Source organism: Equus asinus, chromosome 20 (assembly GCF_041296235.1).
Source record: "Equus asinus isolate D_3611 breed Donkey chromosome 20, EquAss-T2T_v2, whole genome shotgun sequence".
Classification (NCBI taxonomy): Eukaryota; Metazoa; Chordata; class Mammalia; order Perissodactyla; family Equidae; genus Equus; species Equus asinus.
In genome coordinates this window covers 25,764,922-25,830,860 of record NC_091809.1, presented here as the reverse complement: position 1 = coordinate 25,830,860, position 65,939 = coordinate 25,764,922, and the positions used below count along the sequence as shown (strand labels likewise).

General features: G+C 41.8%; 1 protein-coding gene and 1 long non-coding RNA gene across 6 annotated transcripts; one reads left to right on the top strand and one right to left on the bottom strand.

Annotated features, from left to right (window-relative positions):
• Positions 1–19,155: 19,155 nt before the first annotated feature.
• On the bottom strand, positions 19,156–60,553 carry LOC106826951 (zinc finger protein 709-like). 5 transcript variants are annotated; one of them, XM_070492150.1, is made up of 6 exons: positions 60,373–60,508; positions 49,123–49,230; positions 45,586–45,637; positions 23,577–23,703; positions 23,311–23,371; positions 19,156–22,919 (listed from the first exon to the last, which is right to left on the bottom strand). In XM_070492150.1, exons 3-6 carry the CDS (start codon positions 45,607–45,609, stop codon positions 20,711–20,713), a joined length of 2,421 nt encoding a protein of 806 aa, XP_070348251.1. In that variant the 5' UTR covers positions 45,610–45,637; positions 49,123–49,230; positions 60,373–60,508; the 3' UTR covers positions 19,156–20,710. The 5 variants fall into 5 exon arrangements, with proteins under 5 accessions (XP_070348251.1, XP_070348253.1, XP_044608372.1 ...); XM_070492152.1 differs by lacking the exon at positions 45,586–45,637; XM_044752437.2 differs by lacking the exon at positions 49,123–49,230 and having other exon boundaries at positions 60,373–60,503.
• Positions 60,554–60,596: 43 nt separating this feature from the next.
• Positions 60,597–65,359, top strand: LOC139041305 (uncharacterized). Its single transcript, XR_011496201.1, has 2 exons — positions 60,597–60,758; positions 64,792–65,359. It is a non-coding gene; the product is annotated as an uncharacterized lncRNA (long non-coding RNA).
• The last annotated feature ends 580 nt before the right edge of the window (positions 65,360–65,939 follow it).

Sequence of the window (65,939 nt, the reverse complement as noted above, 5' to 3'; positions counted from 1 at the left end):
GCCATTTTTACTGCCACCAGCTCAGCCAGCTGAGCCAACTCTGACTTGCCATCTTTGGTAAGAGTGGCACCACTGGCAGGATGGTACCCTACTGCACTCCGTACAGTAGCGGCATTGCTGTCTGCCTAGTAAACAGACTCACTTTGTCACTCCATCAGCTCTTCCCAGGGGCTACCCCAGGTCACCAGAGTCTTAGGCAGTGGGGGAACTGTAACCAGTTCCTCAAGGTCTGTGGGCAGGGGGCTGAGGAGTGGGGAAATCACATCGTTTTATAACTTAGAAAGACCTGCCACATCAGGTTTAGCCCATTCCTGAATATACCATTTCTATTTCAGCAAAGAGGCATTTATACCCACACTGAGCTGCTATTGGGAGGCATCCCTTATCCATGATGTGACAGGAATATGGGTATGCAGGGGACCAGGCTCCTTTCCTATGAAGGACTCTGTTTCTGACAAAGTCCTGTAAGTGGCCAGAATTTTTTTTTCTACCTAAGCCCCAGTACAAAGTTGTATGTCCTAGTTATACACTAGTTCCTCTATGTGCGACACCACCTCAGTATGGCTTGATGGTATGCCATCAAACTAGGACCGTGCTATGTCCGTGCCCAGGATCTGAACCATTGAACCCTGGGCCGCTGAAGTAGAACATGCATGCTTAATCACTATGCCATGGGGCTGGCCCCATGTGGCCAGAATTCGATGTTCTAAGAGGGTATAGCAGGCAGCTGTGGGGGCAGCTGTCTGGTCCAGAAGCCCATAGGCAACCAGGAGGAGCTGTGTTTAGTCCAAGGTTCGAGGATGCATAGTCCATGGTGGCCAGTGCCTCAGCCCAACGGAGTAGGGGAAGAGCTTAATGAGTTGACCTTTGCCCAGCTGTAAGTCTTGATGTTGAGATTCTCCTCAGTGAAATGTGGAGGATTTGTGTTGACTGCATGTATGGGTCTGAGAGTGATGGCTAAGTGTGGTATGTGTTGCCTCCAAAGTATGAAGAAACTTGAGATGTGTTGGGCTTGTTGTAGCTTGATGGGAGGCTGCATAGTTAATAATTGATGTTTAATTGGAAGTGGGATTTCCTAGCCTTCAGAGGACGAGAAATTGAAGAGTTGTGGCTGGCCTTTGAAATTTATGTGGGGCAATAGCCTAACGTCTATGTTGTAGTTGGTCCACCACCCATGTTAGGGCCTCAGACACTACATCGTCCGAGGGGCCCCCAGTTAGAATGCCATCAATATAGTGTCAGATGGTGCAGGGGAACACTGTAAAGGCATCCAGGTTTTGCCAGCAAAGATTATGGGCAATAGCCTGGCCATTAAGATAGTCCCTAGGCAGCTGGGTAAAGGTCTATTGGGTCCCTTCAAATGTGCAAATGTTCTGGCTGGGGCTCCTTGGTGATCAATACTGAATAGAACATATTGGCTAGATTGATCACAGCAAAGTGTCCTCTGGAGCCCTTTGGATGTCTTCAATTAATTGAACAATGTTGGGAATGGGAGCCTTCATGGGGGCACCTGAGTGTTTAAATTCTGGTAGTCAACTGTAGGATGCCACTCCATAGTGTTTGGCTTCAATACCCACCAAACAGGAGAACTGAAAGGAGAAATGGTGTCTAATAAATCTTGAATTATGGGCCATAATTCCTCAGTCCCCTATCACAAATGCCATTGGAGGGTATTTACGGTCGGAAGCAGGAGTGGCAGTTTTGCTGGCTCCCAATGTTCAGCTCCCACCAGAAAGGCCAGGAATGTGGGTTTGTTCCAGACAGTGTAGTGGTGCCTCAAGGCGTCCATACATATAACAAGAAAGGGTAGGACCTGAGGGGTCACCACCACTAAAAGATTTTTAACACAGATTATTCCAAGAGTGACAGCCAATGGAAGTTGAACACCTTCTCCTGTCCCACCTGTTACACCTTTTCATTTAAAAGGTGCCCCTTGCTTATGTTTGGAGGGGTTCCTAGGAAGCACTGTAAGTGGGGCTTCAGGGTCAATGACAGCAGTAAAATGTTTATTATGTGTGTTCCAATTGATAATTAAATAAGTATGTGGGCAATTGTCCCCCAGAGGAAGGACCAGCTCTGGAGAACTTCTGGGTTCTTAGGCCAGGGGCCTTGGTAGCTGCCACTCTCAGACATCAGGGTATGGGATCTCGGATCCTGCTGACAGGGCTGGGGCATTCTGAGAGGTGACAGTATCCATCCTTGGACCAGAGGCAGCAGTCTCTTGAGCCCACAGTGCCTGAGCAAATGCTTCTAACTTGTGGTCAGGCTGTACTGAAATTCGGTCGTTAGGGACCCCTGATGTCCAGAGCTCCCAGTGCAGGGAGACTGGTCATCTCATGAGGGAAGGAGGTGGGTCAAGGTGCCACCCCTCTGTGGGAGCAGTAAGGGACCTGGAAGCCCCTATATTCCCTAGGGCCCTTCAGTGGGTTCCTGATTGAGGGAGCAGTGGGGCCCATTCACCTTTACCAGGAAACAAGATTTGGAAAATTCTCTTTTTCCTGTCCAGCTACAGCATCGATGCAGTCTAATGCCTCCTGTACTGTAGCTGACATTTCTATGAATTGTGACACATGGCCTTATAATTAGGGGACTGCCTTTTAAGAAGAACTCCTTAGATGCTGGCCCTAAGGGTGCCTCCTCTGGGTTGGAAATGGTCAGGGGCTCTGTGGGGGCCTGGCTCTCAACAGAACAATACACCCATTGAACCATCCAATTTGATGTAACAGGAGGTGTGTTTCATGCAGGGTTTTCCATGCACAGTGACCCTTCGCTGTGATAACCGTGATGGAAGGCTGGGCTTGGTGCCAAGCCATAAATGTCCAAGTCAGGAGAGGCAGAGCGTCTCCCCCTCATCCCTGTGGGCTCCAGAGCCTTGAGGGGTCTCTTCTGCAGAGTCAAGTTCAGTTTTTACTTTGTCCGCATCTTCTGCCCTGGCGGCTCAATGCATTTGGGAGCACCCTTGCTGCCATGACAAGTCTGTGGGCTCCCCTAGGGTGTCTCTAGTGAAATGGGCCTTCAATACCTTGAGATTTTTTAACTAATTGTGAATTTTGGGATCGCTGGCCAATCCAGCCATCTGGCACATCTCAGCCTCTGTGAGCAACAGCATGGATCTGGTTTCAAAGACCCGTAAAAGCCAACAAGTGTCCTTGTCTTCCTCCCTTTGGACAAATTTTTCTAGAAAACCTCACATTTCCATCCTGGTATAGTTACTATTGTTACGTGTGTCCGTCTCTCATTCATACTGGTTGGCACTGGACCTCTTGGTACGAAGGATAGTGACGGGGAAGACCCGAGGATGTTGCCTCTTCCCCAACTCACATGCTGCTGCCTCCCATTCTAGGGTGTCCCCATCATCCTCCAGGGGCTGGAGTCCACCTCTACCAGTGCAATAATAGCTGATGTATTCGGGAAAGCTCCTGAGCCCCAAGAATGTAGCAATGGTGATTTGGCATGTTGACAACACCGCCACTCTCAGGAAAGCCCAAGCCATTGGAGCAGGGGTCTTACAAGCATCTGGTAGTTTTCCAGCCTCCTCTGGGGACTTGGGAGGAGCTGGTACCATGTGCTCAGGGGCCTGCTTTTAGGGAGAATTCATTCTGCTGCACCATGTCAGGGGTGGGACTCCCATATCCCCTGGGGTCAGGGATGATTTGTGACAGCAGCAAGGAATGCAGCAACATAAGCACTTGCCTCACAGCATTTGCCCGGCCAGCCTGCCATGATGCCCCTGGTAGGGTTGGCTGTGTCTCGGGGTAGGGCTGGCTGGCCAAGCTCAACACCCCGATACCTACCACTGACACCGTGGGCCCAGCAGCCGCCTCCCCTCCCAGCACCGATCTAGGGGAACTCTCCTCGGCTCCCAGGACCTGATGGCCCAGGCCCCTGGTCCCTGCCTAGGGGAACGGGGCAGACCCCTACCTTCCCAGTCAGCTCACCTGGGCTCAATGCCAGGACTTCCTAATAGGATTGCAGCCCATCACCTCCAGCCCTGACACCCAGCGGGGTCTCTCAGAGAGGAGTGGGAAACACACCCACCTCAGACTGAGGCCTGCAGGCTGGTCTCTGCAGGGCAGTCTGACCTGTAACAGCACTGACAGTGTAGGGCGGGAATCAGGCAACACCTGGTAGCAGCAAAATGTAGCAGCAGAAATCCCCACCGCAGACCCCCAGCAAGCAATGGTTCCCTCCCACAGAGACTGAGCAGTCCAGGAGAGGAGGTTAGTGAGCCCGTCACAGCTCCAAGGCATTGAGTGGGGTACAAACAGCCCACAGCCCCATCCCCATGGCCCATTGTGTGCAGAAGCTGGAGCTGGTGTATTGAATTGATAGGCAGATTATGACCCACTGAAGGAGGGGGCACAGGCCACCCACACAGGGTCAGCAGGGAGCTCCCTCAGCATCCAAGCTCCCACTGTGGGGAAGTGAAACCCACAAGGTCATTTTGATTGAAGGGGCAGTTTCAATGCACCCACCCAAAGGAACAGAGTCACAGGATTTGTTATTCACAGGCCACTGAAGCAGGGGCTGAGGGTGCAATGAGCAGGGGGAAGGGCCGTCCTCTGTCCCAGGTGATGAGCGAGCAGGAGACAGAGAGCAGGGAGCAAGCACCCGGTACTTAGAAGGGGGTTGGGGCAGAGGGCACTAACTATTCCTGGGCTGGACTCTAAGTGCTCAGTTTAAGAGGCGCCCTGGGAAAGTAAAGCGGGAACTTAGCGCAGAATCCTAAACTCAGGTCCTTCTCTAACCGTCCAGATTCCGGGTGTGAGCAGAGGCCTCAGACTGTAACACTCCGAGGCAGCAACTCAAAACAAAAGTTGTTTTTCTCACCGCCCGCCATACAGAGCGAAACCTCTTCCCCAGCTTCTCAGGTGGGCCCCGCTCTGGGTGAGCCCACTGCTGTCCTGGGGGACAACGGTATTGCCAGGGCTCTCTTCCTCCTTTAGGGGCCACATGCGGTGGTTCCATTCAATTAACTGCTGCCTGATTGCTCTCCTGTTTTCATCAGTGTCCTGGGGGCATCATTGGCTCTACCAGTTAGTCCAATAACAGTCTGCTCCTTTGTAGAAACACTTCCTGAAGTCACTGTTGGATATTTGTCCTCCCAGCAGTCTACCTCCCGGTTCTTTCCAGAAAACTAGTCAGCCCACGGTCTAAGCTGTATCTTTATTAAATACACAAATCTACTAATTGCCTTTCACCTCATTCTCCACTTTTTTGAGAGCGTCCCTTGACTTGCACTTTTCATGATCTTTTCCCAACCACATTAATTCTTTGGAAAGGTCTTAAGAGCTGTGTGCTTTATGGCTTGCTTCACCCCCACGTTCAGGAAAAATCTCTGTGCCAGGACCCTGGAGTTGTCTGGAGGACAACGGGAAGCCTCTTTCTGAGTGACAATCCCACTTCAGGAGTTGAGTGCTCAGGGGAGGGGATAGACAGCAGCCAGAGGTCGTCTTCACTGTGTCTCCTGGCAGCTCATGGATGACTTATGTTCCAGCCACCTCAGCAGCTGGGACAGGGTGACCGGTGCACCAGTACTGACAGCTCACTACTCCAAAGACACCACCTCAGTTCCAAGTGGAGGGATGGGAATAATACGTCCCAACTTTTCAAGCAAACTCTCCCAGCACTTGTTCACCCTCAGCAACAGGCAGCTGGGGGCAGGGTTTGAAAATATGAAGTCCTGTTATTTCCAGGAAGGAAGCCCTCTGAGTGGGAGCTGGGGTGACGGTGCCCCGTGCTCCAGATTGTGGGAGTCTGGAGTGGAGTCTTCACTAATGTGAGCTGGCAGGAGTGAGGGAGGGTGTGCTCTTGGTTCCAATATCACAGACACATTTCTTACAAATCTTCATAGATTTTCTTGAATAGATCTTCACTTCCTGTTTGCCTTTAGGACCACTTCTAATGAATTTAAATGTTTGTCATTAAAATAATTTTCCCAAGTTTTATTGGGATGTGGGTCAGCAGAGCCCCCCACAGTGTTAGGACACCCTAATATAGTTAATATGAAGCCCATTCCAAGAAATATTCACTTGTCATTTCATATGTGAACAAAAGTGAGAAAATTTATTTTTAATGATTTCCTAAGAAGTATCGAACGCTACTTAAAAATTAATGTTTGTAAGTCTACAGACACAGAAATGGTTTCTCACTTAAAATGAATCACTCATTTGATTTATAAAGATTTTAAAATAAAATATGGTGTTAGTTAAGGCTCTCCAGGGAAACAGAAGCAACATGTGTATGTAAGCACCTGTGTCTATAAATATGTATATAATAAATACATATAATATGTATAAAATTTATACATATGTATAAATTTTTATTTTTTATAAGTGATTTTTTTAATTGATGTAAAATTGGTTCATAACATTATATAGGTTTCAAGTGTACCACATTATAATTCGACATCTGTACATGCTACAGCTTGCTCACCACCAAAAGTCTACTTTCAATCCATCACCATACAGTTGACCCCCTTTACCCATTTTACCCCTCTCCCACCCTCCTTCCCTCTGGTAACCACTAATCTGTTGTCTGCATCTATCAGTTTGTTTTTGTTTTGTTTCTGTTTTTGTTTTATCTTCCACATGTGAGTGAAAGCATATGGTATTTTTCTTTCTCCCTCTGACTTATTTCACTTAGCAAAATACTCTTGAGGTCCATTCCTGTTGTTGCAAAAGGCAAGATTTTATCCTTTTTTATGGCTGAGTAGTATTACATTTTAGTATTCCATTTTATACCATATCTTCTTTATCCACTCGTCTGTGAATGGACACTTAGGTTGTTTCCATGTCTTGCCTATTGTTAATAATGCTGCAATGAACATAGGGGTGCAGATATCTTTTTGAATTAGCGTTTTTGTATCCTTTGGATAAACAGTTGGATCAAATGGTGATCCATATGGTGGTTCTATTTTAATTTTTTGAGGAATCACCATGCTATTTTCCATAGTGGCTGTACCAATTTACATACCCACCAACAATGTAAGAGGGTTGCCTTTTCTCTGCATCCTCTGCAACACTTGTTTTTTCTTGTCTTTTTGATAATAGCCATTCTAACAGGAGTGAGGTGATACCTCATTGTGGCTTTGATTTGAATTTCCTATGATTAGTGATATTGAACATCTTTTCCTGTGTCTGTTGGCCATCTGAATGTTTTCATTGGAAAAATGTCTATTCAGATCCTCTGCCCATGCTGTAATCATGGCAGCATGATTTGTTTGTTTTGGAGTTGTATATGTTCTTTATATATTTTGGATATTAACCCCTTATTGGAAGTATAATGTACAAATATGTTTTCCCCTTTGGCAGGTTGCCTTCCCCTTTTGTTGATGGTTTCCTTTGCTGTGCAGAAGCTTTTTAGTTTGATGTAGTCCCATTTATTTATTTTTGCTTTTGTTTCTCTTGCCATTCGAATCAAGTCCACAAAATCATGGCTAAGACCAATGTCAAGTAGCTCGCTGCCTGTTTTCATCTATGTATTTTATGGCTTCAGGTCTCATGTTCAAGTCTTTATTCCATTTTGAGTTAACTTTTGTGTATGTTGGTGAAAAGATAGCGGTCTAATTATTAAACTTTTACATGTGGATGTCTAATTTTCTCCACATCATTTATTGAAGAGACTTACCTTTCTCCATTGTATGGTATTGGCTCCTTTGTTATAAATTAGTTGTATTTATTTCTGGGCTCTCGATACTATTCCATTGATCTGTGTGTGTCTTTTTCTGCCAACACCATACTCTTTTGGTTTCTATAGTTTTGTAGTATAGTTTGAAATAAGGGAGTGTGATACCTTGGCTTTGTTCTTTTTTCTCAGGATTGCTTTGGCTACTCTGGCGTTTTTGTGGTTCCATATAAATTCTAGGAATTTTGCTCTATTTCTGTGAAAATATTGACTCAATAGTTGTCCAGAAGCATTTTGTTTAATCTCCATATAATTGTGATTTTTCCAGCTTTCTTCTTGTAGCTGATTCCTAGTTTCATACCATTGTGGTCAGAACAGCTGCCTGGTATGGTTTCAATCTTCTTAAATTTATTGAGACTTGTTTTGTGTCCCAACATATGGCCTATCCTTGAGAACAGTTCATGTACACTTGAGAAGAATGGTATTCTGCAGCTTTGGATGGAATATTTTGTATAAATCTATTAAATCTATCTGGTCTAATGTGTCATTTAAAGCCCATGTTTCCTTGTTGAATTTCTGTCTGGATGATCCATCCATTGATGTATGTTGGGTGTTAAAATCCCCTACTATTACTGTGTTGCTGTCAAGTTCTCCCTTTAGGTCTGTTAATAGTCACTGTATATACTTTGGGGCTCTTATGTTGGGTGCATATATATTAATAAATGTTATGTCTTCTTGATGGATTGTCCTTTTAACATTATGTAATGTCCATCTCTCTTGTTACCTTTTTTAGGCTTGAAGTTGATTTTGTCAGATAGAAGTATGGCTACACCCCCTTTCTTTTGGCTGCCATTTCCCTGCAGCATCATCTTCCACTCCTTCACTTTGAGCCTATGTTTATCTTTTGAGCTGAGATGAGTCTCCTGAAGGCAATATATGGTTGGATCTTGTTTTTTATTTCATCTAGCCACTCTGTGCCTTTTGATTCATGATTTCAATCCATTTACATTTATGGGGATTATTCATCTATGAGGACTTACCAGTGCCGTTTTATCTTTTGTTTTCCAACTGCTCTATATCTCCATTGTTCCTTTTCACTTGTATTTCTGTCTGCCATTTTAGTTTATGGTTTTCTATGATGTTTAAGTCAGTTTCTTCTGTTTTATGTTTTGTGTCTCTAGTCTAGATTTTTGTTTTGTAGTTACCATGAGATTTGTATGAAACATCTTATAGATAAAATAGTCCTTTTTCTGCTGATAGCTTCTTATCCTCATTGCCTATACAGGTTCCATCCTTTTCCTGATAGCTTCTTATCTTCTTTTTCCCATATAGATTCCAAGCTTTCCCTCCTCCCCTTTTATGTTTCTGTTGTCACAAATTATCCTTTGTTATCTTGTGAGTTTATTACTAAATTGAAGTATAGTTATTTTAAATTCTTTTCTACCCTCTAACCTGTATGCTATAATTAAGTGTTTAACACCCTATTCTGAAGTAGATGTGCAATTTACTGGTTCTGTCTATTTATCACCTTTCTCAGATTTGTGTATTTTTGCTCTTTTTTGTTTCAGGGAGAAAGGCTCCCGGAGACATTTCTTGTAAGGCAGGTCTAGTGGTGGTGAACTCCTTTAGGTTTTGTTTGCCTGGGAAAGCCTTTATTTCTCCTTCATATCTGAAGGGTAACTTTGCTGGATAGAGTATTCTTGGCTGGCAGTTTTTAGCTTTCAATATTTTGAATATGTCATTCCTCTCTCTCCTGGACTGTAGAGTTTCTCCTGAGACAACTTCTGATAGCCTATGAGAGTACCTTTGTAGGTTACTGTCTTTTTTCCTTGGCTGCATTTTAAATTCTTTCTTTATTGCTGACTTTTGACAGTTTTAAGCTAATGTGTCTTGGTGAAGGTCTTTCTGCATTGAGAGAATTAGGCATTCTCTCAGCTTTGTGGACTTGTGTATCCAGTTCCTTCCCCATGCTTGGGAAGTTGTCTGCTATTCTTTCTTTAAATAAGCTCTGCTCCCTTCTCCCCATCTTCTCCTTCTGGGATACCCGTTATCTTTATGTTGCCTTTTCTAATGGAGTCAGATAGTTCTCATAGAGTTTCTTCATTTTTTAAAAATCTTCATTCTCTCTCCTCTTCCACATGAATCATTTCTAGATTTATATCTTTGAGCTTCTGATTCTCTCTTCCATATGGTCTACTCTATTTCCAAAGCTTTCTATTGCATTCTTCATCTCATTTATCTAGTTCTTCAGCTCCAGAATATGTTTGCTTCTTTTTTTTAGAGTTTCAATCTCTTTGGTAAAGTGCTGCTTCTGCTCATTAATTATATTCCTGAGCTCATTGAACTGTCTTCCTGAGTTTTCTTTTACCTATTGAGTTCCTTCATGACAGCTACTTGGAATTCTCTATCACATCACCATCTTCTGAGAATTTAAGTTTGGTGTCTGGAGAATTGTCATTTGCTTTTTGTGATACCATGTTACCATGATTTTTCACAGTGCTGGATGAGTTGTCCTCTGCTGGCACATTTGAAGTAGTGAATACATTTCTTATTTAGGTAAAGTTTTGTTTATTTTGATTCTAAAAGTTCAACAATTTAGAGGCCTTTCTTTTGTTTTTCAGTAGGTGGTGATATAGTCCTAGTTTTTGGTTCTTGCTACCTGAGCTGCATCTGCCTTTGAGAGCCAGCACTTTCATCCCTCCACTGCCTCTGACACAGGTGATGCCAGTGCCCTCATGGTTGCTACTTGTGCCTCCAAGTTTGCTGGTGGCTTGTTGCTGCCAGCGTCACTGTGGTCATTGGTATCACCACCAGGGGCACTGGGAGGGCATGTACCTCCATTGTTTCTGGGAATGCCTGGGTCACAGGCACTACTGCTGCTGCTGGGGAGGGGAGTGTGGGGTGGGAGCTGGGGTCACATGCACCTCTACTGCCTCTGGGGCTGTCAGGTTTGCAGACACTGCAGCCACAGTTGGGGTCTGGGGTCACAGGCCTGCTACTGCTCTTGCACATTTACCTGTGGCCATGGGTGTCACAGCAATGGGGGAGCCAAAGTAGCATGTGCTGCCTCCACTGCTGCCACCAGGTTTTCTGGGGCTGTGGTCTCATCAGCCATGCCCAGAGGGCTGGGTTTGTGGGCCCTGCCTCCACTGTTACCCCATTTCTGCCCCTTCTATGTGCTCTAATCATTATAATTCCAATGAACAGATACATGGATCTCTCCAGCATCCTGGTGTGTCAAGCAGAGGAAACTTTGTTGAGTTATGAATGTCTGACTGGCTATAGATTGAAAGGGAGAGAGGAAGGGAGCAGCTCAACCTGCCTTAAGGCTGACATCGCTCTTTTTCTTTAAGGAAGTGGTTCATCTGATTATGGAGTTTGGGTGAATTGGAAATCTGCAATCTAGATGGGCAGGTTGGATACTCTAAGAAAGAGTTGTAATCCAAGTCAAAAGTCTGTCTAGAGGCAGAATCCTTCCTGATCAAGGAAGGTCAGTTTTTGTTCTATTAAGAACTACAGTTGATTGGCTGAGGTGCATCCACACTGTGGCGGGTAATCTCACTCACTTAAACTCCACTCATTGAAATGATAATCTCAGGAGAAAAACTTTGCACTGAAATATCTAGTGGGATGTTGGACTAAACATTTTGGCACTATGGCCAAGTCAAGTTGAAACAGAGGTATTGGCTTGTAGTTTTCTTTTCTTGGGATGTCTTTCTCTGGCTTTTGTATCGGGTAGATGCTGGCCTCAAAAAAATGAGTTTGGAAGCATTCCTTCTAGTTTTTGGAAGAGTTTAAGGATTGCAATTAATTCTTTGAATTTGTTATTGGTGTGTTCAGGCTATTTTTAATTTTTCATTGGTAGGTTGTATGTTTCTAGGAATTTATCCATTTCTTCTAGGTTATCCAATTTTTTTCACATATAATAGTCCTTTTTGATTCTTTTCAGTTTTGAGGCATCTGTTTTAATATGTCCTCTTTCATTTCTGATTGTATATACTTTATTCTTCTCTGTTCTTTTCAGTGAAGGGTTTGCCTATTGTGTTTATATAAAAAATTCTTATTTTTGTAATTTTTCTGTTTTCCTATATTCTATTTAGTTTATCTTTAATCTTTCTTTCCTAACTTTGCTACTTTAAAGTTGAGTTTGTTGTTCTTTTTCTAGTTCCTTAAGTTGTAATTTTAGGTTGTTATTTTGCTATCTTTCTTTCTTAATATAGGTGTTTATTGGTAGAAACTTCCCTTCTATTACTCCTTATGCTGCATTGCACGAGTTTTTGTAAGTTGTTTTCATTTTTGTATTGAGATATTTCTTAAATTCTCTATTGATTGTCTCTTTGACCCAGTGGTTGTCCAAGAGTGTTTAATTTCCACATATTTGTGAATTTTCACAATAAGATTACAGGTAGATAGTCCTTTAGTATAAGGCTGCATGATTTCCTGAACAGGCCTTAGACTATTAATGTTCACTTTAGCTGTAGGTGTCAGGGGCTTCAATATCCTCCAGTGTCTTCGTAATTTCCTTCCCTAGTGTGTTTTGGGATCCCTAGAAACTCAATATTATGTAGACTCTGTGTCTTACAACCCCATTTTATTCCACTGTTTTTATATTAGATCCCTGTTGATATGGTGGGAAGGTATTAGGCTGGCAAAATATTCTCTTATGTTATGATTAAACTAGTAATGTTTTGGTGGACAGAATCCCTGGACTATGAACTCCAGAAGAGATTCTTAGCATTTATTCCTCCACTTTTGTCATAGAGGAAACTTGAAGAGTCTGGGAGTTGTTGGACTGCTCTTCCCCAATGAGATAAGGCTTTGCCAAGTTAGTTTTCTTTGAGGGATGGCCTAAGTTACAGAGAGGATGCTTTGCGTGTATATCAAAATGTTTTCCCTTCACTTCCTGCATGGAGAATGAGAAGTTTTCTTCCAGTCTCCATGGTGAGAACCTGCTTGAGGTTCTGTAGGAAAAGTTCACGAATTTTAGGAAGGTTCCTAAGACTACAGGCACGAATGTTTTTGATTCTCAGACTAGTCCACATGTTGCCAAATTCATCTCTAACAGTTTATGTGTTCCTAGAGGTGGCTGGCTCCAGTCATTTCTCCTCCCAGTAAGTGGTAATTCTCTATATTCACTGGTCTCTCATTTTGGGAGCATTGTTTTGCTATGTAATCTCAAATCTCTCATGGATCTAAGAAGAGGTGTTGCCTTTCAGGTTGTTCAGTTTTTTCTGGTTGTAAAGATGAGAATGATCACGCAGAGCTCTACATATTGGAACAGGACCCATCCATTTATTTGGGTGCTCTGCATTTTTCCCTTGTGAAACTATACCCTATTCACCCATTGATTGTTCTGCTAGAGCTCTTATGGGTGGTTTCCAAGTTTTTCTTTTGTGCCTAATGCATCTTAAAACATTATAATACCACAGTCTCTGTATTTGGATTCCACTTTTGTGTGTGTGTGTGTGGTGAGGAAGACTGGCCCTGAGTTAACATCTCTTGCCAATGTTCCTCTTTTTGCTTGAGGATGGTTGTCACTGAGCTAACATCTGTGGCAATCTTCCTCCATTTTGTATGTGGGATGCCACTGCAGCATGACTTGATGAGCAGTGTGTAGGTCCACACCCAGGATCCAAACCCATGAACCCCAGGCCACTTAAGTGGAGCACACAAATGTAAGCACTCTGCCACTGTGCTGGCCCTGGTACTTGGATTTCTTATCCTCATCTTCTAAAAACTCCTGACACTGAAATCCTGTGTCTATTCTGAAAGACTTTTTCCATCAGTTACCTTCTCTCTTATCATTGCCGTTTTGAGGGCAGGATCAACATCCTACCTTAATAGGACCACACATCAAGACTGATGCATCACTTTAAGAGAAATATGTTTCTTACTCAAAGGTACTTTTTATGGAGAGTAGGACAAGGGAAAGCTGGTTCAGGTGGTTTGTCCAAAGGACATGGGGTTGGCCGTTTAAGGTGTGCACAGATAGAAGCTGCCCGTTTTAAAGGTTTCACTCTCCTATCCACTGACACAAAGAAAAGGGCACATGTCAACCTTCCTAACTTGTTTACCATTGTGGACCTGACAAGGTGAGCAGGTGTCTACAGCCGATTGAGATTCAAATATTGAAGATAATGTCAGAGACTTTATTGGTGTTCACTTCTGAGGTTAGTTGACTGAATAATGAGAAATCTCACCTAAATGAATTTGATTTGAATATTAATTAAAAAGCCATGTGAAAAGCAAAAGCAACATATTATATTAAGATGATCAAGCCTGAAAAAATAATTTGAATCTAATCATCCAAAAGTGTTGGAGAGATCCAGGAAAGTGTGTGAGTATGGTTATGGAGCTCTGTTCACATATTTTAGTAGCGCTCCTGTTTAAGTTGTTGTGTTCTTGGTGGCACCCTGCCAGTGCAGCCTGCCCACATGCAGCGAGCAGCCCTTTTAAGGGAACAGAGCTTTCCCTGGCTGGTTGATAAATAGTCCAAACCCAAGCAGTCAGCAGCTACCATGGCTGACAGGGGGTTTTCCTTCAGGAAAACATCTCAAACATAAGCTGTCTGCTACACGTATTCTGAGTGTTTGGGACATTTCTTGGTTGCTATTAATCATGTGTTTACTGAATACATCATGTGTGTCCAGGTCAGTACCAGGGACTCCCACAACAATAAGCACATGATTGCAAGTGGTAGGAAAACAGCACATTTGTATTTGATGGGCTAGATGGGTATTTGAAGGAGGGCGCCCAAAATGAAGTATGGACATGCAGGGCACACAGGCGACAGGCAATGTGAGGAGGAAGGCTCAGCATGGGATACAACAGCGGTGCCTAGGGTGCACAATTACAAGAAGCCAAGACCTGCAGAAGTGACCATTTTGGCACAGATATCTATTACTGAAAGGCATCTACCTATAAGGTGCCAGTAAGCCTGCTGATCACAACAAAGTATATAAGCCATAAAGACTGGGGATTGACTCTAACTAATGCCTCAAACAGCAGGAGGGCCTGTTTAGAAGAAAGCAAATTTTGTCTAAGTAAGCCATAAGACTATCCGATGGGGGTGGTAGCCTTCAGTTGTAAAACAGGTACAATTGAGTTGATAATATCAATAATTTCTAGGGCATCTTGGTGTCTTTGTATTTTGGCTTCAGCAGCATCACGTATGACAGCATGAGTAGTTTGTGTATATGTTTATATCATGGTCTGAGCACAGCACGGAGCCCAGCAGAGGCGGTTAGTGGCCCTACAAAGTCTATCTGCCATCAGCAGTGGAGACCCCTTTCTCAGCCAGAAGGTATGTCCATCAATTATAATACCAGAGACTTGTTTTTTCACATCAGGTGCATTCATCCGTCAGTCACTGAGTTAACCATGGCAGAGGACGGAAATCAACTGAATTTTGGCTAGGCCCTTAGGTTAGAGGCCTATAAATGTTTTTGTGGGAACATAGAACCAAGGTTAATACCATCAGTTCTGAGGTGTTGATATGTGTCTCAGAAATGAGTCAATTATCACCCTGAGCAATGAAATGAGCTTCTGCAGACTGAGGTTTAATATGTTCAGAGTAAGGAGTGACCCGATGTGTACTTGGGTAATTGTGAGGCAAGATATTCCCAGGGTTCTTTATGCCGTAGGTGGCAACCTTGGGTAAGGAGTCATTGCTATTGGTGGGACAACACAGCTAGATCATTGGCAATGGCCAAAGGATCTGTAAAGATGTACAGATGTGTTTGATTCTTGGCCAAGAAATTTTCTGTTGACAGCATGCCCGCTACTTGACTCATCGATCTGATGCTTGGGTCTGTTCTTTGATCAGGGATGGCCCCTTAGTTCTAGGGACAGAAGCCAGGCTCTCTGCACTGGGCTCCATTAGGTGTGGTGGTGCACACTGCCCGTAAAGTATATGTACATCCTGGTCACCCATGTGCCCCCAAGTGACTCGCCAAGTGTCCAATGTGTCTGAAAAGCAAATTTCCTCCTCCACAATGGAAACATCAATCAGAGCAGAGGGAAACACCCTTCCTACTGTTCGTGGGATAAAGCAGAGGTCCCATCTTTGGCCCTATGCTGTAAGTACCCCTATCTCTTCAATGAGGAGGGCTTTGATTAGCAAGCCTGAGGGGTCCTGCATCCAAGGGTGCTGGCTGTGGAGAATCATTAACTCAGGCCTTGGGAGGGGCTCCATTTAGAAAAAGACTGTCAGTTGCCAACAGTGGCTTCTCTAATTGTGTGCAGCACCCGCCGAAGACAATAGTTTCTGGTACAGAATGCCTTGGGCAATTTATGTTGACCACGGGAGGATTAAACTCTTGGATGCATGATGGGAGGCTGCTAAAGCCTCTATGATAAAGGAGTGGGGGGAGGGGGACACTAATGGTATTGAGTGCTATGTCAAAAATCCTACAGTGTTGTTTCTCAATCCAATGTAAGTCAATTTGTAACTGTTGTGTGAGTAAGGAAGCAAGCAGATCTGAGAAATCTGAGATGGCTGCATCACTGTGGCTGACAGAATGTGCCCATGACATGGGTTCTACCACTGCTTCTGTCACCCTCTCAGCTCACTGCCCCCTCCCGTTGCCTCAGAGGAATTTTGCAGAGTGGGACATGTGTGGATTTCTAAAGATGTTTCCAAGTCAGCAGGCACAGAGCAAGGTTTGAGATGGGAAATGAACAGCTGGAAACGGTCTATGGATGGCAATGAAAAGAATGATGCTGATGCACATGAACGAGGAGTCCACAGGCATAGAACCACTGTAATTCCTAAGGTTTGTCCAAGGAGGCTCATTCAAACTCAAAGGTTCTGGGAGCCTCTCACTAAGGTCATGCGTATGAGATGAGGGCAGGGGCAGCTCTAGGGAATGTTTGTTTTTTTTTTACTAAGACAAGGCTGCAAGAAAGGCCGCAGAGGACTGAGTCCTTCTTCCCCACTCCTCCAATTCTTCCTAAGGATCGCTCCTTGGTGGAAAGAAGACTTGAGCACACAAAATCATGGTTCAGGAAAGTTAACATTCTCCTGGCATCTGAAAGCAATTGTGTTATTTTCTAATTACTATACAGACATGCACACGTGTAACAAAAATACATATAAAATATTTTTAGTGTATTTAGGAGTTTTCACACATGTATAGTAATACTGCATTCAAAAGATGGAAAATACATCATCACCCTAAAAGAACTTGCGGTGCCCATTTGAACAGGACCCTCTCCGATACATAAGTTGACACTAAACAAATGGAAAAGATTGAACTTCCCTTGCTCTTCTAAACCTCAAAATTGTTAATGTTTCCCACATTTCCACAATATGTGCTGGATGTCTAGGCATACGGCAGTGAAACGTGTGAACAGCAATCTGGACTATGGGGCTTTGTGAACCACTGAAATAAGACTTCCAGCCACTCCTGAGATGAAAAGATGTTGAAAATCTCCCATTTCTCCTTTTATACTCATTAGGATACTACTCCAAATGACACCCTCTCTCTGCAGCTCACCTCATTACTCCTCGGATGATTGCCTCTAAACACCCAGAGCTGTTTTTGAGGTTTCCACTGCGAGATCACAGTGGACTGGCATAGTTATGACTCTAATGATAGAATACACTCAGGATGAGCTAGGACACTGCAGATGAAGGCAACTCTTTCTGTAAATGGGAGGAACTCCACGGTTTAGTGGGGTATAGCATATTCAGTCTGTAGAGCAGCAAAATGAAAATGCCAAATACTATAACATTTTAAATATTTAAATGTAAGTGAAAATCCTCTCCTAGAATATTAAACACAAAAAAGACATCACAAATGTCTGTGGCCTAAATCAATACGAAGTTTTAACTCCCAGATAACAAGAATGACATCCTCACTCACCCCTACCCTCACAGAAAAGATATCTACCCACCTTGGCCTCCTTGTTAGCTTATACTGTTTTTACCTTTCTTTCAAGGCCCTTATTTCCACCTTACAAAGCACAGCTTTATCATTTGCTAGCCATCTCTTTTCCCACAAACATATAAACCCCATGACTGTGAGAATTTGTTTATTTCATGCAGCTATATATAAATCCTACCTGCCTTATTTCTCCTAAATTAGGTACATTGTCTCCATAGTGCATGGCATGTGAGGGATGTTGAAACATTAGCATCAAGAGCACAGTCTCTGAGAAAGAAAGGCTTGATTGGCACAGTGGTCCTGTTTCTCTCCCTTGCTAGGTGTGTATTGTCTCACAATTTATCTAAACTCAAAGGCCTGAGTTGAGGGCCTTTATTAAAAAGATATTAAAGAAGACATTAAAAATATTATGTAGTACACTAAGAAGTGAATTTATATATTTTAATTGAGATACTTTATGGTAAACAGTGTCTAAGACACCATGGGAAATACATCACTGGTTTGACTATAAGTAGGACAGGGAAAAGCTGCTCCAGAGGACCCAGGAGCTGGCTGCATCCACTGCCAGGCCAAAACTTATCCTGGTGAAGAGAAAAATGTCACATACCTCCTGCATCAAATTTACACAGTTGTCAAGGCAAAAGAAAGGGTATTTTGTAACCATACCAGAAAAACTGGTGAAAGATAAAATTCCAAATTATAAAAATGAGTAATATTCCCTTCTTACTAAAATGACTAACTGGAGCTTCTTACAAATTAACTTTAGTTCCACTACATTGTTTTTGTCTTCTAGAAAACAATGATTATGTTTACCAAAGATAGAATTGTTTACCCCCTCACAGCTTTAAATACAGAAAATGACTTGCTTTCTTGAATAGCAATCAAATCCACAAACACAAGCCAAAATCTTGTAAGATGTCCTTTTGAGCACTGTTTCTCTTAAACCTCTCAGTCCTTCATGGTCTGTGGTCATTCTTATTAGAATTCATTACACCCCTCTCTTTGACTACAGATGCAATCCTGCAAGTTACTGGCAAGCGGGCACTGGAAAAACCAGGATTTTTAAATTTGGGGTTAATGGGGCTGGCCCCGTGGCCGAGTGGTCAAGTTCGCGTGCTCTGCTGCAGGCGGCCCAGTGTTTCGTTGGTTTGAATCCTGGGCGCGGACATGGCACTGGTCATCAAACCATGCTGAGGCAGCATCCCACATGCCACAGCTAGAAGGACCCACAACGAAGAATATAATACAACTATGTATCAGGGGGCTTTGGGGGAGAAAAGGAAAAAAATAAAATCTTTAAAAAAAAATTCTGGTGGAGAAGTGGAACATATCTTTAAGTTTGGGGTTAAGAATGAATGAGAACTTACTTTCGTGACAAAGATTATAACCATAAAATAAAAGATAAAGTTTGCCTGAGGAAAAAATAGCTGAATTTGTATGCACATGATAAAATTGACTTATAATGTATAATGATTAAGTGAGAAACTTGCAGAGTATTCTGAAAATCCATAATAAATATGGATTTAATATATTCTCTGAGGAAATGAAAGCCACAATATTAGTTATTAACATACCATGGTTTAGAAAACAGTTGGTAAAATATAACAATGAAACAACTACAGAAGCGTTCATTTCACCAAGAAATGGACAGTTTTAATGACGTACAATCAAACATTATTGAAAATGCATTGAGGGAATACTTTTGGCTGCAAGTAATAGGAAACACACAGTCTTCCTGACCTGAGAAAAGAAATTATTCTCACATGGAAGAACTGGGTCAATGCAGCCTCTGCACAATGCAGGAGAGAAACAAACTTCTATTTCTTTTTATGTCCCATTGTAGATGTCATGGTGAATCAGGGAAACATATTCACTAGCATAAAGTATTTACTATATAAATTAGATCTCATACAGATATCATCTAGAGAAGAAAGGAATCAGAGAATATCTCAACCAGAAAAGTCTGAATTAGGTTCCAGGAGGCCTTACAGAAAAATCCTAACCCTAATGGATTTTTGATGTGAAACTTCTGAAAACATCAGTGGAAAATACACCTCTATGAAAATGAAAATCTAACAGTTGGTGTGGTTTTCAAGATACTCTTGACTAAAGGGCCAAAGAACCCAGAAAATTGGACAGAAAGTCGTGTCCTCAGAGCTCCTATGTAGCTGTCTCTCCCCCTGTGTGGTGGCTCCAAAATCTGCGTAATGCCTTGTTTGCTTTTGCCGTCCAAATCTCATGCAAGTGAAGCTACTGGTGAATTCCAGCATGGAACCATAAAGGGGATAGATTCTTAAAGATCTGGTTCTTAATATTACCCTCATCAACACAACATAATACAAGGGTGATATTTCCAGCTCTAGATTTTGTTGCCCTCTCACAGGCCTCTGCAAGATTCAAAGCCTATTCACCAAATACCAGTCAGAAGGAAGGACAAAAAGGAAAGGCCCAAATACGAAAATAAGAATTCCCATGAAACTATACTCTTTGATAAACTTGCCACACATAAAACTTTGTTCCAAATGTTTAATAGCATGGAAAATAAAAACAGGCTCCTATACTCAGCACCCTCCAAAAAGAGTTTTCTCTGAGAAAAGAACAATATACACAATGGATGAGGCATATCCAGGAACTGCGATAGAAGGCCAGTAAGAAAATCCCAACACACACAAAATGTCATTTTTCAATGGCCCCTTAATACAGAACACTTAAAACATTATAAAAAAACAATTAAAGAGAAAATACTATTAACAGATTTAAGGAAAAAGATTACTACCTAGTAATCTTATATACTATTGATGAAGGATGACTTTCAGAATTATCTCACTTCAATATTCATTTCTGAAAGTAATTAATAGAAACCCACAATCCAATGCTGCACTTTAGGAAAGAGGCTGCGTAAACACAGTATGTTTACAACTTTTACCACAACTCTCTTATGTTGAATGTTTTCTAGAACATCATACACAAGTAAACTTCCATCAAGCTTTTTCATGACTTACATTTATATTTCTTTTTGGTAAGAGATTCACATAGAAGGATGTAGGCCATCTGAAGTCTTTCCCACGCTGTTTACATTCCAGAGGTTTTTATCAAGTGACTCCTTTTATGCCTTCAGAAAGAACTCAGATGACAAAAGGCTTTCCTGCATTCTTTATATTTACATGTTTTGCTCTAGTGTGCCTTCTCACATATCCTCATAAGTCTGTATGAGAAAGAAAGGCTTTCCCACCTTCCTGACATTCACAGGGTTTCTCTTCAATATGAGTTCTTTCATGTCTTCGAAGAGAACTGGGAAAACTAAATGCTTTATGACATTTTTCACATTCATACAGTTTCTCTCCAGTATGATTTCTTTTATGTATTTGGAAATTTTGATGAGAACTGAAGGCTTTCCTACATTCCTTACATTCATAGGGTTTCTCTCCCGTATGAACTCTTTCATGTCCTCGAAGAGAACTGGAAGAAATGAAGGCTTTATTGCATTTTTCACATTCATAGGGTTTCTCTCCTGTATGAACTCTTTCATGTCCTCGAAGAGAACTGGAAGAAGTGAAGGCTTTACTGCATTCCTTACATTCATAGGGTTTCTCTCCTGTATGAACTCTTTCATGTACTCGAAGAGAACTGGTGCGACTGAATGATTTACAGCATTCTTTACATTCATAGGGTTTCTCTCCAATATGAATTCTTTCATGTACTCGAAGAGAACTGCTACAACTGAATGCTTTACCACATTCTTTACATTCATAGGGTTTCTCTCCAGTGTGACTCCTTTTATGTACTCGAAAGGCACTGGGGGAAATAAATGCTTTCTCACATTCCTTACATTTATAAGGTCTATCTCCAGTGTGAGAGATCATGTGTGATCGAAGGCTTGAGGGATCTCTAAAGGCTTTCCCACATTCCTTACATTCATAGGGTTTCTCTCCAGTGTGAGTTATTTCATGTACTCGAAGAGAACTGGGATAAGCGAATGTCTTACTGCATTTCTTACATTCATAGGGTTTCTCTCTAGTGTGATTTCTTTCATGTCTTCGAAAAGAACTGTAAGAAGTGAGTGCTTTATTGCATTTTTTACATTCATAGAATTTCTCACTAGTGTGATTTCTTTCATGTATTTGGAAAGCTTGAAGTGAAATAAAAGCCTTACTACATTCCTTACATACAAAGGGTGTCCGTCCTGTGTGAGTTTTTTGGTGTTTTTTTAAGTTAGCGTACAAACTGAAGGCTTTCCCACATTCTTTACATTCATAGGGTTTCTCTCCAGTGTGACTCCTTTCATGTATTTGAAATGAACTGGGATGAATGAAAACTTTTCCACATTCCTTACATTTATAAGGTCCGACTCCAGTGTGAGTGATCATGTGTACTCGAAGGTTTGTGAGAGCAATAAAGGCTTTTCCACATTCCTTACATTTATAGGGTCTCTTTCCAGCGTGAAGTCTTCCATGCATTCGAAAACTACTGGGATCACTGAAGGCTTTACCACAATTTTTACATTCATAGGGTTTCTCTCCAGTGTGTCTCCTTTCATGAATTCGAAGAGACCTGGAAGAAATGAATGCTTTACCACAATATTTACATTCATAGGGTTTCTCTCCAGTGTGACTCCTTTCATGTATCTGAAAAGCACTGGGAGAAATGAATACTTTCTTACATTCCTTACATTTATAAGGTCCATCTCCAGTGTGAGAGATCATGTGTAAGCGAAGGCTTGAGGGAGCTGTAAAGGCTTTCCCACATTCCTTACATTCATAGGGTTTCTCTCCCGTATGAATTCTTTCATGTATTCGAAGAGACTTGGAAGAAGTGAATGCTTTACCACAATTTTTACATTCATAGGGTTTCTCTCCAGTGTGACTCCTTTCATGTATTCGAAAAGCACTGGGAGAAATGAATACTTTCCTACATTCCTTGCATTTATAAGGTCCATCTCCAGTGTGAGAGATCATGTGTGACCGAAGGCTTGAGGGAGCTGTAAAGGCTTTCCCACATTCCTTGCATTCATAGGGTTTCTCTCCAGTATGAATTCTTTCATGTATTCGAAGAGACTTGGAAGAAATGAATGCTTTACCACAATTTTTACATTCATAGGGTTTCTCTCCAGTATGAGTTCTTTCATGTATTTGAAGAGAACTGGGAAAAGGGAAGGCTTTCCCACATTCCGTACATTTATATGGCTTCTCTGCACATTTTTGATAGGCATGTGGTCTGTGTTCATTGTGACATCTAACATGCCTATTAAGGGATGAATGATGCATGAAGACTTTTCCACATGCACTGCATTTATACGGTTTTGCTGCAGTAGGTTTCTTTTTCAGTTTGAGATTGGGAAGAAGGCTGAAGTTTTCTCCACATTGACCACCCTCTTCACTTTCACAGAGTCTCTCTACCATATGACTTCTGTAAAAAATGAGCACATTATTAATGATTTCCTTATAACAATTTTGTGTTTGTCATATTTATTGTGATTTATAGGAAAAGCTTAGGTTTTCTGCCTTGTCTGAATGCTCAGAACTTGAATAAACTGAATTCTCTGCAAGAGTACCTCACCCCTGCTATTATCCAAACAGTGATATTCACATATAGGGTTTATTAATACTGTTTCCAAGACAGCTACTTTGCAAAAGCTAAACCTCTACATCACATTTCAGAAAGCATATTCAGTGAAAATTTTCTAAGAATAACTAAATTTGGAGCAACAGTTATTTGTTTTGTTTGCATCTTTTTAATATTTCATAACATACCAGGATTCTCACCTGAGACACTGCTTTCTATTGTGAATGTGACTCACCTTAGTTTTCTCTCCTGCTTTTGATACTTTTCTTCAATATCATGATCTTCCCATGTTTTCCCTGAAACGCAGACCCCAAAAGTTGATTACAAAGTATTAGAAATTATAGAAAAAATTCTAGATTCTAAGACCATGATAAGCTATGACCATTTCTATTTTATTTACCAATATCTCACCTTTCCACATTCTACATCTTGGAACAACATTGACAGGCCAGAAACACTTGTCCTCTCATTGATGTAGTGAAGGAATGTCCTCATTCTTACCTACTGAGGCCAGGTTCCTGAAGGTTTCCCACATCACATCTCTGTAGAGTTTCCTCTGTGAAGGATCCAGTAAAGCCCACTCCTCCAGAGTGAAGTTCACAGCCACGTCCTCAATGGCCACTGAGTCCTAAAACATTACAAATATTTGTAGAGGAGGATGCATGAGATTAACAGCACTAGGCATCTACACTCTATGAGTAGGAAGGTTACGTATGATTCTGTCATCTCCAAACATTTATTCTATGATGTGATCATTGAAAACTCACTGGTTTTCTGTACACATTTCCTCATCAATTGAACATCATCAAGAACACATGGAAATTATTTATTCATTTTTACTGTGACCATATTAATTCATATTTCTCTGTAATGGCAGGGTCAAGAGCATGTTGGGAAATTACATAAATGCTATCTAATGAAACAAATATTATCATTATGAGACAAAAAGAACAAAAAAGACAGAACACAATATCCATGAAGCCTAGGACAACCCTCTTTAACAGAGGCTTAAATTACCCATAACAGGAATACATGAATGAAAATAAAAAAGGCAGAAAGTAATAGAAGAAACAACTGAAATAATAATCACCAAAATATCCTAAAATTAATGAGAGCTGGCAAACTGTACATCTAGGAAGCTTAGAGAACACTAAACATGATAAGCTACAAAAGTGCACACCCAAGATTATCCTATTGAAACTAGAGAAAAATTGAAGACAGGGAATATAAAGTGCCAGAGAAGACATACACCTTGGGTATAAAGAAACAAAAATTCAAATTAAACTGGACTTCTTTTCAAAAAACCATGCAACAAGAACAGAGTAGAGTGTTGAAAATAGAAAACCACTCTCTCAGAATTCCAGTCAAGGAAAATTATCCTTCAAAAACAAAGGAAATATAGTGGCTTTCTGGGATAAAATTGAAGAAATTTGTCTCGAGTACACCTGCTTTGAATGAAATGTTCAAAAATTTATTGGAAAGAATGTAAACGATAAAGGTAAAGGATTACAAAAGGAAAAATATGAAGGTAAAATATCTTTTATATACTTACAATTAATATAACAAATTACATTTTGTTTCATATAATATTAGCAACAATGTATTTGGTAATGAGCAGCTTATGGACAAGTGAAATAAATCACAGCAATGTGACAAGGGACCGGATGGGGAAACAGGGAATACTGTGTTATGAAGTACTTGCATGTAGTGTAGTGGTGTAGTGTTATTTGGCAGAAAAGGTTGGTTAGTTATAAATGAGTATTGAAAACTCAAGGGCAAGCACTAAAAGAGTTTTTTAAAAAATGTGCAATTGATATTCTAACAGAAAAGAAAAAGAATCATATAAAATGCTGAATTTCAGCCAAAGAAGGTGGAAGACAGAAACAACAAGAGCAAGATATAAGAAACAGTAAAAGAGATGATATTAATCCAGCTGTATTAATAACCACCTTAATCATCAATGATCTTAATATAATTGAGAGATACAGTAATATCAGATTTATAAAAAACAAACAGTTATATACTGTCTATAAGAAATCCACTTTCAATATGAAGACACACATAGATGAGGGGTAAAAGGATGGAGAAAAATATCCCATGCCAACACAGGTCAAAAGAAAGTTGACATATGTATATGAATAGATAATGCAGATTTCAAACCAAGGAAAATTCACAGATTGAGAGGGGCATTACATAATGATAAAGGGGTCTGTTCTCCAAGAAGGCACAGCAATACTTCATGTGTATGTGCATAAGAGAGAGGCAAAATACATAAGGCAAGAGCTGACAGAATACAAGCAGAAATAGATGAATTGAGTTCAATAGTTGGAGAATTCAACACCCTCTTATTATGAATTATAAACTCCAGTAGGCAATGAGAAAGGACAGAAGTGAATGGAACAGCACTGTGAAAGAAGTGGATTTCTTCATGGAACACTTCATGCTACAACAGCAAAATATACATTCTTCTCAAGGTCACGTGGAACATTCACTAAGACAAACCACATTCTGGGACATAAAGCACACCTTGACAAATCTGAAAGAACAGAAATCACATAAAATATGCTCTCAGACCACACAGGCATTCATCTAGAGGTCAATAACAAGAAGATAGTTGGAAAACTCCCAAATATGTGGAGATTCAACAATACATTTCTAAATAATACAGAGGATCAAAGAAAAAGTCTCAAGAGAAGTGAAAAATTATTTTCAATTAAATGAAATGAAAACAGAACATACCAAACGTTCTTAGATGCAGCAAAAGCAGTGCCTAGAGGGAAATTTATGCCATTGAACAATTACACTGGGAAAACCAAAGATCTATAATAAAAAATGTAAGCATCTACCTTAGGAAACAATAAAAGGAAGAGCAAATAAAACCCAAAATAAGCACAATAAAAACTAATAATAAAAATTAGAAAAGAAATCAATGTAATTGTCAGAAACCAACAGAGAAAATTAAAACAAAAAAAGCTGGTTCTTTGACAAGATTAATAAAATTTTTAAATATTTAGTCAAGATAACCAAGAAAACAGGGAAGACATATTACTAATATAAAAAAGGAAAGGAGGGGGAAATAAAATAAAAAAGGATTTGATAAAATCTAACATCCATTTATGATACCAAACTAGTAATAGGACTCTCACTACTTGAAAAGGAACACCTTTATGAATTCTGCAGCTAAATGGATAACATTTGTTCTATATGGCACAATTGTGTCCGTGAAACCTCAGAAAGAATTCATAACAAGAGAAGTAACTCCTGGAATTAATAAGAGAGTATAACAAGGTTGAAAGATATATGAGTCAACGGCTTTCCTTATAGACCCACACAAATATAGTCAACTGATCTTTGACAAAGAAAGAAAAGCAATTCAGATGAAAAAGTAAGTCTTTTAGACAAACAGTGGTGGAAATAATGGATACCCACATGCAAACACACACATAAAATGAATGTAGACAGAGAACTTACACCTTTTACAAAAATTAAGTCAAAACACATCACAGATCTAAATGTAAAATTCCAAAGGAATAAACTCCTAGAATATCACATAGGAGAAAAACTAGCTAATCTTGGGATTGGATGAATTTTTAGACACAAGCCAAAAAGCAAGGTCCAGAAAAGAAAAAAAACAAAATTGTACTTCCTTAAAATGAAAATCTCCTACTCTGAGAAAGACAGTAAGAGAATAAAAACACAATTTACAGAGTAAGAGAAAATCTTTGTAAAACACTTATCTGATAAATGAGTGGTATCAGAAATATCCAAAGAACTCTTAAAACTCAACAGTCAGAAGACAAACAACCCAACTAAAAAACGGGCAAAAGATGTGAAAAGACAGATCATTGAATAAGATATATAGATAGGAAATAAGCAATATACAAACATGCTTCACATGAAAAGTCATTAGGAAATTGCAAATAAAACAATGAGGTAACATCAAACACTTATTAAATGTGGAAAACTCAAAACAGTCAGAACACTAAATATCGTTGAAGATGCAAAGCTACAGGTAATCCTCATTCACTGTTGGCGGGAATGGAATTTGGTGTGCCTACAATGGAAGACAGGAACTTTCTTTGAAAACAAACTACACTGTTGCTACATGGAATAACATCCACCAATAAGGCACCTTGGTATTTTTCCAAATGAGCTGAAACCTTATGTTCACACAAAAGCTACATTTGAATGCTTATAGGTGCTTTATTCATAATTGGCAAGAGTTAGAGTTTTAAGCAAGATGTCCTTCAAGTGTTGAATAGATAATCAGTGGTGTATCCATACAGTGAAATACTGTTTAGTGATAAAAGAAATGGGGTATCAAGCCATGAAAACACATGGAGAACCTAAAAAGTATATTCCTAAGAAGCCAATGTGACAAGACTATGTAGTATATGATTCCAAGTACATGACATTCTGGAAAAGACAAACCATGAGCCAGTAGAAAGATCTTTGGTTGTGAAGGATTTGGGGGTTGGAGGGAGGCATGAGTCAATAGGTGGAGCACAGGGGAGTTTTAGGGAAGTGAAACTACACTCCATGATACAGAAATGATGGATCCATGTCATTACACATTTGCCAAAACTCATGCAGTGTGTAACACACAGAGTCATTGCTAATATACACTGTGCACTCTAATGCACCAATATGGGTCAGAAATTGTAACAAATGTACTACAGTAATACAAAACATGAAAAGTAGTGCAAACTGGGTGGATGCAGAGAAAAGGGTCAAGTGGAAAGTATGTAAATTCTGATCAATTTTTCTGTAAACCTGAAAGTGTTCTAAAAAATACTGAAGTCTTTCAAAAAAAAAGATGCCAGACAGACTCATTACAATTCACCCCTGATGACTGAAACAGGACATCTTTGATTCAACTAATTTCAACTGATCTCAATAAGCCAGTTATGCTGCTCTGTGAGACTGAGACCCTTAAGGGAGGCGAAACTTCCATCAAATGCCTTGTTGGAGAGCACAGTTCTGTATCCTCTGAGAAGCGCCATGGTCACTATCAGTCGTGTCAGAACTCCAAGGTGGATAACAAGTATCCTAGTGGGTCCTTGTATTGTAGACCTAGTAATGTACAGACAAGTATTACCTTGATTTCTATTTTGAGTATCTCTGAGTCAAGAGATTCCTAGAGTTCTTTTACCACAAAGGGGCGCCTCTTAGACAATCATCCAAGAGTTTGTGAGCATATGTAGATGAGCCCAATTTCTGGCCAGTGGTAAGATGACTGCCTGATGTTTGTTAGCTCTAATGTTCCTTTGGTTTGGTGTTTCATCACGGATGTCCCAGTTAAGAGATGAAGAGCAGCAGCACTCTACTGAGCTCCATTATGCACAAATACGTATTGTCCTCGAAGTCCATGCACTCCCCAGTGCTGTATGTTCAGTTAATCCCAAGGAACTACCCAGGGAACCAAGGTGTCTGGGAGAGGGGTGACCTCCTTCAGCACCCTGGCATCTTTCAAGGAACTGAAGAAACACCATCCCCTCCTGCAGGTGGCATACGCTGCAGGGCCAAGGTTAGGCTCCATCATATCACAAGTAGGGTCAGTAGCTGGGCTGAGTGGACAGGGTGCTGTTTCCAAGGCCAAAGGCATAAGTACCCTGGTAGAGCATCACATGCTCAGTGCTGTGAGAGCCTCTGTTTTCAAGAGATCTCAGTATGAGATGACAAAGCAGCTCTAACGGCATATAGCGTGGGGTCTAGAGCACTTTTTTCCATAAGAGGCCTACGGACAACTTTAGCCCCTCCTCTGAGAGCCTCACATCACTGCCATCAGGGTCAGAGGCCTCCTCCATGACAACTGGTTGGTTTATAGAGTGTAAGGACCCAGGCCTAAGTTGGGTTCAAAATAATCCCTTTGCTGTGACAAACTCAGACTGTGGTGTTGCTCACTATAACCCAGAGTGTCAGGATCTTTGTTGCAAAAGACACAGGGGCAGCAGCCGCAGAGTTACCTAGCGGTCCTGGTGTGCCCTCTGTGATCTCATCACCTACTGGCTATATTTTCCTCTCTTCTCTTTTTCTTTGAAATAATTGGTTTGTAAGGAGTGACCATTGATGGGGTCAGCTCATTGACAGGGTATAATCCTCCTCATAATCCTAGTGCCCCAAATATCAAGGCAACCCCAACCTTAGTCTCACATTCACTCTAAACACAGATAGATTCCAAGACACTGACTGAGGGCCACATTGAGGAGGGCCTCATTTCCAGACTCCTGCTCTTGAGGGACGAGGAATTACCAAAACTGCCACCTTGGAGTCCTCTGTATGTAGAACCCAGGCTTGGTGGGGTCCACAATGAAACACAGGGCAGCACAGCGCCCAGGAGGAGCTGCCCAGCAAGCAGCAGCCCACAGTGCAGGAGCCTCCAGGCTTTCTCATCAGCCTGTCCAGGGAAGAAGGCCCAGGGGAAAAGGGAGGGCGAGGCTTAAATTGTCAGAAGTCAAATATCAAATATGTGGACCCTGGCCAATCATTAAAGAACAAACATGGGTGAGAAAAACAGGCATTCCCCCTGGCTTGCATTTTTATAAAGAAACACTAACAGGATGGTGAAGCAGTGATCAAAACTGGCCATGTGAGGTAGGTTGGAGTCAGAGCAGAGGAGCGGGGCAGGACGAGCAGGCGGGGAGTCTCCTTAAGGGAGTTTCCTTTCTTAGGAAAATTTTTAACCTTCCCATGCATTATTTATTTAAAATAAAGAGAGGAATTTATATACAGTGACAAATAAAAATGGCAAGTAATAGGATGTATTGGAGTATATAAGGAAACCATTTTGTGTAAACCTAATTCGGCCTGACCTTGTCTTTCCAAAAGGGCCTGACCGAGGCCATAGAGCATGCATTGTATATCTGCTTTAGACATTCCCTATGGCAAGAACAAAGGCCCTTGAGATAAAGGTGCAACTTCCCTCCCCCTCCCAACGTTGGCATTCCCTTAAGGATTAAGCATCTTTCCTTAGGCTAGGAACTGATTGCTGCACTCACCTGTGACCACCCAGCTCGAGACAACAGACTTGCTTCCTGCTGCACAGACCCACTACGGGCTGTGTCCATCAAGCGCTGTGCTGACAGAGCAGTCTCCTGATTATTGTGGGAGGGACGTTTCAATCATATGTGAAACGTCCTGTATGGGGGTATATAACCACTCTGTACACCTCACTTCTTTGGTGCCCTTTCTTCCTTTGGGAAGAAAGGCCCCGGGCCATGGTCCTCAGATTTTAGCTCAGAATAAACTCTCCCAAATTTTCATTTATAGATTGGTTATGGATTATTTTCATCGACAACACCATATTTTCCTATGCTTGATGATTATTTTTAATTAACTTTTTGGATTTTAAAATTAATTTAACTTTAACATTTCTTCATAGGAAACCATGACAAGATTTAATCCTTTAAACACTAATAAACATAAAACAGTAAACCATAAACAACTTACAAATTCCTGTCTAACAAAAAGGAGAAAGGGCATTATCGTTTGTCCCTCCACTCTATTTCATACTGGAGATATTTTCAGGAAGGAGTACACTAGGGGTCTGCAATTAAGCCCTGCAATAAACTTGGAATTTCAAAGATTTACTTTATGTGTTTTACTTTATGTGTTAAGCTTTATGTGTTTCCTCATATCAATGCAAATAGAAATTCAAGTGTTTTCCTCACATCCATTAAAATAGGAATTCATTTGCCTTAGGAATAGTATACCCTTTTAAATGTCAAAGTTCCCTCAGAACATGGACACACAAAAACTGACATAAAAATGGAAAATGCACCTGAGAACTTAAGTACACCCATCTCATATCACGAGGTTCTCTTGTCTAAATGAAACAAAAACTCTATTTGGCTCCACAATGTTCTTGCCTTATTCATATCCTATCTCACAATCAACTTACATTTTAATTCCCCACCGCTAATGGAGACTAGAATCAAAGGGCTGCAACCTTCAATGGATAAAGGAATCTAAGGACAGAAACATGAATATTCGAATCAGCTCATAGAAGCAGCCTGCTTCTCTATAGTTCAGAAGGAAAACCCACATTCAGAAAGTGACCATGTTCCCAGATGTGGGGTCCCAGCTGAGATGTCACCCCTACAGTGCTTTGGCCTAGTGAAGGAGGGTAGGGACCCCTGAGCAGCCACAGGAGTGAACTCTGGGAGCCCCACACACCCTCCCTCTCCTGTGAGCATGGAAGCACTGCCTCCCCCAGGTTCTCACTCTCACAAGTGAGGAAACTCTCAGCCGGATTCAGTTTAAGCTTCTGACCCACATGAACTCCAAATTCATAAACCTTTATCCACAGAACACATGATCTTCACAGACTTTCTCACTGTGCACAAATTATACTCTCAGTGCACCTAAAGTGTGAGTGCAAAACTCAAACATAACATTAAAATGTCCAGGCCTAAGAACCACAACCACAGCCTCAGAAAGGGCGTCACTCCCCACCCCAGGAGCACATGCACCCCCAGCTTTCCAGGGCTCTGCAGCTCCTCTCAGGATCAAGGCTCCTTCCATGGGGGTGTGAGCAGTAGGACACCTGCAGGGGAGGCTCCCCAGGAAGGACAGCTGGACCTGCAAGGCCTTCCCTCTGCAGGCTCAAGGGGGCCTTAGCTTGGGTCTTAGAATGTGGGCCTCTGCTCCACCTGGAGATGCTTCGGATGTTGCAAAAATCACTGTTATTTCAAATGACACAAACCCAGTTTTTGAATAATCCAGCAAAATCACTTAAACTCAGTCTTTATGTGGAAAACAAGGAAGAGATTATAAGGCAGTTTTACTAGTTCAACTAAAAAACTGTAAAAATCTACTCCTTTCAGGAAAAAAAGTTAATTATTATCCCATGGCAAGAAATCACACTTGAACACTTGGGGTCTGCATGTCTATGTCCCAGAATTTCATTTAATAATATCCAAAAGTAAAGAACAGACCTCAGAAACTTACTACACACGTTCAGGGGAAGAAAGAGTGAAATGAGAATTCTCAACAAATGGAATGTAATACGAAAATGTTTTATTTTTTCTGAAATTCAGCTTTTTGTCTGTTTTTAACTATTTTATATTGTCTTCCAAGGTTTATTGATTAAATATATCTACGGTTATTGAAAAATGGAGACAGACGAGTTAGTAAATCTTTTCTAGGTCACAAACCTAAAGAGGGGCGGTGCTGACAGGACACATCACCCAGGAAAGTTTCTCAAGAGGAAGCTCCACCCAAAGGAGTGACAACTGCATGTCTGTGCCCAGAAAGACCCTGAGGGAGAGACAAGGATTTCATGCATTGTAGTTCCAGGTGGTTATTCTCTGCTTTCCTCTCATGTAAAATATCCATAGACAAATACCATCTTTAAGAAAGGGGCATCCATGGCTCTGGGGAATAACGATAAACAGCTAAAACACGAGTCTGTTTGATGCACCATGGAGGGCGAATAGTTGACAAGGATGCTGCGAATCTGAGGGGCAGGTGGCTTTGGGACCACAAGTAGCGATGTGAAAATTGAGACTGACTGGCAGCCCTGGAAGAGCTATCTGGAGGGACAGGGCTGTGGATTTGAGACCCTGCTCCCCAAATATTTGGAAAACTCAGGAAAAACTGGGCGCCTCCTGGGGAAAAAGGAGGCACTGAGGATCGCACAGAGTGCAGCTCCTCCCACGCAGGAACTCGAGACCAAGTCCCGAGTGTCCTGATGAGCCTCCCCGTGGTCACCCCACTATCTGAGGAGATGTGTGGCTGCGGGTGCAGAGCTGCCCAGAGAGGCCCCGGGGCCGAGTCACCATGTGCAGTGATGAGAGGACGCCTGGGAACGCTGGCTGTAGGCGCAGATCCGATGCTACAGCCGGAGGGGACTGAGGTCTGAGTAGCGCCACCTGCAGACCCAGATCCGCAGACGCTGGAGGCGACCGCAGGGAGGCCTGTCCCACCAGGGCCAGTTCTGACCAGCTCCTCCTCCCTGGCTCCAGCACACTCATCATTTCTAGGTCTCCCAGGTCACCCTGATTCCTTCCTGTAACCCCCACAGCCACAGGATGACAGGCTGCGGCAGAGCCACCAGAGGTTGTTAACAGCAGGTGACAACCAATCCAAAGCTTGGCAGGTGCATGAAGGGACGTCCCCTTCGGGGCCCTGCATCACCCCACCTACCTGCCCCAGCAGCTCCCCTGACTCGACAGTCCAGAAGGCCCTGGCCCTCACCCCCAGTAAAAGCTGATGGAGGGCTGTGTGGCTCAGAGAACCAGCCTAGGCAGGTGGCTGGAACCTGACTCACCTGGCACATTTGCACTTAAACAGGCCATTTTCTGGCCTGGGGCTGCCTCTGTTGTTTTCACCCAGCTCTTTGTGAACAGTGGGCACTGGTGTGCACTGGGAACTCCTGTTTCCAAATGGAGCAAGTACAGACAAGAGGATGGTCCAGGCCAGGCCACACTGGAGCAAGAGGGAATGGCGTCCTTTAGGGATCAAGGGCTTGCCATAGGCTGTGAGGCCAATCATGGAACTGTGACCCTTATTTAGAAATGCAGACACTTAACTGTGACCTCACTATCTATAATAAAGAGTCAGGCTCCATTTTAATCTGTGATCCTTGCTAGCGATGAGCCTTCCGCCCATCCCTCCCCACCCCACTCATGTGGTACTCAACATAAAGAATCCCAGAGCTCTTGGCTCTGACGGGAAGTTTGAGTCCCACAGCCATAGCCTGGGAGCAAGGACTCTTCTCAGTCTGATCACAGGGTGTCACATGTGCTCATTAAAGTCTAAGGTGTACATATTATTTCGGAAGGAAATTTATTTCAGATCACTTTTTGCCCATGTCACTAGAGAGCTTTAAAATTTGTTAACCACTATAATATCTGGATCTGAGGAAACTGATCTTTATTTTCACTGCTATAAGAAAAACAATAAGTCCTTACGTAAGCATGGGATGCACCTGGAAATTCTTCCCCCCCTCGTCCCCCAGCTTTATTGAGGTATAATTGTCTGTATTTAAAGATTACAACGTGATGATTTGATATATGTATATAATATTCATGCTTGAAATCTGCTAAGACAGAATGAAGCATTCTCACCACACAAAGTAACTAAGAACCTAAGAGTGATGGGTCATATGGTAATGTTAAGTTTTATATCTGAAGAAATCCCAGACCTTTTCCCACAGTGACTACACCATTTTATATTCACACCACCCACGTGTGAGAGTTCAAATTTCTAAATATACCCTCAACAAAACTTGTTCTTAACTCACTTCTTGACTCTAGCCATCCCAGTGGTTGTGAAGTGCTATCTCACTGGGGTTTTGCTTTGCATTTCCTTGATGACTAAGGATGTCCAGCATCTTTTCATATGCTCTTGACCATTTGTCTATCTTCTTTAGAAAACAGTGTATTCAGATCCTTTGCCATATTCAAATTGAGTTATTTGACTTTTTATAATTAAGTTTTAAGAGATCTTTAGATATTTTCAATACCAGTTTATCAGATATATGATTTGTGAAATTTTCTTTCATCCTGAGGGTTGTTTTCACTCTTGCCTTATTTTACTTTTAATTGTGGTAATATACACATACCATAAAATTTACATTTTCACCATTTTTTAAGTGTATAGTTCAGCTGTAGCACATGTCAGAATCTGCTTTCTTTTTCAAGGTGAATAAAATGCCATTGTACATATGTGCCAACTTTTTCGATCCATTCGTCTGCTGATTGGCACTTGAGTGACTTCTACCTTTTGGCTAATGTGAATAATGCGAATATAAACATGAGTGGACGTATATCTGTTTAAGACCCTGCTTTCAATTTTCCTTCAAGTCCTAGAAGTAGAACTGCTAGTTCAGATGGTAACTCAGTTTGCAATTTTTGGAAGAACTGCCAAGCTGTATTTCTTACCATCAACATAATTTTATGTTCCCAGTGACAGTGCACAAGAGTTCCAAAGGGTGTTTTCACTCTCTTGACAGTGTCCTTTGAGGCACAAAACTCATTAATGATGATGTCCAAATTACCTATTTTTGTTTTTGTTTTTGTTCTTGCTGTACTATCTACTAACTCTTTGCCAAATCTAAGGTCAGGAATTTACTCCTACATTTTATCTAAGTGTGTTATCATTTACTCTTATCTGTAGGTCTTTATCCTTTCTGGCAAATTATTGTATGTGGTGTCATATAAAGATGAAAACTCTTTCTTTTGCATATGGCTATCCACTTGGCCCAGCACAAATTTATGCAAGAATATTCTTGCCTAATTCTTGGCATCTTTTTCAAATATCAGTTGACCACAGATACATGGGTTTATTTCTCAGAACTCAATCTATCCCATAGATCTGTATGTCTATCCTCATGTTAGTACCACACTCTTACTCTTGCATATAACATGGTGTGAAACCAGGACATGTTACTCCTACCACTTTTTTTCTTTTTCAAGATTGCTTTGTCTAATCTGATTCCCTTGGCATTCCATGTAACTTTATGAGAGCTGACAAATTTGTATAAAGGAATAAGCTGGGATCATGACAGGCACGTGCTGAATTTCAGATCATGTGGAGAACAGTGGCATTTCACCTATGTTAAATTGCCTGATTCATGAAATTGAGATGTTTTCCCATTTATTTATACATTTTTAATTTCTCTTGACATCTGGCAGTTTTCTGAGTATTCATTTTCTACTTCTTTTGCTAAATTTATTCCTAAGTATTTTATTCATTTTGATTTTGTCAATACATTTCTTAATTTCATTATCAGGTTGTTCAATGCAAGTGTACAGAAATGCTATTGATTTTTATATTTTGATCTTGAATCTTATCATGTTGCTGACCTTAATTATCAGTTCTAATAATTTTCTTACTGGATTCCTTTCAGTTTTGTAAAAACAAGATGTCTCAGCTAAAATAGGGATAGTTTTACATCTTGGTAAGCAATCTCTATGTATTTCATTTCCTTGTCTTGCATAATGATTCTGGCTAAAATCTCCAGTATATTCTAGAATAGAAGTGGCAAGAGCAGACATCCTCCTTTGGTGCCTTATTGTCAAGGGGAAAGCATCCAGTTTTTCACAATTAAATACTATATTAGCTGTGGCTTTTCCATAGATGCTCATTATGATGTTAACATATTTCCTTCTAGTCCTGGTAATCTGAGTGCTTTAATCATGGAAGGGTACTGGATTTTGTCCACTATTTTCCCTGAGTCTTTTGAAATGATCTGCCACTTTTCCTTTTTATTCTATTGATATTCTTTATTATATAAGTGGATTTTGAGATGTTAACCCAACTTCCATCCCTGGAATAAATCCCACTTGGTCATGGTATATAATTCTTTTATATGCTGCTGGATTGAGTTTGCTGGTATTTGTTGTACTGGCCTCACAAAATGAGTGCAAACTATTCTCTCCATTCTAATTTTAAGGAGTGTGTGAAGAGTTGGTACTAAATAATCTTGGAATGTTCAGAGAATTCTGTGTTGAAGCCATCTGGGCCTAGGCTTACTATGTGGGTGGCTGGTTGTTTACTAATTCAACCCCTTCGCTTTTTACAGTTCTATTCAGATTTTCCACTTAGTCTTGATTTAGATTCAGTAGTTTTTGTCTTTCAAGGGATTTGTCCATTTCATCTCAGTTATCTAATTTGTTGCCATACAATTGTTGATGGATTTCTTTTATAATCTTGTTTCTGTAATGTCAGTAGTAATATCCCTCTTTCTTTCTGATTGTATGAATTTGAATCTTCCTCTCTTTCTCTAATTCAATCTAGTTGATAAATTTGTTCATCTTTCTGTAGATCCCACTATGGGTCTCACTGATTTCCTCTGTGGCTTTTTGTATTCCTCATTTCCTTAATTTCTGCTCTAATTTTTATTTCTTTTTCTACTTGCTTTGGGTTTGGTTCCTCAACTTTTCAAGTTTGTTAAGGTGAAAGGTTACGTTATTGATTCAAGATCTCTCTTCTTTGTTAGTATAGGCATTAATGGCTATACATTTATTTCTTTCTACCTTGTTAGATGCAGGCCACAAACTCTGACCCTTTAGGTATGATATAATGTTCCTCATTATCTCTAATAATATATTTTGTTTTATAGTCTATTTTGCTAGATATTTGCATCATCTCTCCAGCTGTCTTGGGAGGGCTATTTCCACATGTATATTTTTGCTAGCTTTTTACTTTCAATCTGTATCTTTGAATCTACAGTGTGCTTCCTATACTTAGCATATTTAAATCACGGTTTGTTTAATCTGAGGTGAGAATCTCTCTCTTCTGTTTGGAAAATGTAATCCATTCACCTTTATTATTACTGACATAGTTGCAATTACACCTGTCATTTTACTTTCTTTTTCTACAATTTTCATGTAGGTTTTGGTCTCTCTTCTCCTCCTTTATGGTTTTCTATTGCACTCACTGAATGTTTTCTAATGTAGCATTTTAATTTTTAAATGACTTCACTATAATTTTGAAGGTCTTTTTTTTAGGGGTTGCTCTACTACTTGACAAATACTTCTTAATTTACAAGGAGCTTCAGATTTCTACTATTTCAATTCCAGTGATACAATCTTTACTCATATATAGCTCTATTCTCTTTTGCCATTTTTGTGGTATTATTGTTGTTATATAGTTTATACCTATTAATGATATAACCAATAATATATTGCTACACTTTTTTTTTTTTTTTTTGAGGAAGATTAGCCCTGAGCTAACTGCTGTCAATCCTCCTCTTTTTGCTGAGGAGGACTGGCCCTGGGCTAACATCCGTGCCCATCTTCCTCTACTTTATATGTGGGACGCCTACCACAGCATGGCTTGCCAAGCGGTGCCATGTCCGCATCCGGGATCCAAACCCGTGAACCCCGGGTCACCAAAGTGGAATGTGCACACTTAACTGCTGCGCCACCCGGCAGGCCCCTGTTTTCGTTTCTTTACGTCGATATCAGTTAGCATCCTGAGTCACTTGCTTTCAACCTAAAGAACTCTTTCATTAATATCATAAGGCAGTTGTCTATGGACAATTTTTTCAGGTTTTCTTACTCTGGAAAGGTTTTTAATTCATCTTTATATATTACAAGGTAGTTTTGGTGAATATAGGATTCTTGGTTGACAGGTTTTTTCTTTGTGCATTTTGCATATGTTATCCCTCTGCCTTCTCGCCTCCCTTTTACCTGCTGAGATGTCACTTGTTAATTTTACTGGGTTTTCCTGTAAGAGTTGGGTAATTTTTTCAATTGCTGTTTTTTCCCCAATGTATAGTCCCTAATTTCCCATATATTTGCATGTCTCGTATTTTTGATGCAATCCAGACATTTTTGGTCATAAATTGTAGCAACTCTGGGTACAGGTCCCCTTCCTACTGGGACTTTTTATTATTGGCTTTATTTGTTCAGTTGACTAGGTGGATTATTTAAGTCTGTGTCCTCCACACAGAGTGAAAACTCTGATGTAGCTCCTAGAATCGGCATGGCTTTGGGTGTGTCTGTCATGAGACTGTGGCATTGGAGGGCTGTCTTCCTCTTTCATGGACACACCCAGTGGTTAAACTAGATCAACTGCTGGCTGCTTGCTCTAGTGTTTTCACCAATGTCCTGGGGGCATAACTTGCTCTACCAAATTGTCCAGTGAAATTCTGGCTTCTTTGCAGAAATACTTTCTGATGTCACTGATATTTGTTCTGACCCTTGGAAGCCTCCTCCCAGCAGTCTAATTCCCTGGTTCTTTCCAGAAAACTAGTCAGCCTACAGTCTAAGCTGTGTCTTCATTAAAATACAGAAACCCACTAATTTCACCTCACTCTCCACTTTCTTGAGAGTGTCCTCTGACTTGAATTTTCACAATGTTTTGCTGGCCAAGTTAATTCACTTGGGAAGGAATTAAGAGCTTTGTGTTTTATGGCTGGCTTTTCCCCATGTTCAGGTAAAATCTCTGTGCCAGGACTCTGGAGCTGTAGTGGAGACATCAGGAAGCCTCTCTGGGTGACAATGCCATTCTAGGGGCTGAGTGATCAGTGCAGTGGAGAGACAACAGCCAGAGTTGTCTTGATTGTCCCCCGTTACAGCCACCTCATGAGCTGGGGAAAGAGTGGTCAGTGCCCAGCATTCTCAGCACAGCATGAGCACAGCAGAGCCTTTGTACCATGAGGAGGGGCTGGGGCAAGAAGGGGTCCCCACATTTCACATGAACCAACAAAGGACTTAAATTCAGCAACAGGTAGCTGTGGGCAGGATGGGTAATGTTGAAGTCCTGCTCCTCCTGGGAAAAAGCCCCCCTTCTGGAAGCTTAGGGAGGGAGAACCTTGTCTTCTGGTTCGGGGGGCAGCGCTATGGAGAGGAGGGCTCACTTGCTGAGCTGAGAGGAGGGAGGGAGTGGACATGGTTCAAACCCCACACACTCTCCCCTTTCTCACAGAATTTCCATTGATTTTCTTGAATAGATGTTCCTCGCTTGCTGTTTACTTTCAGAACAATTTCCAGAGGCTTCACACGGTTGTTTTAAAATAATTTCCACCAGTTTCACTGGGGAGTGGGTCAGTGGAGCTCCTCATATTATTATACCCCCTAGTGCATTTATGAGTCTGCCCATATCAGCAAACCCTCTCCAGATTGATATACAATGGTACCACAAGCTGTAATATCACTTGTCATTGTACAGAGAAACAGAACTGAGAAAGTTAATTTTTTATGGTTTTAAAAAATGTATTACACACGTCAAAAAATTATTGTTTAGGTGATTAATACATAGAGCTGTGGCTTCACATTAACAATAAATCAGCCACTTGGTTATGAACTATTGTTAAAAAACAACCCACAGGCCCCAAATGGAGCCACTTTTCCTAGTACCACGTCCCGAAACCAGGGCTTAAGATCTCACCTACCTGCAGTTTCCACCTTCCCCAGGACTGCAATCTCAACTGGTCATCCTGGGAGTTTCTGGTCAGCACCAATGAGGCAATCTGCCACATGGGCTCCTCCATCCCCCAAAGGAAGATGAGATAATCCACCTATTAATCCCTATTGTCCCCAAAGGGAGGTAACCTCACCTAAAGTGATCCTTTTTTCTGTTTATGACTTCCCTATCCTGTTTTAAAACTTTCCTTTTCTATAGCCCTTTGGAGCTCCTCTTGACTTGCTGGATGGGATGTTGCCTAATTGTCCAAGAGATCCAATTGGATTACTAAAATTTACTCAGTTGAATATTTTTTATTTCACAGATTTGGTGCAGCAACGGGATCCAAAGTGAACTTCTGACAGCATTTAGGGATAATGAGAAACACAGATGAGGTAACTACGAACCCTTTGAGTTATCTGTCTTTCTCGCCATTTCTGAGGATTGTGGATAAGTTCCTTCTTGCTTCTGAGCTCCACTGTCTTGCCATAACCTCCCAATCTAACTGGCTTCCCAGTCATTTCCTGCAGTTGTCTAGAATCACTACGTTTGTGTCGGGAACTGCTGGTGGTTCAGACCACAACTGTACTTGGTTGGAGGCCCCAGTTCTTGATTCTGTCCTCAGATTCCAAGTTGGGAACTGCTGGTGGGAGCTGCAGTTTCCCATCTGTGTGGCATCAGTCTGCAGTCCCTATTGGTTGAGGTTCATTGGTTCAATCCATTCCCCACTCCGAGGTTCCATGTTGGGAATTGACGATGGGTACAGGGCCTTTTCCTGGGCAGTCACTGTAACATCTTTTGGTTACTGCTGGTGTGTTAAGGTGCACATGTTTGTTTTTCTTGTTTTACATAAATAAAGGCTATCGCTAAAGAGGATCTCACAGACCAAAAAGCTGCAAAAGTGGTAGGCGTGGGTGGGGCATTTAAAGGCTACTGGAGTGCTCACCACCTAAATCAAAGGCTCCCAGGTTAGGATAACTTGGTCAAGGATTGGGTTAGATTGACACTAGGTCACCTGCCAACCTCAGGAAAATTTCCATGCAATGAGGGCCACTGTGAAATCACACAATCTCCAACCCAGTGGACCATCCCATTGAGTATAAGTTTGTCTCCAACAGGTCCAAAGGCTTAGCTGAAAGAAATAGAATCCTTAAAATCTAAACAGTTAAGTATGCCACCTTTGGGCACAACTGCTTTTTTTCTAAGAACTATGGTCTCAGAAGGCATAAATCTCTACAAAAAAAAAGCAAAATCTTACTAAGATTTTTTGTGTCCTGAGAGCTTGGCTCGGTAACCGTCACATTGGGGGCCCCAAAATAAGGCTGAGTAGAAGTGCGAGCTGCACCCCATGTGCAGCTAGATCAGCTTGAACAGAAATGTGGGTGAAGCTCCATTGCAGCTAAGGGTCCTGCCAAACTGCTGTCAGCTCTCAGGGAAATAACAATGGCTATTTTGAGGAACGTTCAAACCAGATAAGATCATTTAAGAAATGCACTTAAAAACAAAAAATTCCAAAAACAGCTTCATTGAAAGTTTCATTGTAAAAAGTTAATGAAAAATTAAAGATATGACGTACCTGGAACAAGACTACACAACCGTAAACAAAAACTCACCAAGTTAATGGCCTTACAGACACCCCCATACGTACCCTCAAAGGAGGGGCCCCATAGAGGCCCCGCTCAAACTTGACAGGACTCCAAGGGATTTTTTTTGGTAAACTACTATGTTATTTCCTTAAAGAGCCAGCAGAAACTACAATTAAAATTAATGAAAAACATTGCCAAATTCTGGTATATACCAGAGTTTACAGTGTCTACTAAAACCCCACCTGGAGCCCGCAGATGAGGCCCAGGAAAATCTGGCAAAAACCACCTGTGGGTGAGAATTCTTACAGAGCTGGCTCTGCCAGATCACTGTCTGCAGGTCCCAGCTGAGAGAGGGAAAGAAAATGTCATGCTGTTCTTTCCTTTCCACATCCAGACCAATTGGCTACTCATCCTTTCTCTCCCAAAGATAGCTTCTTGCCTGTCTTCTTTTATGTCCTAAAAACCTGGCTTGCTTTCTGCCTGCCTGGGACAGATAAATTGCCTGTTCTTTATTCTGGCTATCTAAGAGAGGGACTCTAGATCTTGTGAAGATAATATGTCTTGTATCCTCCTTGGGGCCACCTCCTGAATCCAAGAGGTTGTTCGATATTGCCAGAAGTATCCACTGCTTGTCCTGGCCTGTCCTGGCTGAAATCTGACAAGATATTTGAAAGACTTTAATAATTTTCTAACCAGAAATTTGGCCACGTTGGAAGCTGATATTCAGTGCTTGATAGGAAAAACATTTTTTCCCCTTCTCCTCTAAGCTAAATGTACCCAGATGGAAAGGAAAGTATTCCACCATTGGTGGATGGGTGTGTCAGTCCTTTATCATCCAGGCCACAACTCAATTCTTTGAGGAATTGAGAGCAACTGTCCTTATATCACAAATTCTTGCAAAACTGCAAATGCAGCTCTAGAGGCAGTCAAAATTCCTTCTACCAATCCCCACACCTGCCCTATTCATCTCAAAGTGGTTCTAAATGATTTGCCTTAGGAAGTCAAAGGCCTTGGACGAACTTACATCCCTTCCCTGTGCCTCTGAGATGTAAATGTTAAAGTATGAACTTCAGGGAGGTCATTCTTATGAGAAGAAAAATGAAAGGGGAAAGGTCGTTTGAAACTTACGTAAATAAAAACCTTTTAAGCGCTTCTCCACAGATATTGGCAAAAGGTTTTAGCCATCTGAGCAGGTACCCTAACTTATTCCATCTACCAGAAAAACAACTTAGATCCAAATTCTTAGTAACTCGTGAGTTTTATATTATCGTACCTGTCTCATGGCTAAAATTTCACAATAAAAACTCTGTTTCTGTTTGCATTTGTCTGCGTGTATTGTAGATAGGTGGTTCTCTTCCACCTGCAGATGGTATTACTAAAATAAATTTGTAGAAGAGTTCTATTTAATTGGCTTAAACAAACAAGTCCCTAGTATTCAGCAACTTCTCAAAAATATAATAGAAACTATCGCAAATGCTTTTCAAGTTCACATGATATGGGAAACTATTTGGTATCAAAGCTAGTTTAAGTTTGTTGATTTAATTAGAACAGACCTGTCTTCAGTGTTATGAACACTGAATATAATGCAGAGATAACTCTATTCCACCTGGGTTTATTAACTAAATGAACTCATGTTCTCTCTTCCAAACTTTGTGAGCAAGAAAAATTCATTTGGGATAACAGCTAACTATCTAACGTCTAACGAAGTTTTAATGGGTAATCTAAACATTGTTAAGAACAAGCAAATTAAATAGATGCAAGTAAGGTAAGTTCAGAGGTGAACATTTTAAATAGTCTCCCCAAACTTCCTGGTAACCTGTAACCCTAACATTTTGCAGCGTCATTAAATGAGGAGTTAAGTGAAATACACTGAATCTCCCGATCATTTCCAAAACAGAGGAAATAGTCAAACATTAATTACTGAACATCGGTTTATCTACTTTTTGCTTCCTTCTACAGATGAATTAAAGATATTTGGATCTATGAGTAGATCCAAGATGTCTTGTGCCATGTTGAAAAGTTTACTGTGAGGAAGCACATTTTCTGGAAATTACAAAAAGTTTTTATAATAAGTCTGCCAATCCACAGAATGCTAATGTAACACAGTTCATAATTGCTTGCTTCCTGGTTTTCAATAGAAATCAAAAACTTTAAAGGGTTAAAAATTCTAATATATGTAACCAAAACTACTAAGAATAATAAGGAAAAGGAATTTTACGTGTAGTCATGGCTGGCTAAGATTGGAATAAATTTAATCAAGTAAATGACTTTTAATATAAAAGTAACCTGCTACAAAATTAGTATTTTGTTTTCTCTCTGTTTAAAGCACAAAGTTTTCTTGAACTATTGGTCTGCTCTTGATAATCTGAGACTATAAGAGGTTTATTTCTTTACCTTTTTAAGTAATCTGCCTATAGAAAAAAGATCTTGTGTCTTGTCAAAATAATCACCTACGTTCCATGTTGTCTTCACCAGGTCGTTGATTACTTAAACCCAGTACTCGCTATTAAAAGAGGTAAATTTTGCTCACAACTATGTAAACTTCTATATTTCCCTTTCAAATCTTTTGCCGTCACTTTGGTCAAATAGATAATGAAGTACTGTTTCATAATGATCAGTGATCCCATTTAGGCAAGCATCTAAAACCTTTTGGTATTTCTGACAAATTTCTCCAAAATCCAATTCTAAATGAAGACTCTTTGACTTTGAACTAACTTTGGGTTTTTCCAGAGGGACCCTGGAACATCTCAAAAGTTTTGTTCTCTCTCCTTATAAAAAGGGAGATGTTAAACTAACTAGGTATACTTGATATGTTAAATTACATGGGAAGCACTGTCATATAAGAAGTAATACCAGGTCTTCTTTATGTTGTGTCTGTGTAGCTAAGTGTTCTAAGTGTTCCAGAAATTGTGTGAAATTCTTGGAAATCTGATATGCCCTGATATTATGCTATCAGTCAAAATTCCAGCTATCTTAAAATGTTGTATGTTACAAAAAATAACCAATTTTCCTAGTTAATTCCATTAAAATGAACTCTTGTTAGATTTTTAACTATGGGCATTTTAAAGTCTTTTGTCATTTATACAGAGGTATTCTTACAATCTGATGCTTTTACAAAAGTGTTTCTGCTTCATCTTCAAGGAGATTAAAGGAAATGCCCTGTTTTTTTGCTGAGGAAGATTTGCCCTGAGCTAAGATCTGTGCCAATCTTCCTCTATTTTGCATGTGGGTCACTGCCACAGCATGGCCTCTGATGAGTGGTATAAATCTGCACCCAGGAACCAAACCTGGGCCACCAAAGTGGAGCATACCAAACTTAATGACTAGGACATGGGACTGGCCCCCAGGACTTTTTCATAAGTACAAATTTCTGATAACTAAGATCATAACAATGAATTGGTAAGAATAAAGACTGCCCTTAAATCTCCATGGAGAAACTATACCAGGTCCTCCTCTCTACCTAGATGACAGCCTAGCTTCAGGAGTTTGAACCTTAGGTATACACCTCCCAGCTGAAGAAGGCTCCACCTGACATCTGGTCCTGTCCAGATGCTGGAGACCTCCACATCAGATTGACAAGGGAGAGAAGTAGGTGACATGGAGGTAGACTGCTTCCTCCTCAGATGCCAGATCAAGACTTCATACTTTAGCTAAACATAAAGTCCTTCCTTCTTTTCTTTCTTCCCATTAGTCTGGAAAGGGCCTGGAAAGATAACACCATCAATCATATGTCCAAGGACAGTGCTAAGAAGGGTAACCTCTGGAATTTAGACCAACTTTTTACTTCAGCCTAGGAGACAATCTAACTGACTCCAGGCTTGAATGGGCAAATGCAACAATCCCTGCGAATGTCACCTTAGTGAGGAGTGGTTTGTGCCCTTACAGGATCTATCACTGTCTTTAGTAGTTATGATTCTCCTTGGGTCTATGAATGCCTGGATGGCTGGTGCATAACTAGGCAATGCCTCTTAGCTTATCTAACTGAGCCCCTAACTTTTCATAAGTGAACTAAGACATCATATGGTTGACTCCCCTGAATTTACATTGTTGAGTTAGAAAGGACCTACCAGGAGGCATTCAGGACCCGGCATTCACATCCTTTGATGGGGCCATACTTCCCTGGTTAGGAGTAAAAAAAGGAAAATGAGAAAATAATCAGAAAACCTCTCCTTAGCTCTTGCAGATATTGCAAAATCCATTGGTAAAACAAGAGCTGCCCAACAAAGATTCTTAGACTCTCTGGTCAAAGTTGTTCTTGGTAGCAAGATAGCCCTTGATTGTCTTTTAACTGAGCAAGGAGGTGTCTGTGCTGTGCCAACGCCACCTGCTGCACCTGAATTAACACTTCTGGGGAAGTTGAAACTCAATTATAGAGGATCACTAAGCAAGCAACTTAGCTTTTTAAAAAGGTGAGTCCTCCAATGGGGTCTTTCTTTGACTCACTTGATTGTGATTGGTTTGGGTCTTGGGGACCATGGCTCCTAAGTGCACTCCAGGTATTGAGAACTATCCTCTTATTATAGTCATAATAAACTTTCTGGTACACTGTATTCTCTCAAAAGCTTTAAATGCATGTTTGTAGCCACTAACCACCAAGCAAGTGATCTCCCTAAGACTGGAACCTCAGAAAAGGAGTCAAGAGATGACCAACTTAAAGAGTGTAAACCTGAAGCCTTGATCTATGAATGTCACAGGGGTTAAGGAAAAACATCATGACCTCTGGACAGCACCTAAAGGAACAACAGAAAAAGTGAACTTCACCGCAGTGGCTGCTGAGAGTGGTGCTAATGCCTTAAACTTTGATCATGTCTCTCAGTGAAGCTGAGAGTCTGATCAAAAAGAGGGAAATTGTGAAAAAGAAAACCAAAGGCCCCAAAGAGAGTCACTTTTGCTAGGCTTAGATCACCAAACCAGAAGCTTCAACCTTCCCTAGGAATGTAGTCTAAATGGTCAGTCTAGGATTTTCTGGTCAGCACCAATGAGGCAATCTGCTACATGGGCCTCTCCATCCCCCAAAGGAAGATGAGGTCATCCACCTAACAAGACCCTTGTGTCCCCAAACTGAGGTAACCATGCATAAAATAATCCTTTCTCCTACCTATGACTTCCTCGTCCTGCCTTTAAAAGCTTTTCCTTTCTGGAGTCATATGGAGCTCCTCTCTACTTCATAGAAGGGATGCTGCCCAAGTGATGGCTCAATAAAGCAATTAGATCTTTAAAACCTTCTCGGTTGAATTTTTGTTATTCAACACTATTAAATATAAGATATGGTTCATACACATTTATTTTTTTGATTATCATGAATCGTTTATTGTGAACATCAAGTTTCAAAAACTGAGCCTGAGATTTAAAAGCATGCCTGAAGGCTGCTCCTGACATGAATTCTAGCATTGGCATCTAGATTCCCCATGCTCATGTAGCTAACAGTGTAATTCATGTCTTGTAAGTCTTCAGCATTTATATAGAAGAAGCAATTTAAAGCATATTTTTTTTCTTCCCTTTGATATGCAAACGTTAAGTGGTTGACATTATAAAACATGGTTTGCTTTCCTGTTCATGTAAAAATAAATCCTGCACCTATTTTCACATCAACGGTGCTGTCCCACCAGCATGTGTAATGAAGAACGCTGGAGACTTGCTGCTACTGTCCCTAACCAGGCCGTCCCGGACCAAAGACAGGACCTAATAATCAGCATGATTAGTCAAACTCCAGGCAGTTATGCTGGGAGATGCCCTGGCCAACAGTCAACCTCATCTTCACATTTTTACAGATATGTAGGTCATTGCCAATGGTCTAGCTGCCTGGCAACAAGAACAACATGAGCTCCTTATCCAAGGTCACACTTTGAGAGAAAGTGCTCTGGGATAATCTTGCTCATAATCACTCAAATGCATAAGAAGGTCACACATGTCTCGGCACGTACTAAACATCAAACCACAGAGCCTCACTTCAACGCTCAGGCTGATAAATTAGTTACAATTTCTGAGACACCTACTGATACCTCAGCTGCACTCAGAAAGAGAGAAAAGAAACAGAGTGGAGAAGGACAGGCTTTGGAGTATCAAGACAGTGAGGTGCCCTTATGTTCCTATGGGAGGATGAGGATGGCTTATTGGAGTCACTCTGAACAGACACGGTAATGATACCCACAATGCTACAGACTGATAAGACTGTAATACCATCTGTAAAAGTATAACACTACACTACACACTATAAAACTAATTATACATGTTAATTGCATATAATATATTCTACTTATATATAACATATACTAATTAGGTATAATACTATTCTATACAAGACACATACTATACACAGGTTATATACTACATGTGCCATATATATAAATATATATGTACTGTATTCTACATACTCTCTCAATATATATAGATATACACAAAAAGACATAGTATACGAGGCAGAAGACAATTTTATACTATATACATTGTAATACAGTACAAATACCTCTTTTTAATATAGGTGAAAAAAATCCTCAACAAAACACTAGTGCACTGAATCCAGCAATATATAAAAGGACCTAAATACCATGACTGTGTGGGCTTTAACCCAGGAAAGAAATGTTGGTTTTATATGTGAAAATGAATTAACATAAGAAACCATTAATGGTATCAATGTCAAAAACTACAGATCATCTCAATAGAGACAAACAAGCATTAGACCAAGTTCAACAGCCCTTCACAAGGAAAACACTCAAGAAACTAGGAGAAACTCCCTCAGTCAACTCCCTCACCCTAAAATAAAGCATCAGTGAAGAACCCACAGCTGACGTCACTCTTGATGGTGAAGGACTGCGGGCTTTCTCTCTCAGATCAGAGAGAAGACAGAGATGTCTGCTCTCACCAGCTCCACCCACCGTGGTGAGAAAGGCGCTACCAGGGCAGTTAGGCAAGAACATGGGAAAACCGGGGCTGGCCCGGTGGCCAAGTGGTTAAGTTCGCGCGCTCTGCTTCAGCAGCCCAGGGTTTCCCCGGTTCGAAGCCTGGCCGCAGACATGGCACTACACATCAGGCGACGCTGAGGCAGCATCCCCCATACCACAACTAGAAGGACTCACAACTGAAAATACACAACTATGTACCGGGGGGCTTTGGGAAGAAAAAGGAAAAATAAAATCTTAAAAAGAAAAAGAACATGGGAAAACCAACCACTCCAGATTTCAAAGGACACACACACATAGCTCCACAGGACAGACTTACAACATCACACAGACTTTGTCATGGCACATGTAGGAGGACACACACAGACACAAACCCTCAGAGTTAATGGCTCACAGACACACAGAGCCCAGGCCCTCCGCACTCCTCCCCACTTTTCTCTACTCTTGAGGGCCAATCATCAGACACATGGTATAATTTGACTTATATATCTTCTTTCTTCTCTCCTAAAATGTCAGCTTTAAAGCAGAGGGGATATTTTCTCTGCTTTGTTCACCAAAGCACCTACCACAAGGCTGTCACACCAATACTTCTTACAAACTGGGGCTCACAGAGAGACAGACACACACACTCACATGGAAGCTTTACAAAATCCTCATCACAGGCCCAGGTCTTCACAAAGAGCATTGTTCTCACCCCCATCCTACCTGGTAGAGTGGTGTTTCCTGGCTCCCAAACCAATCCCCAAACAGAGGGTCTCAGCTCCTCCAGATGGGGAAGGGATTTCACCCTTCCTGAGTACAAACAGGACATCTCTACAAAAAACACAACATGGGAGACTGGATGGCAGTCAGGGCCCAAAATGGCTTCAGTCATGATGTTCCAGCCCCGCTCACTGCTATAAAAGCGTCCAGAAACTCCCTCATCATGAACTGTCCCTTTGTCACTTTGCTTTTCTATTGTGAGCTCAGTGAGGGGACCAAAGGTGAGCATCTCCTCGCTCAGCCCCCATGTCCCCTGCTGCAGGCTCCTTGGGAAACATCAGCTCTGCTGTGGACTCACATTCCCACAGACCTCACTCCGTCCTCCCACGGTGGCGCCACCATCTTCACTGAACACTTTCTCCTCAGGATCAGTGTCCAATTTGTACCCTTGAGATTTTAATTTATGGAGGTGATTAAGTAACAACATGGACAGGCCAATGTCATTGAAAGATTTTTATTACTTACATTTCCAAAGAGGGCCTGCTATGCCAAGTTGAGTCACAGGGGCTGCATCGGGTTTGCCCAGGAGACAGAATCAGGACGGGGACACAAACCTAGGCCACAGCCTTCATTTGGGCCCACAGGAAATGTGAGTCAGGGCAGAGAGAGCAGCTCAGGACTGGCTGCTTTGAACAAACCCAGCAGCCTTTGGGGCACAGGGATGGTCCTCAGTCATCTGGTTCCTGGCCCTGGGTGGGTTTAGGGCAGGGAACACTGTCTGGCGTGTGAGAGGCAGATAAGGAGGTCTGTAGGGACAGGGCACTGGATCGGGCAGTATGCACGAGAGGCCTGCTCCAGACAAGCTGTCCACTGCCAACGTGGAATGAGGTGCCCCTGGGAGGGGCAGGGTCTCCCTATGTCTGAGAGGCCCCCTAAAGATCTCCAAACATCTTAAGAGACAGAAAATAAGATACATGATTAATACAATCAGAAAGAAGTCAAGGATTTGTCTGCTCACATCAATTCAATCCAACATGGTGAGGGAGGTGCTACCAGGGCAGTTAGGCACCAAATGAAACAGCATTCCAGATTTTAAGGACATACACATACTCAGTCTTCCATAACATCTCCTGGAAATGTAAACGTATGGAAATGATCCATCAAAACAGCAAAAATGGGCTTTGGGGGCTTTGTGCATCATTGAAACAAAAACCTCCCAGCTACTCCTCTTACAAAAAAGCACAGAAAATTTCCCAGTTTGAGGGTGTCAAATTTACCTCCTTTGCCACAACACAGGATATTACTCAAAATGATACTGTGTGTCTGGCTACAGCTCACCTCAGTTATCGCTTAGATCAATACCCTCTAAACATTCATAGCTCTTCTTAGTGTGTTAACCAGGAAATCACATTGAACTTGCACAGATATCATTCTACTCCTAGGAAAACACGTGATGGGCTACAACTGTGCAGATGACCAGAACCCTTCCTTACACTGGAAGAAATCTCAAGGTTTCATGGGGTACAAATTGTGTCACTCAGTCTGAATAGCAGCAAAATGATATGCTGAATCAGAAGGCAAATTCAAATCCTTTCAACTGAGTTAAACAGAAATATAAATATCACAAATACACATGGCCCAACGCAATGGTAGTCTTGAGCTCCAGATACCCATGTACCTGGATGGTGATCAAATAGCACATGCAGTAAAACCTTTAACCACAGCTAAAATGAAGATGAACTGTCTATGCCTTTATCTCTATGGAGAACCATTGCTGGTAATCCCAAGAATGCAGGACTTTTGGTATTGCTGTCCATTGTTTGCATCAACACACGAGCCGTTGCTCCAACAGTGTTTAACATGTATTGGATGGTGGGAAGACAATGATTGATGAGGGCATCCTCACTCACTGAGGCCTCTGCCTGCCATAGAGAAGATACAAATCCATCAATGGATGAATGGATACAGAAGTTGTGGTATATACACACACATATATATATACATATAGTGTGTATATATATATATGTATCCAATGGAGATTAGCCATAAAAAACAGGAAATCTTACCATTTGTGAAAACATGCATGAAACTTGAAGCCATTATGCTAAGTGAAATGTCAGACAAAGACAAATACTTTATGATCTCACTTGTATGCGGAATAACCCACAGAAAATGAGATCAGAATTGTGGGTATGAGAGGTGGAGGGTGAAGGGAGGGGCTACTGGAGGAAGGTGGTCAAAAAGTTCTAACTTCCGGTTATACGATAAATAAGTACAAGGGATGTAATGTACGACACGACAGCTATAGTTAACGCTGCTCCATGATATATAGGACAGCTGTTAGAGTAAATCCTAAGAGTTCTCCTCGCAAAGAGAAAATTTATTTTCTTTATTCTTTGCTTCTCTTTTCTTTCTATTTTTTCCTATATGAGAAGATGGATGTTAACTGATCTACTGTGGTAATCATTTCACAACATGTGTAAATCAAACCATCAAGTTGCACACCTTAACTTTATATACTCATGTATGTCAATTTCTTCTCAATAAAACTGGAAAAAAAAAGTCAGATGCTTCTGGTCTCAGGTCTGTCAGGCAAGGAGTTCAGAAGCCAGATTCCAGTTCTCAAAACAAAAAAGCCAAGAAACTTGAAATCAACAACTCTTCCATCAGAGAACCAAGGTCACAGGCTAAACCACTGTCTCCAAAATGAGAAAGAAAGTCAAAAAAGGAGCAACTTAAAAAATATGAAAATATTCTGTTCTTATCAAGGCATGTCCTAAAAACAGCCTACTTCACAAGAGCATAACTGACTGGGGTCTTCCCAGAGCTAAGTGATGAGGGGGTACTGAAATAGCCAACCTGAGACTCTTCGAGCCTTCTTTTCTCTCAAAGGTGGTAATTGAGAGGATGAAAAGTTTTTTTCCCCTCCTGACATCAAACATTTGGGGTCTGTTCCCAATGCCACTTCTCCAATGTTACATCACCAAAGAGGTGTCCAACAGTTCAGTTCAGTCCTAACACTAACCACCCAGAGTTCACGTCAGACTCCACAGGATAAGAGCTTAGTCCCACAGACTGCCCCTTCTTTAGGTGCAAACCACAGATGGGGCGCCCAGGCTACCAACATTTCTACTCAGCCATCTACAGGTTCACAGATCCTCTCAACACCTCAGTACATTTGGTAATTTACTGAAATGATTCTGAGACCTCAACCAACTGCTTTCCTTACTACTACTGGTTTAGTGGAAAGGACAAAGCTCAGGAACAGACAAAAGAGAGAGAGGCATAGGGCAAACTAGGGCGGTGGTATGGGTGAGGGAAGCGGAGGTGGAGGGGGCTGCAGAGATTCCACATCCTATCTGGACACTCCACCCTCCCAGCACCTGGATGTGGTCACCAGCCCAGAAACGCTCTGAATTCCGTCTTTAAGGGTTCTGATGGAGGTTTCATCACATGGGTACAATTTATTAAATCACTGGCCATTGGTGATAAACCCAGTCTCCAGCCCCTCTCCTCTCCACAGGGGCTGGGAGCTGGGGCTGAAATTCCCAGCCTCTAATCAAGGCTTGGTGTTTCTGGTGTCCAACCCCTATCCTGAAGCCATCTAGGAGCTGGCCCAGAGTTGCCTCATTAAAACAAAAGACACTCTATCACCCTCATGACTCAAGGAATTCCGAGGGCTTCAGAGGTTTTTGCTAGGAACTGAAGATACAGAGTAAATATCCTTCTTATATTACAGAAGGTCAACCCCAGGGACACAGGCTCACTAAAAGCTTGAGACCCAACCACTAGACTGGAGAATGCTTCCCCTCTGCCCACACCTCCCTCCACATCAGCTGGGCTCTTGTTCAATATTAGTGGACTACACTGAAGGAACTAGATGCTTTCCAGCAACATCAGGAGGAAGGCAAGGATGTGCCCTCTCACCACTCCTAGTCAACCTGTACTGGAATAATTAGCTAATACAATTAGACACAAAAAGGAAATAAAAGGTACACAGATTGGGAAGAAATAAAACTGTCCTTGTGGCACAAGATTGTCTATGGAAAAAAATCTTAATCTCCAATAACAAAGAAAACTCCTTGAATGAAGAATAGTGTAGAGGAAGGTTGAAAAGATAAAAGGCTGAAAGACTGTTAATATTCAAAAGTTAACTGCTTTCCTAGAGATACACACAAATATAGCAAACTCATCTTTGACAAAGGGCAAAAGGCAATTCCATGGGAAAACAGTCTTTTCAACAAATAATGCCAGAAAAACTAGCCATCCACCTGCAAAAAAAGAACCTAGACACAGACTTTACATTTTTCAGAAAAATTAATTCAAAATGAATCATGGATCTTAGTATAAAATGAAAAACTATAATAGTCCTAAAAGATAAAATAGGAGAAAATTCAGGTACCTTGGGTTTGGTGACGAATTTTTATACAATGCCAAAAGTAAGATCCAAGATAGAAAAAAAGCGGTTTCTTTTCATTAAAATCAAAAGCTCCAGTGTTCAGAGAACAAAAATACAAACCACAAATGGCAGAAAATCTTTGAAAATCACTTATCTTATAAAGGACTGGTACCCAAACATCCAAAAAATTCTTAAAACTCCTCAAAAAGAAGAGAAACGACCCAGTTAGATATGGGCAAATGATCTGAACACAAACTTCAATAATGATATACAGATGGTAAACACATGAAAACATGCTCAAAATCGTATGTCACTAGATAATTGCAAATTAAAGAAGAAAGAGATATCACCAGACACAATAACAATGGCTGAGATTAAAAACACTGAGAACATGGAACAATGGTGGAGATGGAGACCACCAAGAATTCACTGCTGCTGGGAATGGAGACTGGTACGCCTACTCTGGAAGAAAAGCAGTTTCTTAAAACTAGGCCTGCTCTTACCACACGATGCAGCAAGCACGTGGTTGGAACTCACCCAAAAGACCGATGAAAACCGATGATCACAAAAGCCCTGCACATGAACGTTTATAGGAGCTTTATGTATAATTGGCAAGACCAAGATGTAACCAAAACAATTTCAATAGGTGAATGGATGAACAATCACTGGTACATTCATAGGATAAAATATTCTTCAGTGATGAACAGAATTGAGGTTGTCAACCCAAAAAGACATGGAGAAATTTTAAAACCATATTGCTAAGTGAAAGAAGCCGATATTAACAAGGCTAGACACTGTTTGTTTCCCAGCATGTAACATTCTGGAAAAGATCAAATCTAAGACACTGAAAGATAATTTCTTGCCAGAGTGTTGGGGGAGGAAGGGACGAATGAATACGGGGAACACAGGAGATCTTTAGGACAGTGCAAGTGTTCCATATGATACAGAAATGACGGAGACATGTCATTTTATTAGCCAAGGCCCAGAGATTGTACAACACAGAGTGAACACTAATTTAAATTTTAATAACACAAGATCTGAAATATAGGGCAAACTGTGTGGAGGTTATATGGGAAATCACTGTAGTTCCTGATCAACTTTTCTGTAAACCTAAAACTGCTCTTAAAAAAAAGTCAAGTCTACTAGGAAAAAAAAGATAAAGACAGACACATTAATATTCACCCTGATGACTGACTGATGACAGAAACAGACCATCTTCCATTCCACTAATATGACCTTATTTCAATAAGCCATAATGGTGCTCTATGAGGCCTGCACCCCAAGACCTGGAAGAGAGGAAACTTCCACTGAAGGTCTTATTAAGAGCCCAGCGCTGTATTTTCTGAGAAGTGAAATGAGTGCCTTCGTTTATCAGTAGTGTCTGGAGCTCCCACGTGGATAAACAGTGTCCTAGCAGGGCTTTGGGAGTGACCTTCATATGTGTAGAGACCAGTGTTACTTTGATTTATATTGTAGGTAACTGTGAGGCAAGAGATTCCGAGTCCTTTTACCACAAAGGGGCAACTCCCAGGGAATCACACATAGTCCGTAATGTCTGCAGCTGGAGCCCATTGTTGGTCAGTGCTAAGATGACTGTTTGATGTATGGCCAATGTGATGACCCTTGGGTCCAGTCCTTCATCAGAGATGCCCCAATTAAGACATGAAAAGCAGCAACTCTGCCTGAGCTCCGTCATGTACAAATGTGGTGATGTCATCCCTAAAGTCTATGAACTCCCATTGCTTTTCACTCAGGGAGTCCTAAAGATGTCCCCAGGGACTCTGGGGGTCTGGGAAAGGGGTGACCTCCTTCAACACCATGGCACCTGGCAGGAGACTGAGGACAGGGAAGACCACCCGCTCCTGCAGGTAGGATATCCCAGAGGGCCCAGGTTTGGCTCCATCATGTCTCCAGGGGGACTCAGTACCCATGCTGAGCTGGAGTGCTGTTTCTAGGTCCCAAGTCAAAACGGCCTGCTGGGGGCTGGCCTCGTGGCTGAGTGGTTAAGTTCATGTGCTCCGCTTTGGTGGCCCAGGGTTCTGCTGGTTTGGATCCTGGTCGCGGACACATCACTGCTCATCAAGTCATGTTGAGGTGGCATCCCACATAGCACAACCAGAGGCACTCACAATTAGAATATACAACTATGTACTGGGTGGCTTTGTGGGGGAGAAGAGGAGGAGGAGGGGGAGGGAGGGGGGAGTAAGAGGAGGAGATTGGCAATAGATGTTAGCTCAGGTGCCAATCTTTAAAAAAAATTAAAAAACGGACTGCTGGATAGGTGATCCCATGCTCAGGGCCATCTACTCTAAGGATAGCATTGTAGAGGTCATTGCAGCTCTAACGGCATATAGTGTGGGGCCTAGGTCAGGTTCTTGCATCAGAAGACTATGGACAACTTAAGGCCATCATGGGTACCCCCATGACATACCCGCCATGGGGGTACCCATAATGATAGAAGGTCACTGAGGCCTCTATAGTGAAGGAGTCTCTGAGGGCACTAACAGGAGTGTGGGTTGTATGACAATTTGAAGAGAGTCTCCAGACTTTTGTGGTAAGGGTGCCATTCAAGGTGGCACATTTGCAACTAACACCACAAATGGGCTCCAGTAAAACTTGTTAACAAGGAACATGTTCCCTCCCAAATATCAAGAGAATCTAGCAGATGTTGTGGGTCCCAAGGGGGAACAATAGCTCTTTCTTCATAGTGTCAAAGAAGGAGCAGTTCTCAGATTATCGATTTCCAGAAACTTAACAAAGTTAAAAGGGCCTCACATTTTATGTGTGGCAATATCCCATCCACTTTTTGTGAGCTCCTTTTTTTAATATTTGCATGTCCCGAATGTCATCAGAGTACCCGTGTTCTTGGACACACCAGGATGCAATTCAGACCCTGCCTGCAATGACTGTGGGAGGGCACAGCTGTGGAAGATCCATGAGGACAACCCAGTAAAGGGGCATCACGTCCCTTCAGAGGGAAGGCCAAGTGCAGCTGAGAGGCTGTGGACACAGGACTGGACAGAACAGACTCAGCCAAATCTGTGAGAGCAGGATATTTATCAACTGCTGATTAGCTGTGGTCAGTAATTTCCAGACTGTGGGGACTGGGGACAGAGGTCTGTGTGGTGCATCCACAGCCTCGAGTTGAGGTGAACCACTCTGAGGGGTCAGTCGTTCTTTCCAGATTTAATAACAGGACAAATCAGGCTGTTAAAAGAAGCACTGGGAATAATCAACCCTTCATTAATTAGGTTTCCTGTACAGTTTTCAATCCTTCAAGGTCCTGGGTAATTTACACTGGGCCATACTAACTACTTTATTTGTGGAGTAAGGTCCCTGGGTCCCAATTTGTCAAGCCAATTTGTAAGTGGCAGAGACTTCATTTAATTTTAATTCTTGCTCATTGGATCAGAGCTTCCCAGCTCACTATGGGATACTTTAGGACAACGGGTGTTATGACCATGGAGAATTTAGGGAAGGCCCTAGTTCAGATGGCTAAAGATGAAACATTTGTCCTATTTGTCCTCTATATTATATTCATTAACACCCCTAAAATCATCAGGGGACACTTGCTTAAATTAGTGGGATCCCAGATATAAATGTAATTTGAGACCAAGTATTGATGAACTGCTTGAAGCTTTCTGAATTAGTGTATTACATCAGACAGCAAAATTAATTCAGACCCTGTGTTGTACCTCTATCTGTTTTGCTATGTAAATTCTTTCAGTATATTTTGGATTTCCAACTGAGTCAGATTTGGACCTTTGTTTCAGTGTTTTATCTATTGTTTCCTTCCTGCTGATCTTTCCTGTTTTATTTTCTTCATGACGGGATACACTTCAGGGGAGGAAGTGCCTCCCTACCCTGCTATTTATAAATTTGTTTCCACCCAAGAGCCTCAAAACAGTGCCATCAGACCTTGAGGGTATTATGTTAAGTGAAATAAACCAGACAGAGAAAGACGAACTCTATATGACCCCACTTATAGGTGGAAGTTAACATATAGACAGGGAGAACGGATTGGTAGTCACCAGGGAAAAGGGGAGGTGGGGGGAGGGCACAAAGGGTGAAGTGGTGTACCCACAACATTACTAACAATAATGTACAACTGAAATCTCACAAGATTGTAATCTATCACAATCTTAATAAAAAAAACAAAACAAAAAAAAACAGTGCCATCAGGGTTAGGAGCCTCCCCCATGACAACTGGTTACTTTATAGGCTTTAAATCCTGGGCTGAAGCCACAGGGGTGCCATGGATGTTGTCCCCTCTAACCCTGAAGGTCAGGATCTTTGTGGCAGTAGAGGCAGGGGCAGCAGCAGAGGTATTGAAGGAGCCTGGTGAGTCCTCTGGTGTTAGGGTGTGGACTCAGCCTGCCACCTACTGCCTGCCTTTCCCCCTCTCTTCTCTTTTTTTAAATGACAGCTCTCTCAGGAGTGACCATCTGATGGACCCACCTCTCGCACAGGGTATAGTCCCTGTCTTCTACCCCCTTCCCTGAAGTATCTCAGGCCAACCTAGCTGCTGTCACAGCTTCACTCTAACTACACAGATAAATCTTGGCAAAGATATGACCCAGGACTCATTTAAGGAGGCCCCAATCCCACAGTTCTGCTCCCAAACGCCTTTACATTCTTGAAACTGCCCACTCTGGTCAGATGAACCTAGAACTGAGCTTGGTGGGTCAACAATGCAACACGGGGCAGCACAGTTCACAGCATGAGCTCCCAGCAAGCAGCAGCCCACAGTGCATGCCGCCACCAGGCAGCAGAGCAGGGGAGCAAGTCAGAGCAAGAGAAGACAGACCCACAGGTGGGGGTCATGTCTGGACATGCAGCTCAGGGCACCAACTGTTATGGTCACCTGCAGAGGGGTGGTTCCCTTGTTGAGACTCAGACCCATGTGGCACAGACACACATACACACACAGAGGGCAGGAAAAGGCTCAGGACTCACATAACACAGGTCTGAGGGGAGGAGGAGGGCAGGGCCGGCCTCTCAAGCAGCTCTGACAGGGCTCAGAAAGCAAGGAATGGAGCCTGGTCTGGGGCTTCACTGGGCCTGGGGGTGGGGCCGGGGTAAGAGCTCTGCACACAGGCAGGGGCTGGGGTGGTGGCAATCTCCTGCCTGCTCTACAGGAGAGAGCACTCAGGCTTCCTCCTCAGCTTGTCCAGGTAGGGGCACAAGGGAAGAGGGTGGGTGAGGCTTAAGCTGTGAGCAGTCACCCAAAAATGTGGAGTCTCACTGCTCATTACAAGGACAAAGTGGGTAAGAAAAATATGCATTCTCGATTGACTGATTTACATAAAGAAACACTAACAGGAATCTCAAGAAATGATCAAAACTGTATTTGGGGGTGGCTGGAGTAACAGCGCTGGAGGGGACCAGCATATGTTGGCAGTGAATCTTGAGTTGGACTTTGCTGTCTTACACATTTATTTCAAATAAACAAATTTATGTAAACTATATTTTCCTGTTTAACAGTCTTTTATTGAATTTTAACTCTTCTAAGAAAAGTTAAAAATAAGAAATGTTTCTAAGATTTAATTACTCTAAACACTATAGGTTACAAAAGTGTAAACCATTCAAAATGAAAATTTTGAAATCTCTTTCTAACTAAAAGGACAAGCAGCATCCTAGTTTGTCCTTCCCCTCTATCTCACACTGGGGTGTTTTCAGGAATGAGCAGCATATTATAAAGTATTGGGGGTTTGAGTTTAGCTGTTTAAATATAGGTGGATTTTCAAAGATTTACGTAAGCTTCCGGAGTTCCCCTCACATCAATTAAAATAGGAATTCCATTGCTTTAGCCTTTAAATTTCTATGTTCTCTGGCAACATGCACATTCAAAATCTGATCTGAAAATGAAATATTTACCTGAGAACTTCAATACATTTATCTCACATCTTGAGGTTCTCTTGCCCAAAACGAATAAAAATTCTATTTATTTCCAGAATTTTCTTCCTGTCCTCACATCCTCTCTCTCAATCAACTTACAGTTTCAACTGTAATCAACTTTGCAATTCATTGAAAAACTGAGACTAAAAGTGAACCCATCTTTTCAGGATGACAACACCAGGGAGGGGCGGTGCTGACAGGACAGATTGCCCGGAGAAGTTTCTCAAGAGGAACCTGCAGCAAAGGACTGCCAGCTGCGCGTCCGCGCCCAGGACGCAGCCTGCAGGAGAGGCGGGAGGAGCTCGCACCACGCGCCTCCAGGGGGATGCGCTACTTTCTCTCAAGAAAAACATCCACGAACGAGGAATAAACCCTCTTAAAAGAGCCGCCCACTGACTACGAAAAAGTGATCGGGTCTGTTTGTGGTTGATAATGATGCTGTGAATCGGGAACCAGAAGTTGGCATTTGGGAACCTGAGGGGAGATCTGGAAATTTAGGGATTTACTGTCGGTCCTGGAAGAGCTGGGGGGACAGGGTCGTGGATTTGAGACCCTGCTCCCCAAACACTTAGAAAACTCGGGAGGAAACGGGTCCCCTCCGAGGAGAAAGGAGGCCCTGGGGCCCCAGAGACCGCAGCCCCTCCGCGCACGGACCCCGGAGACCGAGGCCCGACTGTCCTGCGGGCCCTCCCGCCGGCCCCGCACCGTCTGCGACACGCGGGGCTGCGGGCGCACAGCGGCCCAGAGACGCTCCGGCCCAAGTCGCCGCGCGCAGGGACCACAGGACGCCCGGGGCCCGGCTGCCGGCCCCGCCCCCACGCTGCGGCCGGAGGGGCCTGAGGGCCGAGCGGCGCCACCGCGGACTCGGGGCCGCAGACCCCGGAGGGGACCGCGGGAGGCCGGGCCCGCCCCGCCGCTTCCCACCAGCCCCTCCTCCTCCGGGGCTGAACTCTCACCATTGCTGAGGCTCGTGGGTCCCCCGGCGTCCTCCCTACGACTCGGTACAGGTCACAGCGCCACGGAGTCCGCGGCAGAGCACCGTGGACACTTTAAGGGCAGGCGATCCGCCTTCGGCGGAATTGTGGAGCGAGAGGAAGCCGGAGGTGGCTGCGGAGCGTCGCCCCGCCCATCTGCCCCAGAGCCGGCTCTGACTGGACAGTCCTGAAGGCCCCTCCCTCTCGCTCCTGAGTGACAGCGGGTCGGGGGTCGGGTGTCTGAGCTGACCTGGAGCTGGACTTTGTCCTCTCCGGGGACTTTTCCATTGAAATGGCGATGCCACGAGGCCGGCCGCTCGAGGAACTGTGACCTTTTGCAAACACAGACACTTCATAGTCAACTCACGGTGCGTAATAATTAGTCTGGCTCCACTTTGATCTCTGTTGACAGCCTTGAGTCTTCCACCCAGCGCTTCCCCAACCCCACTCGTGTCAGACTTTAAGGAATCCTCTGGCCTCCCAACCCCTTAGCTCTGATGGGAAGTTGGAACCGCAGCCGCAGCTGGGCGCAAGGTCTCTTCTCAGTCTAACCACAAGATGTGAGGGGTGTTCATGCAATTCTCAGGTGTACGTTTTACCCTGGAGGGAAATTTACTTTAGATCATTGTTTGAATGTATCCTGAGAGAACTTTGAAGTGTGAAGGCTATAGTATCCCTAAGGGAATTCAATTCCTATTTGGACTGATACAACAAAAATCAAGAAAAGGTTATGTCAATGTGGGATGTACCTGAAAAGCACTCATATGCGTAAGAGATTGGATTGCAAAACTCATTTGCGTTGCGAAACTCCTAACGCATTTATCCACTTATTTGAGAAACAATACACATCCTATACAACGCACCCCTTATTGTCTACAACTCATGGTCTTCAGTATATTCACAGATATGTGCAATTATCACCACAGTCAATTTCAGGACACTTCCATCATCTAAAAAAAATGCCTTTACCCTTAATTTACCACTGCCCTATCTGCCCACCTGATATCGACCCTCATATCAGTTTCCCCACATTAAACCCGGCATACATGGGGTTAAAACTAAAACACTCATTCCCTGCTTACTCTCTGGCTTCCTGGCTCCAGAATCCACTATCCTCCATGGAGATAGACACCGTCAAGGACAAGCACCTGGACTATCTCCTCCCGCAAAGAGATACAGGCTGGTGGGAAAGCTGCTGACCAGCAAGGTCACAGCCTCCCTCCTCTCTGCAAGTGTCTCAAGGCCAAAGACAGGCTGGTGGGAAAGCACCGACCAGCAAGGCCATATGCTCCCCCTCCCCTACCTAAAACCCCAAATAAAAACTCTTCCTTTTAGCTTTTTGGGGAGTTTGGGATTTGAGCCTTAGCTGCCCTCTCTGCTTGCTCAGCGCTGTGCAAAAATAAAATTCCTACTTTCTTCCACCACACACAGTGTCAGAGATTGGCTTGCTGCACAATGGGTGAGCAAACTCACATCAGGTTCGGCAACACACCTAGCTCCTCCAAGCGCCAGCCCCAGACAACCGCTAATCTATTTTCTGTGTCTATACATTGCCGTATTTGTTGACTTCCAGATGAATGGAAATATATTATATGTGGTCTTTGTGTTTGATTTCATTCACTTGGTATAATTTTTTCAGGGAATTCCATGTTGTAGCATGTATCAATACTTCATTCTTTTTTTTTTTCTACTTGAGATATAATTGACATGTATTATTATATTCGTTTCAGGTGTACCACAATAAATCTAGTTAAGATGCACCACCACATGTAGTTATAATTTTTTTCTTGTGTTTAGAACTTTCAAGATCTACTCCCTTAGGAAATTTTAAGTATACAATTCAGTAGTGTTAACTATAGTCACCATGCTGTACATTACATCCCTGTGACTGATTTATTTTATAACAGGCAGTGTGTAGCTTTTGACCACCTTCTATATTTACTCCATACAAGTTACATCTTATCCATATTTAAGTGTATAGTTCATAGTGTGAAGCACACTGACATTGTGAAACCAATCTCCACAACTCTTCATCCTGCAAAACTAAAACTCTACCCTATTAAACACCAACAGTCCACTGCCCTTGCCCCCACAACCACTGTCCTGATGTCTCTATGAATCTGACAATTCTTGGTACCTCATACCAGTGGAATCATACAGTTTTTGTCCTTTTCTCAACTGGCTTGTTTCACTTACCATAATGTCCTCGAGGTTCACCCAAGTTGTAGCATGTGTCAGAATTTCATTTCTTTTTAAAGCTGAATAATATTCAGATGTGTGTGTATACCACATTTTGTTCATCCATTCATCCATTGATGAGCACTTGGGTTCCTTTCACCTTTTGGCTACTGTGAATAATGCTTCAAGAACACAGATATACAAGTATCTGTTTGAGTCCATGTTTTGAATTCTTTTGGGTATATACTTAGAAATGGAAAAGCTGGATCATATTGTAACACTTTGTAATTTTTAAAAACTGTCATACTGTTTTCCACAATGGCAGCATGATTTTACCAGAAAAGCAAAGGGGTTCCCATGGGTGTTTTCACTTGCCTGATGTTGTGCTTGCAAGTGTCAATGAAAATAATCCATAACCAATCTATAAATGAAAATTTGAGAGAGTTTATTCTGAGCTAAAATGTGAGGACCATGGCCCGGGGCCTTTCTTCCTGAAGGAAGAAAGGGCACCGAAGAAGTGGGGTGCACAGAGTGGTTATATACCCCCAAACAGGATCTTTCACATATGATTGAAATGTCCCTTTTACAGTAGTCATGAGACTACTCTGTCGGCACAGCAATTGATGGAAACAGCAGGTAGGTCTGCTGTCTCGGTGGACAAAGCAAGGTGGCAGGTGTGTTGTCTCAAGCTGGGTGGTCACAGGTGAGCGCAGCAATCAGTTCCTAGCCTAAGGAAAGATGCTTAATCCTTAAGGAAATGCCAAAGGTGGGAGGGGGAGGGAAGTTGCACCTTTATCTCAAGGGCCTTTGTTCTTGGGGAATAGGGAATGTCTAAAGCAGATATACAATGCGTGCTCAACGGCCACAATCAGGCCCTTTTGGAAAGACAAGGTCAGGCCGAATTAGGTTTACACCAAATGACTTCCTCATATACTCCAATATATCCTATTGCTTGCCATTTCTATTTGTCACAAGCACAAAACTGATTAATTTCAATGAAGTTGAAATGATCCTTTTTTTTTTTTTTTACTGTTTTTGCTTTTGGTATCATATGTAATAATTCTTTGCCAAATCCAGGGTCATATTTTTCCCTGTTTTTTCTAAGAGTATTATAGTTTTACCTCAGGTTGAGGTCTTCAATCCATTTTGGTAAATTATTGTGTGTGGTGTAATGTAAACGTCCAACTTCCTTCTTCTTCATGTTGCTATCCAGTTGTCCCAGCACCAATTTTTGAAAAGAATATTCTTTTCTCCTTCTTGGCACACTTTTTGAAAAGCAATTGACTATGGATGAATGGGTTTGCATCTGGAATCTCAACCGAACCCATTGATCTGTGTGTCTATCCTGTGTCATCACCACATTCCTTGATTACTGTGCTGAGCGGTCAAATTTGAAATCAGAAAATGTTAATCCTACTACTTTGTTTTACTTTTGGAGATCGGTTTGGCTATTATGATTCCCCAGCAATTCCATATAATTTATGAAACAATTACTATTGTCAACCTAAAAAGCAAATTCGCCTGGTATTTTACCTCAAAATGAATTTATTCAAGAATAGCCAAAAGAATTGCAATTTGGGGTGTGCACACTGTGGCAAACCAGAGGCAAATCCAGCAAACAAAGAAAAGGAGCTGCTTTTATAGAGAAAAGGGAGAGCAGGGAGGGGCTGTTCTAAATGAAAATCCTTTGTTGGAAAGTAACAGCTCAGGGCAGCAATGGCCTCTCATTGGCTGGGCCCTTGCCAGGTGAGGAGAGAATTTTCCTTCAGTAGGAAAGTAGTTTTACACCCTGTTGAAAATGAAACCCTGATCATCATCTCTTCCTATTTGGTGTAATTAAGGATGTGTGACAGGGTGTGAGCACGCCCCCTAGAGGCATTCCTGACTCCAATTTAGTTAAGGTTTCTTTTATTAATATCCACAGTTATCCTTACAGGCCTTATAGTTGCCTTAGAGGCAGTCAGCTGGGATTTTGACAGGGATTTTGTTGAAAATCTAGAACATTCTGGGAAGTATTGACATCTCAACAGTGTTAAATCTAAGGATCCATGGACATGGGCTATTTCCCTTTTATTTATTTATTTATTTATTTATTTATTTATTTATTTATTTATTTTATTTCTTTTTAAAGATTGGCACCTGAGCTAACAACTGTTGCCAATCTTTTTTCTCTTTCTGCTTTTTCTCCCCAAATCTCCTCAGTACATAGTTGTATATTTTTAGTTGCAGGTCCTTCCAGTTGCAGCATGTGGGACGACGCCACCTCAACATGGCCTGACGAGCGGTACCACGTCCTTGCCCAGGATCCGAACCCGTGAAACCCTGGGCCGCCGAAGCAGAGCGCAGGAACTTAACCACTCAGCCACAGTGCCGGCCCCTATTTATTTATTTACTTATTTACTTACTTACAGGTTCATTTTTTTTCTTGCCACTATTGGTTAGGGAGAAATAAAGAGCAAGGAAAAGGATGGCATCACTCCAAGGCCTTTGCTCATCTTTATTAAAGATTTGCAATGGTCAAATATCCAAATCTATTCCCAACCTCACCTCATTCCTTTCATTTCCAAAAATGCCAATCAAACTTTTGGCAATCAAAATGTTTAATTGTTATCCTTATTAGAAATTAGTTTCAAGAAAAATGTGGCTAGAAGAGAGTTTTTCTCCACATGCCTTCAAAATGCTTGCAGCTCTGTAACTGATGTCCCCTTGCATGTGTGTACATTCAGCAATGACCTTCCAATAGCAATGGCATTAGCTTGTAAATTCAAAATATATAGAAGTATATAATCATTATTCTGTCACTATGTGATTATCATAAACATGCATTTTTTGGTAGAACTTCCTTTTCTTTAATTTTACCATTTGACCCCCTTCACCCATTTCTGCCAGCCCCCACCCCTCACCTCTGGCAACCACCAGTCTGTTCTCTGTATCTATGAGCTTCTGGTGTTTGTTGTTTTGTTTTTTGTTTTTAGATTCCACATGTAAAAGAGATCATACAATATTTGTCTTTCTCTGACATATTTCCCTTAGTGTAATGCCATCAAGGTGCATTTGTGTTGTCACAAATGGCAAGATTTCATTATTTTTTTATGGGTGAATAATTTCCATTGCACATGTGTACCTCAATTTCAAATCCATTTATTTATTGATGGACACTTAGGTTGATTCCATAACTTGACTGTTGTAAATAATGGTGCGGTCAACTTCGGGTGCATGTATCTTTTTGAGTTAGCATTTTTGCTTTCTTTGGATAAATACCCAGAAGTGGAATTGCTGAATCATATGGTAGGTCTATGTTAATTTTTTATGAATCTCCATATGGTTTTCCATGGAGGCTGCACCAATTTACATTCCTGCCGACAGTGCAC

What these genes read in the sequence shown, in the direction of transcription:
- LOC106826951 (XM_070492150.1), bottom strand. Translation starts at nt 45,609, where the DNA reads ATGCCGGGTCCTGAATGCCTCCTG. An exon ending in CGGGTCCTGAATGCCTCCTG is followed by an intron (nt 23,704 to 45,585) that starts GTAGGTCCTTTC and finishes GTAATGTTTTAG; the next exon opens with GACTCAGTGGCCATTGAGGA. An exon ending in AAGCAGGAGAGAAAACTAAG is followed by an intron (nt 22,920 to 23,310) that starts GTGAGTCACATT and finishes CATTTTTTACAG; the next exon opens with AAGTCATATGGTAGAGAGAC.